This window comes from Centroberyx gerrardi, chromosome 11, assembly GCF_048128805.1.
Source record: "Centroberyx gerrardi isolate f3 chromosome 11, fCenGer3.hap1.cur.20231027, whole genome shotgun sequence".
Lineage (NCBI taxonomy): Eukaryota > Metazoa > Chordata > Actinopteri > Beryciformes > Berycidae > Centroberyx > Centroberyx gerrardi.
In genome coordinates, this window is record NC_136007.1 from 1,578,091 (window position 1) to 1,639,038 (window position 60,948).

At 40.8% G+C, this 60,948-nt stretch overlaps 6 protein-coding genes across 6 annotated transcripts; 1 reads left to right on the forward strand and 5 right to left on the reverse strand.

The window, feature by feature from the left end:
- Window positions 1-2,940: 2,940 nt before the first annotated feature.
- Window positions 2,941-3,891, forward strand: LOC139908115 (olfactory receptor 52D1-like). The gene has a single exon (XM_071894697.2). It carries the CDS (start codon window positions 2,941-2,943, stop codon window positions 3,889-3,891), a length of 951 nt encoding a protein of 316 aa, XP_071750798.1.
- A 5,397-nt stretch (window positions 3,892-9,288) lies between these two features.
- Window positions 9,289-13,424, reverse strand: or6at1 (odorant receptor, family 6, subfamily AT, member 1). The gene is made up of 5 exons (XM_078286673.1): window positions 13,415-13,424; window positions 12,962-13,045; window positions 12,364-12,551; window positions 10,575-11,237; window positions 9,289-9,453 (listed from the first exon to the last, which is right to left on the reverse strand). Exons 1-5 carry the CDS (start codon window positions 13,422-13,424, stop codon window positions 9,289-9,291), a joined length of 1,110 nt encoding a protein of 369 aa, XP_078142799.1.
- An 8,637-nt stretch (window positions 13,425-22,061) lies between these two features.
- LOC144541763 (putative olfactory receptor 52L2) lies at window positions 22,062-23,012 on the reverse strand. The gene is made up of 2 exons (XM_078286674.1): window positions 22,661-23,012; window positions 22,062-22,531 (listed from the first exon to the last, which is right to left on the reverse strand). The coding sequence occupies exons 1-2, from the start codon at window positions 23,010-23,012 to the stop codon at window positions 22,062-22,064; spliced, it is 822 nt and encodes a 273-aa protein (XP_078142800.1).
- LOC144541764 (putative olfactory receptor 52L2) lies at window positions 23,012-28,481 on the reverse strand. Its single transcript, XM_078286675.1, has 3 exons — window positions 28,130-28,481; window positions 27,590-28,000; window positions 23,012-23,016 (listed from the first exon to the last, which is right to left on the reverse strand). The coding sequence occupies exons 1-3, from the start codon at window positions 28,479-28,481 to the stop codon at window positions 23,012-23,014; spliced, it is 768 nt and encodes a 255-aa protein (XP_078142801.1).
- An 8,528-nt stretch (window positions 28,482-37,009) lies between these two features.
- Window positions 37,010-39,095, reverse strand: LOC139919475 (olfactory receptor 52K2-like). Its single transcript, XM_071909287.1, has 3 exons — window positions 38,659-39,095; window positions 37,777-38,003; window positions 37,010-37,389 (listed from the first exon to the last, which is right to left on the reverse strand). Exons 1-3 carry the CDS (start codon window positions 39,093-39,095, stop codon window positions 37,010-37,012), a joined length of 1,044 nt encoding a protein of 347 aa, XP_071765388.1.
- Window positions 39,096-54,152: 15,057 nt separating this feature from the next.
- On the reverse strand, window positions 54,153-58,968 carry LOC139919730 (neuronal acetylcholine receptor subunit alpha-10-like). Its single transcript, XM_078286711.1, has 4 exons — window positions 58,919-58,968; window positions 57,624-57,909; window positions 54,621-54,889; window positions 54,153-54,350 (listed from the first exon to the last, which is right to left on the reverse strand). Exons 1-4 carry the CDS (start codon window positions 58,949-58,951, stop codon window positions 54,153-54,155), a joined length of 786 nt encoding a protein of 261 aa, XP_078142837.1. The 5' UTR covers window positions 58,952-58,968.
- Between the last annotated feature and the right edge of the window lie 1,980 nt (window positions 58,969-60,948).

Sequence of the window (60,948 nt, forward strand, 5' to 3'; positions counted from 1 at the left end):
TACGGCGGCGACCGTTGTGCCTCCAGGCAGTGGTGAAAGAGCAGCAGCGCGGCCGCGCAGTGTTGTTGACCAGCCAGGAAAAATGTATCAGCCTCCTCGGCCAGAGCACGGCAGTCAGTGATGGCGGTGTTGGCCAGGGCAGCTCGTACCTGGGAAGGCAGCTGTCGCAGGAACAGGTGGACGAAGAGGAAATCGGGTTTGTGCCCACCCAGGAGATCCAGCATCCTGTCCATGAGCTCAGACGGCTTGCTGTCGCCGAGGCCTTGCAGAGAAAAGAGCCGGCTAGCCCTCTCGGCGTCGGAAAGTTCAAAAGCTCTCAACAGGTGGGCTTTGAGTGTCTCATATTTATCCTGCAGTGGGGGAGTTTTGAGGAGGTTCACCACTCGTGATGCAGCTGAACTCCCGAGGGCCGACACCACGTAAAAGTATCTTGTGGCGTCCGCGGTGATCTCCCGAAGCGCGAACTGCGCTTCCGTCTGGGCGAACCAGGCCGAGGCCGACGATTCCCAGAACTCCTGTAGTTTGAGGGAAACTGCATTAGTCGCCATGTTCAAGAAGAGCTGTCACTGGAAACGTCCAGCAGACAAACGTCAGGGTCACCAGTGTAGAAGTGGCAGGAATGTGGAGATGGACAACTTCTCTTGGTGACTACACCAACTCGTGTGTCATTTATTTGAAACCAACAGAGCAAGACAATTTACATCGCGCTGCCCAAATACACAACACTACGTCGAGCTGACGTCACTCAGAAAACCAGACTTTCTTAAAGGGACCGTGTCTCCTTAACCCTGAGAAGCACACAATATAACTGCGTGTTAAACATACCCAAACCACAGATTATGGTGAATAATGTCCATAGAGTCCGCCACAACACCAGCATGAGCTGACAGAAACACTAACAGTGGCTGCTGATGTTGAGGCTGAGTCAGAAACAGCTGTTGCCTAGTGACAGTTCAGTGACGTAACGAGCCGGCAGCAGCAGACGCCACGCAGCCGCCTTATAAAAAGTGACTCCTCCACCTCTGGTCCAGGGTGGAGGTGTGCGTCACCAAAGGTAAAGCTGACAGACACACACACACACCCACACACCCACACACACACACACAAACTCTCTCTCTCTCCTTTTAGAAGGGTATCAAAATTTATAATTTGAGAAATTATATTTTACATAGTTCATTAAATGTATGTGTTTTGTTGCAAAAACCAAATCTTTGAAAAAAAAAATGTTCGTATTGTTTCATGCCAAGTTGGAAAAAATCAAAAACGAAATGGGATGAAACTCGGAATATAGTCAGCTGTTGAGCGTCTTATTGCAAAAGTAAGTGTTGCAATTGTGAGATTTGAAAATGAGATTTAAATGTGTTTTGAACTGTTTCCCTATGTTTTTACTAAATGCAACAGACCTGCATTGTGAGTTTCACTGTTGCAAAAAGATTTTCGAACAGTGTATCAAATTGTTTCAGTATTTATTTGCATTTATTTGCATGATCTTGTTGTATTTTTCACTCTTTTCAGGAATATGTCTTGAGGATGTATGGGTGATGAGTGCAGTCATCAGAGTGAATATAGAGCAGAGATCTCCTTTAATCTGTGAATCCTCCTTTGAGCATTGGTGTGTTTAGGGAGTTTCAGCTGTGTTTCAGCTGAATCAGGCCCAGCAACGGCCCCATATTCACCACATAAACATTTGAAATATATACAGTATAATATTTATCAGGCAATATTTGAAAAACAAATGAATGAAAATAGAAATTCTGTCCTCAAAAACGAATATTTTCTAAGCAAAGTCTTAAGAACTTCAACACGAACCCATAATGTGCTTCAAGTTCATGCCAGCAGTCAAATATGGGAGAATGGGTGTCATTCTTTTTTTTAAATGGTGGATATACAGTATATCTCATTTGGGAATGAAACATTCACTTCAATTGTTCATTTTACTATTGCTCCATTGAGAAATGTGCTGTAGAAACATAATTTGTCAGCTTGGAATCATAAGGTTCTATTTGACCTTTTTTTTTTTCAAAATTGAGTATCCACATAACTCAAAGTCCCTCTGTAACTACACCAGGACTTCACCCACAGCAGAGCCGGCAGCTGTCAGAGTCACTTCAGGCTCTCCTCTGGGTGGAGCGCTGGTGAAGCTGCCAAGGGAATTATTTGATGTTCGTTCTCTGTGAGCGGCGGGCTCCCGGTGTAGATCGGCTTGACTTATCCACATATTCAGGATTTTTTTATTTTACTTTATACTTGCATGGTGGTTATTGTTTTTTAAGTTCAAGTTTGTTTATTTATATAGCCCTTTATCTGTCTCAGAGGACTTTACAGAGAATGAGCCTAACTAGATCTAAATAACCAAAAATAAATGGTGAACAAAATGATATAGGACAAGCATAGTGAATAACACAAGACAGACAAGAGCAGATTTTAAAACCTTTTGGGGTTAAGTATTTAAAAAGATAGAAAGTACGTGATAGTTTTGCCAGCTGGGATGTCAAATCTTTGATGCTCAATTTCTCAGAACTGCACTCCACCCAGATTTTTTAAATCTTTTTTATTTTATTTTACCATTTTAAAACAAGTTACATATATACAATATAATGTAATGCAAATGGTTAAAAAACAATCAAGGATAAAACACAAGAAAGTCCAAGACTTATTTCCATTGTGGGCAAAACCAGCAGGTGAAGCACAGTGTCAATGAGTCAATATAACAATAAAGATAACAACAGACCAGTAATATACGAATACTATGTTTCATACAATATAAATTCTACATAAAACCAAAATGTCTCCAACAATCAAATAAGCTACACAGTCAATAAAATAAAATTCACATAGAAACGTATACTGTAGCTCCAAGCTCACCAATTATCATCTTTTTTGGTATTAAATGCAAAGACATATTTTCTGTCTCTTCACCAGGTTTCATGAACTCTCAGTATGGAGAACCAGAGTTTCAATGCAGATATGCTGCTGCTGGAGGGGTTAAAGGTCACGCCCCAGTCCTCCTTCCCTGCCTTCATCCTCCTCCTCCTCATCTACATCTTCATCATGGTGTCCAACATCGGCCTGGTGGTCCTGATCTCCCTGGAGAGGAGCCTCCACCAGCCCATGTACCTGCTCTTCTGCAATATGAGTATTAACGATGTTTTTGGGGCCACAACCATTATTCCTCGTTTGCTGAGTGACATTTTCATAGCGAGCGCAGACCGGTACATTCATTACATCGAGTGTGTCATTCAGGCGTTCTGTTCTCATTTTCACGCAGGCACCTCTCACACAGTACTCATGATCATGGCCTTCGACCGGTATATGGCCATCTGCAACCCGCTGCAGTACGCCACCATCATGACCAACAGGATGGTGCTGAGGCTGACTGTGTCCGCCTGGGCCGCGGCCTTCGCTTCAGTAGCGATCCTCCTCGGCCTCACGATCCGCCTGTCGCGCTGCAGGAGGATTATACTCAACCCGTTCTGCGACAACGCCTCCTTGTTCAAGCTCTCGTGCCAGAACATCCTGTGGAACCACATCTACGGGCTGGGCAGCGCCGTGGTCATCCTGGGCTCCTCCATCGGCAGCGTAACGCTCACCTACCTGAGGATCGCCACGGTGTGTGTGAGCAGTAAGAGCAGGGCGCTGAACAGCCGGGCGCTGCAGACCTGCGCCACACACCTAGCTGTGTACATGATCATGTTGGTTTCGTGTTTCACCCCCCTGGTTCTGCATCGGTACCCTCAGTGGTCGGACCACGGGAAACTGGCGTCCATCATGTTCCATGTGGTGCCTCCGGCGCTGAACGCCGCTATCTACGGCCTGCAAATTAAAGAGGTCAGACAGAGGATTTTCAAGATGTTTTATAACAATAAAGTGGCTCTAATGGACGGGAAATGAAATATATTAAATATTTAAAGGAAATATTTCTTTAATATTACTTTGCTCCCTAAAATATTTGTGTGAGATGAATTGAGTTGAATTTAAGTTATTTAATGTATTTTGTGAGAAGTGGAAGATGTGCTTAATATAGTACTGTTTCAAAATGCAGTTTGAATGTTATGAGAATAATTGTTGCCCCTAACATTGTTAGAACTGCCTGTTGCTCAGATTCTGTGAAACAACCTAGCTGCACTTTACAGAATAGCTGTATTTTTCTTTGGGAGTTTATAAGCTTAAAACTGCTGTCTGGTATTTCAGCATCTGCATGTATTGACACCGTTCATGATAATACTTCAAAGATATTTCAGTTGCTTAAGCTGCAATGTTTCTTTGTGGGAAATCATAATTGATTTCATTGCAATCATCTCCTTTCCCAGAAGTATTAAATACCAAATGGATACTCTCATCAAGGTTCAATTTCACTTACATATCATTCAAAGTATGGGATAGGGGTGATATATTTTATATCATATATATTAATATATAATAGAAATGGTAATAGATTCATAAACATCATGCAAATTCAATAATCGAATTTACCCACTGTTATAGATCTCTGTATTAGCACCAGTGAAGAAGAAGTTATTACAAGTTGAAGGATAATCAGATATCAGCGCTCATTTTCCTCCTCCATTCATTCTTGTCCAGTAGAAAAAACAAACTTCCACAGAGCGACAGAATCCATCACAGGAAACATGAAGCCAGACTTCCTGTTTCTCCTCACTGAGCTGAGCTGAGTGTTTTCATCATCTCTGCCTGTCAGTCAGCTGATAGGAAATAATCCTCAGAAACACTTCACCGTCACATTATTTAGCTAGAACAGCAGTTCGTTTCAAGCTCGGTTTGACACCGTAAAGTTTGGGTTTTAAAAACAAGTAAATGTTAAAAAAACTAACTACATCCAGCATGCATTGCAAAATAATTGGGGGAAATGTAAATTAGATGTAGCGAGAAGTAAATGGGCTGTGACTTTAACTGACACAACTATTCTTAAAACAAAATCATGAAAACTGAATAATATGGGACGTTTAACATCTAGAGTAATGGCATGTGTTTGACTCCATCATCTAACAGACAGCTGAGTTTTAAATCCCTGCTCAAAACTTTCTTTTATAGAAAAGCCTTTTTATATTTTTTTTGTTTTGATTTTATTGCTGTCATTCTGTTCTGTTTTCTTGTCTTTTTTTTTTTTAGTTTCTGCCTTTGATTTTATTTTTTGTAACTTTGTTTGTTTTGAAAAGTGCTATATAAGTTATTTTTATTATTATTAACAAGTGAACAATGTATGACTTTCATATGTGACACAGGAGTTTTCAACAGATGTGGCAGGGTGACACAGTGGTTAGTACAGTGTCCCTGCAACCAAAACACCACAGGCTCAATTCCTGCAACCTTGATGAAGACTCTGAAGAAGAGCATCAGCTGACTGCAGCATATGTAATGTAGCTGTGTTTTATGATTCAAAAAGTGAGACTGAAGTCTGCAGTGTGATTTCTGCTGTCATGGTGAATAAAAAGGCCGTGATGTTGTTTTCATGCTGAGCAAAGTTTATTGTGAGACTAATAATAACTCGCACATCATTATCATCAATCACAACTGGGACACAGTTAGGAGTGACAGTGAGTAGTGGAAGGTATTTCAAATGTCACAACCAGAGTTTGAGTTCAAATGTTCAATGCCAACAGTTTCAGTCTCTCGTCTCTAAATACTGAGTTCAGACTTCACTCCCTCCATCTGCTGACCGTCTCACCCTGTCCAGATGATCTGTGGTTTCTGGGTCAGATTCTGCTTTCAGATTCTTCTTCTCAGAGTTTGTGGTTTTGTCAGAGCTGAACTATCTACTGGCGGATATAAAAAAGGCAGGACCCCCTCAAAAAAGACAAGGGACCCCCATAAGAAAGATAAATCTAAACTTGGTGGTCCCATGTCACGTTTTGAATGCAGCATAGGCTACTGTATAAATCTCCATAAGTGCTCCAAATTTCCGAGTTTCCGTGAATGCAGCATAAATCTCCCGCTCCGGTAACGTGATGAACAGTCTGATATTCAGACTGAAATTACCGGAAATTACCTGGTATTCTCCCCAGAACCAGTCACTAGTGGCTGAGGTATCCAGCCGCTCTGACGTTATTTTCACATTTCAAATTTCAAACTTTGATTGGCTCGATTGTTTCTCCGAGCGAGAACAAGCGGGACACGCCAGACTCTCTGAATCGCATCAGAAAAGCTGATGAGTTGGCGGGATGTGGTTCAGGAGTCTGGAACAAACTTATGTGGACAACAGGACGAGTGGACCTTTCTGTTTGGAGTGCGTGAATAATTTAGTAAGTACTTTTATTATTAAAAAAAATCCACTTTGTGCTGGTATGATTAACAGTTTTTACTCCCAACAGCAGCTAGCTAGCTACCTAACCCAACTGTCATACAACAGCTTTACACTAGCCAAAGCTTGGGTCTAGCTATAGCTGAGCCCTGCCTGAAATCAGACAGAATTGTCAACTCGTCACTCCATTTCTTCAGTCTGACACATGGCTGTATTAAACGGTCTGACATTGCCTCCACCATAGAGATGTAACACTAGAGAGGACATTACGTCATATACTGTGGGAAAACCGTCCGCCATCTTACCTGGGTCCAGTTTACCAGCAACTACAACAGCTGTCTATGGGAAGCAGCCACTGTTGTCCTGATCTGGACCAAACTGCTGCACTAAAAGGACCAGAGAGACCAGAGAAGCTGCATCACCTTCCACACGTCAGTAGAGTAGAAGACAGAGGCTGTTTTATATGCTAAATTTAACTGACACAACTTAAAACAACATTTCTGGCTAGTAGTATCCAACAGACTGGAGTTCTATTTGAAACAGTTTGTAACGGTATGTGTTAGCTAGTTATGTTAGTTATGTTAGCTGTTATATCTCTATGGCCTCCAGTCTAACCGATTTCCGTGGGGGAGGGGGATTCGATTTTCCCTAACCAATCACTAGAGACCAACGTATCCGCCTGAATCTAACGTCATTTTAAGTCGACACTGATGCGAAGAAAACATCTCGGATTTCAAAGTAATTGGTACTTTTAATGGATTTAGAACAGCCTCGATAGCAGCGTCTATCTTGTCTACAGCGGTCGCCATTGTTGTTATTACTCCTCCTTGGTTCTGGCGCACAGCTTGACAACAGCTTGACAACGGCGTTAGTCCCGCCCGTGGTGCTGATTGGCTAATTGTTAGTCCCCCCCCGGCGCTCATTGGACCGATCATTTTTCAAACGAGAGAAACCGCTGTTTTATGTCAGGATGCCAGACCAGAAGCAGTCAACTGGTGGAGAGGGCGGATTCAAAGGTCTGGACCCAGGCAGGCTGAGCCCCGTTGGGACTGGCACTAAACTGGCACTACACTGTCGTTTGAAAGTATTTGCAAATACTTTAAAACAATATGTTTTACTCGTGTAACAGAAAAGCGTTGGCAAATTTTGGTCTGGGTACCTTGCCTAAATGAAGTCAAAGTGCCGCAAAGAATGTTTTCAGAGCAGTTTTTAATGGGAGGACTCTGTAATATCAGAGCAGCACCGCCGCGCTGCACCGTGTGGAGCCAGTCCCAGCAGGGCTAGCTGTAGAGACACATAACTGTCTTAAGAAATGGATGGAAAGAGAGGGGAAGAAGAGAACAAGAGGCTTCTCATGAGAGACTTTTTAATTGTAATGTAATTGTAAGTTTTGTGGTTTCTGGGATTTGTGATTTTCAACTTTTACATGACCACAGGCAGCAGGAGCAGCCGCCACATCAGTCCTGTACAGTGCTGTGGCGGGTTAGGGGCAAGTTGGTTCCAAATTGGCTTAAACAAATAATATACCGATAAATAAGTACCATAAATGAATATCATTATTGTTGCGCCTGTAGCCTCAGATAATCTCCTTCATAAGTCATCAAATTCAGTGTTTCATGACAGACAAACCCTACTCCTACCACCCCACCCCTTTTCTGGGTGGGATTCCCCAAGACTTGGGACTCAATTCGAACCCTGCAAAGGAGGCAAGAAGGAGCTGCTGGTCCTCACTGGGCCGGACAGACGGGAGGAAGGGCTCAGGCTAACTAAGTAGCTAACTAACTAGCTAACTAACTACAGTGACTAGTGGTGGATGTGCCGATATTACACAGCCATGCCCACAGTATGCTGCAACGAATGGGACTGTAAGAGTTTTTGCTTGAATCCATGGCTGACATTGTAGAGCAGGGATCGTTGTGTGTTCGATGCTCACATGGACAGCAGCATTTTAATTACATTTTATTTAAACTTTCCTCTGCACAACCAACAGGATAAACTGGTGAAAGAGAGAGACACCAGCTGGAACACGAGGACAAATGACTAGCAAGTAAGTCCCTTCAACTCGCCAAACTGCTTGACAACCCTGCTGAAAATGCTGGTGGCCTCATGCTGGGCGTGCTCTGACAATGAATGCTGGTTTAGCATAACTTAGCATATATTTTGGGCACTTTAATGCCGGTCGTAGCTGTTCCAGCATCAGTCTTCTCATTTACCATCTTAACTAGCATCAAACCATCTCTGCCCAGCTGAGACCAGCAACAAACAGCTTAGACCACCAATCAGCTTTTGCTCGTCTAGGCGTTTTTTTTTTCCAACAGGGAAAATGACACAAAGCAAACACTGGCAATAATAAGCTGTTGTATTGCCTAATTTCTGGCTATATTTTGTGTAAGACAATCACTTTTTTGTTGCAATCGGTCACTGGGCAAGGGACAGACATGTTCGGTTCTTTTTTCTCTTTTTATTTACTGTTTTTTGGTCTCCTTGCAAAGTATCGCTTGGCTAGTCCTGCTAAGTTAGCTAGCTGTGCTAAGTAGTTTTTCTTTCCTCTTCTCCTTCAGTTGGCCACGCCCCTTTTTAAAACTAGCCATACCCGGACATAATGCCATTGGTTTAGACTAGAGGTTGTCTAGTGCTCAGTGTATGGGGGGGTATTTTTTCAAAGCAGGATTAATCAAATTCTCCAGAAACAAATGTTATGAACTAGGCTATCTTCTGAAATTTGGTTGTGAACTCCTCTGAAATTGATGCATAACAGAAACGTATTGCTAAACCTATTATTTATGTGTTTTTTTTTTTACAGACTTAAATCATTATCACCAGGATATATCAGAATATTTTTCACAGTTCTCTGGCTAACTTTCTAATCCTGCTTTGTGAAATACCCTCCTCTTGTATAATCCAGGCTGTCGTGGGCATGGTTGAGCGTGTTTATGTCTGTTAACCTTCCCTGTGTCGCTTTCCTTTAACAAAGAATCGGCTGTAATAAAGGGAAGCACAGATGAGCAGAGCGGCTGGTTATTTATTTGCGGTCAGGCCTCTGCGCTGACTTGTTTCCTGGGTGAGACAGCAGTGGATCTGTACCTGCAGAAAGTCCCTCTGATGGACTGTCTCAGCTCCTTGTTCTTCAGACTGTAGATCATGGGGTTCAGGAAAGGAGTCAGGGCAGAGTACAGCACAGACACGATGATGCGCACCTACAGAAAAACAACAAAAAAGGATTGACTGAGAATAATTGTGTTTTTTGCCCCAATTCCCTGCTTCACAATGGAGTTTCACAGATTCACACCAGGGAACTTCCTCATTAGCTAAAGGGTTAAACTGATGTGTATGACAGTAAAAATTGAGACCTCTGCCTGCATTAGATGAGAGGCATTTAAAGCCTGTATCAGGGGTCTGATATACACTGCACTATTGTTCTAAAGGTATGTTAGTACTAAGGCTGGGTATTGGCAAGGACCTCATGATACGATTGTATCATGATACATTGCAATACTCTACATAATTTACTGAAAATTTAAAATAGAGCTGAAAATACAACTTGCTGTGTACCACCTGGGTAGTCTAATATGTACATCACATTATATTGATAACTCAGCGGACAAATTGAGTCAAAACTATTTAATTCAAAGGGATTTGAGGGAAATTTAAGGACATTTTAAATCCGTTTAAAACATGAATAATTTTTTTTTAATGTATCGATACGAGGGGCTGGAAAATCGATACAGTATCGTGGAAAAAAATATTGCAATACTCAGCTGTATTGATTTTTTTGCACAGCCCTAGTTAGTACTCATATGTACCATTCAAGTGAATAGCAGTGGAGAGGGAGAGATGATCACACATGGGTACCAATGACCTGTAAATATAAAATTGCAAAAACTTTCCTTTCTTCTTACTTTCCAACTTTAAAAAAAAGATATTATTCTGAATTCTGAAAACGCAGGCCTTTGAAGCCCAAATATTTGGGAAAAGTCATGGAAGGATGAGAGTAGGATTTCCAATGTTTGAGAAACGTACAGTTACGTCACATCAGCTCACGGCCTTTCTAGTGTAAGATGTGGTAGATAAGTGATGCCTCACATTGCAGCATGTGATACAGAATAAAATCCTGGCCTGATCGACCTTTCCTAATTTGTAGATGTGCGAGAAGTAACATTTTGTAGAAATTTTACTATTTTTCAAAATGAAAGTGAAAGACTGGTGCTGAATACAGGTCAGAGTGTCCAGTTTTAGTGGTTGACCATTAATGACAATCAAGAGAGGTATTGTATGTGAAAGTAACATTGAAGGAGGACCGTGAGCGTCGGTCACATACCTCTGGACGAAGGTTGCCCACACGGTAGGAGATGTATACAAAGGAGGCCGAGCCGTAAGAGATCGACACCACAGTCAGGTGGGCGGCACATGTACCGAAGGCCTTAAGCCTCTGAGCCGCACCCATCCTCGATATCGAAACGCCGATCAGAACGTAGGAGCCGAGGATGAGAACTCCCGTGGTCAGCAGCGCCACCAGAGCGAAGGACAGAGACACAATGCTGTCCGCCCTGGTGTCGGCACACACCAGCCGCCTCACGGACGACGGGTCGCACCAGCCGTGGCGCACCACGTTAGGGCCGCAGTACGGCCGCCGCCACGCCATGCCGGTGGCCGGGAGCGTGCAGAAACCGCCGAAGACCCAGGCTCCCGTGACGAGAAGCAGGCGGACGGGCCGGGTCATGATGGCGGTGTAGCGCAGCGGGTTGCAGATGGCCACGTAGCGGTCATACGCCATGACGGTCAGGATGCCGCGGCCCGTAACAGCCAGCTGAATGAAGAAGTACATCTGGAGGAAGCATCCTGGTACGGAGATGGTCTTAGTGTCCGTCAGAAAGCCAGACAGCATGTTGGGGACGGTGACTGTAGTGTAGACCATGTCCACAAAGGACAGGTTGTGGAGGAAGAAGTACATGGGAGAGCTGAGCTTCGGATCAGTCCACACCTGTATGTGGAAACACAACTCTTGAGAAGAAGGATGAGACGATGAGTACGTTTACATGCACACTGATAATTCGATCTTAACCCGATTAAGGCAATAATACGCCTTTATCTGGTCACCTGAATCGGAGTAAGTCATGATAAGCATAACTCGGTTAACACGGATAGGTTTTTGCTAAGTCTTTCCATTTATTGGGGCTTGTAGACACCTTAGTCAGATTTCTATCGGCTTTTTCAAACTTCACGTCGGTCACCAGATGCAGTAACCTGGATAAAACATACAACATGGTGCAGTGCAGTATGAATGCAGAGAGCTAAAATTTTTTATATTGTTACCTTGAGATCAAACTTAACTATCTCATTATCTCAACAAATTAATTATTTTGCTGAGTTTGCCCAGTAAGCAGTATTGACAGTATCGCCAATTTATAGAAAGACTGTCAAGTGGAATTGACAGTGTTAGAAAGAGAGATCACGGTTGATCAATGTCTAACACTGTAATCACTTTAATCAATATGTATGACACACATGGCTGAATTGCAACCACAATCAATAACCTTACTTAAGTTGTGATCTTGAGAAAAACACTTTTATCTCATGATGAAATAATTCAATTGTGATCATGAGAAAACAAAGTTTGATAGCGTAGTGACAAGCAATAGACTGATTTTTTTTTTAATAAATGTATGTGAACCGTGTAGAGAAATCGCCTTACTAAATGTTCAGGCCTAAACATTGTAATGGAAATATTGCCCTAAGCTGATTACTCCCAGTGTCACTATTAATTGGAGTAATTGGGGCACTCAATAATGTTCATAGGGCCAGCTCTAGGATAAGAAGTCTAGGTTTAATTACAAATAACAGTGTTTTAGAGGATCTAATCATCTGTGTGTTTGAAATGTTGAACTAAGCAGATTGAATGGTTTGGTCATGCCATGGCATCCAGACTCACTGACACAGGTTCAGTTAAAGAAGTACTTCTCTACATCTGACCTGCACTGCTCAACATTCAGACACTGACATATAACACTTCCTAGAAATATAGGTACATTGGTGGAGAGACAGGACGACAGGCAGAGTCAAACATATAGATCAATAGACAGATAGATTGATAGACGGTTTGTATGTACCGTAAAGATGATCATGCTGTTTCCGCCTAGGATGACAACGTAAGCCAACAGGAGGATGACGAACAGAATCATCTTCTCCTCCCCCAGGTTGGCCAGGCCCTGAATGATGAAGAAGGCGACGCCATCGGGTTGCTGGGTGCTGTTAACGGCGCTGGCTCTGTGATTGGCCGACCAGGACAGGTGTGAATCTAGAGATACAGGTAAAGTGAGAGAGGCAACGGTGGAAATTCATTATGTCATTATGAATTGTGTCTGATCTGTGTTTTTGGTATCATGCGGAGCAAGCTATGGAGTAGGTTGTGTCTTGTAGAGTTCTCTCTCTCGAATCAGAAAGAAAACGCTCCAATCACAACAACACCTGCCTCCTCAATCCTCAAATCCCCAGACTCTTTCCACCTGCATTAACATGTGTCTTGTATCTGGACTGTCTAGATCTGATGTAGCTGGATTATATTTATATACACCTTCTCTTTCCCCGACCAGATTGTCACGCTCGTCACTTCTTCTCGTAATATTCCCATCCTTTAAAACGGACAGCTCGTCTCTGTTGTTCCCTATCCACCGGTGTCCTGACGGTCCACGTTTGGTTTTGTGTTACCGTCTGAGCTGCCTGCTTCCTGTTCGGTGTGCTTGTGCTTCCTGGTTGGGTCTGTGCGCAAAAGTTCATTTCCAGCGTCGCTCACTATATGTGGACCGGAGACACGCTGCACTCACACTTTGTTGTTAATGAGGCCACATGCTGGTTTGGGCGATCAGATTACAATTCATACACCTGGACTTTTATGTGGTTAAGGGATAATCTAATTACAATCCAGTTGGCCAAGTCGCAGGTTAACGCAGGTGGAAAGATGAGTCAAAGAGTCTGAGGGGCGGGTTAGGACCAGGCAGTGGATATATGGCATTTTGGAATGAAACCTTTCAAATGTCCTCACTAGAGTAGAAAATCTGTCACTTGAGAGATTTCCTGATTTCCTGAACCTCATTGGGTAGCGGAGACGTTTACAAGTTTACAGTTAGCGTTACACTTGTAGTTTGATAAAGTTAGAGTTACCGTTCGACATAGCCAGAGTTAAAATTAGGGTTAAGGGTCACAAGGAAGACATTGCAATGACCTCACAAGTAAAACAACAGTATTTGTATATGTGCGTGTGTGTGTGTGTGTGTGTGTGTGTGTGTGTGTGTGTACCATGGTACAAAGCCACAGAAGGAACATTTAGTGTCACGGAGATTTCACAAAATCAAACAATATTGGTAACTGTGACTTCCCAAGCAAACTTCTCCACAGTTGAAACAATGAAAATAAGTAGAAGTTGTGATGCAAATCAACTAGAATTAAGTACTTTGGCTTATTTTAAGATATTGCCACTTGAATGAAGAAAATACATTGAAAAACAATTAAATGATCTCACCCCATTTTCATTTCATTTTTTTTTTTTTTTCTTCAATACATTGACTGGATACTATGTCACTTTTATCTGTTTTCTTTTGCCATCCTGTAAAGCACTTTGAGCTACTGTCCTTGTATGAAAGGTGCTCTACAAATAAAATTCATTCATCTTTATCATTTATTTTATGAAAAATAAAATTGTAAGACCCAATGCTAGATTAATTTGTTAAGATAGATGTGGATTAGTTGAGCTGAGTATGTTTGAATTACAAGATACAAGTCCCCTGCACAGACACAGACAGTGAAACTTTAATTCCAGACTTCTTCTTTCTGAATAAATAAATAAATTCAGTCTGATCTCCTTCTCAGTAGTTGGAAAAAATATATCTGGTACATCTGTAATATATGGTACTGTCAAATTTACACAGTACATTATCAAAAAACTTTTCAAAGCAATACACACAAACACTAATGCAAAAGGAAAAGTACATAAACAGTCACACACCTCTGGGGTTTTCAGGTGAAATTTCAAATGGCATGAGGTCCATCTCCTCTCAGCAGACAGACAGATATATACAGACAGACAGATGTATACAGACAGACAGATGTATACAGACAGACGGATGTATACAGACAGACGGATGTATACAGACAGACAGATGTATACAGACAGACAGATGTATACAGACAGACAGATCTCCTGTCAACAGACAAGTTGTAGAATCATCACACTGCAGAAATGAAAAGCTTAAGTGACTTTATCTTGTATGCAGAATGATCAAGCTCACTTTGAGACATTGGAATCAGTTGTCTTATAGTTTTAAGAAATGGCTTCAGTGTCTCATTAAACAGGTCATTTTGTTGTGAAAAAGTTACATTTATAATACAATGAAAAATACAATTCAAAAAGATAATGATAAAAAAAAGATAAGATTTGACTTGAAGCTTTATCTCTGCATGCAACATAGCCCAATGCTGCTTCAAGTTTGCATTTTTTGCATTGCAAATATCTGGACATGTTAACAAAATTATGAATCATCTTACCCGAGTGTGTAAACCGGACCTTGCAGCGCTCAGTCAGTTTTTGCTGGTTACCTCAAGCCAAAAAATAGGTAGAGCATCATCTTAAATAGACATTTAGCCTTTTCAGGACAAACCAACCCTTTTTCTAATTACAATGTGTTGTGAAGCAACCATAAAGGACGAAGTTACATCAGATCCTTTGCACTAATAAATGTAAATTGTACACAGGATGGTAACAGAGGCCAAAGGGACTCATTTTTTTAAGTTAGTGACAATTAGTGTGCGTCTGGATTTAATAGATGAAAAAAAATAATTGCCTCTATCACCAAGGTACCAACCATTTGCCTCTCATTCCTGTTGGGCCACCTCATTAAAGGTGATTCATTATAGAAACTCATATTTGACTTTAATTGCTTGCTTGTGTGTGTGTGCATGGGCACTGTGCATGTTTGTGTGTGGTCGGAGGTGTATTACCTGTGTTACCTGACGTAAATTACCTGAACACATGAGCAAAGTTTGGAACTTGTTGGTTCGTCTGAGTCACTAGTTTAAGATTCTTCACAGTAAAATAAGAGTGACAAAATCTTTGGCGCTGACTCAGCAGAGTGAAATCAGCCCTTGAAGGCAGATCAGTGTTGTGCTGCAACACCCCAAAGAGGTTAGACTACAAAACACATGCAGGGGTGTGTGATGATTTTGATTATAGAGGATTCTAGCCCTTCCCATAATGCTTTGCTTTACCAGTTGTTCCGGTCAATACGCTGCCGTTCAGTCGTACTGAAGAGAGAGTAATACTGTTGCTGTAACTTAATAAAGTGACTATAAATAACTAAATCAGTGTTAATATGACTTGCATGGGACATTTCCAACTCGTCAGTGGAACACCAAGAACTGTTACTGAAGATCAGCTGAGACTTAGAGCTTATTTCGGATTACTTGAGATATTTGGTCTCAGGTAGCTAGGTTAGCTAGGGAGCTAGCCAACGTTAGTAAAGCTGCATTCACGCTACAGTGCATCTTATACTGATATATTTGGCCGGATTATCTTACATAACATTACTGATTCTGAGTTTATCCAAAGTTAACGGACTAATACATCGGAGCTGAGAAGAACTCTGTAGTTTGCCAGTTTTGTCAAGTTGACGGCTCTAAGTCTTTATACTGAGGGAAGATGGCAGTGACAGTCTTCTATGAGTGAATCATGGATTATAAAGTAATCTATTTACATTTTAAGTTACGTTTTGCAATTTCTAGTGGTCTGACATGATGTGTTTTATCTGTCGGACGTCTGTTGTGTTGATCAGCTGAAGAAGAAAAGCGTGAATGATGTCACAGCACATCAATGAGTGGACAAGAGGTAAACATATAAATACAGTCCCATCATTCATAATACAGTTCAGATTTGGAAGGCAAGGCAGTGTCCTTCTTGTTACCCATATCATCAAACCCCTCTTTTACTCCCTCCACTCTGGATGGGATTTTTGATAGTTGGAGAGACTTGGGGGTACAGAACATTTGGGGAAAAAAAAATTATTTAGAAACCTTCAGATTAGAAATAGAGTACATCTTCCCAACTTTGAGAACGTAAGGCCAGATAATCTGGATCGTTGCTTAAAACTGATTGTAGGATCAGACCATATAATATCTCATCTTTATGATATGCTACAAGACATCTGTCATCCAGCTATAAATAACATAAAAGCAAAATGGGAAAACGAATTAGGTGTCTAGATACCAGATGATATCTGGGATGAGAGTCTGGAATATATTCATAGGTGTTAAATTAATGCAAGACACTGCTTAACACAATTTAAAGTCCTGACCTGCATAGACTACATTACTCAAGGGTAAAATTCAATAAAATATTTCCGGAGGTCTCCAAAGTACAGGAGTATTGGATTGAAATATTTAGATTTTTTTCTAAAATATTTGATATACAGCTTGAACCAGACCCGATATTAATAATTCTAGGTATATCTGAAGATCTAAGGAAATTAAAAGCGGCACAACAGCGTCTCTTAGCCTTTGGTCTGGTTACTGCAAAAAAGCTTATTCTGCTATTTTGGAAAAGGAAAGAAGTGCCCTCAATAAAGCTTTGGTTGACAGAATTGACGGACGCTCTTCATTTGGAGAGAATTAGATTAGATATTTGGCAACGTCTGATCTCTCATCTTTAAAGGGAAAGCAATTAAACATACATTTAATTGTTTTGATTGTCACTCCTGGGGAAGGAGGGAGGGTTGGGTGGTATGGGGAGTTTAGGGTGGGAGACCGATATGGAGAGTGGGCAGATTTTTTTTTTGTCTATGGTTGTATGGATGAATATATCTTTATTTGAGGTTTCTTTTGTTGTAATTAATGTTGTACTCTGGGTATACCGTAAAACTTCAATTAAAAGCCGAGTCCCAATTAGACGCCGGTCCCTTTTACTGGCCGGCTGTGGCTACACGTTTTGACAAATAAAGGCCGGTCTCAGTTAGAAGCCGGTTGCCAGTTTATTTTTTTTACTTGCATTCAAACGTCAGTCACATTTGCTGATCGCCATGGCGACACAGAGAAAAAAGTACAACCTGAAATTCAAGCTGTCAGTTGTCAAATTTGCTGAACAAGCAGCAAGACATTTCTCCGTTGATCCCAAGAGAGAGAATGGCGAAAAAATAAAGTTAAACTTCAACGTCTGTCCGAGGAAGACGGTAAAAGGGCTTTCTAAGGTAGTCTCTCTCTCTCTCTCTCTCTCTCTCTCGCTCTCTCTTTCTCTCTCTCAGTGCATGAGGTTGCCTAGATGCGCTGTCTCTCGGAGCGAGATCAAATGAATGATTCGTAATTGATATGTTATTCGATAGCCTAAATTTTCTACAAGTAATATTCATACTGGTTTAACAGTAAATAAACAATTTGATAGTATTTCCCATCTTTGCTGAGCAAGAGTTTTAGGAATTAAAGGCCTGTCCCATATAGACGCCTGTCCCAAATATAGGCCGGTTGAGTTCAGTGTTTGAAGCAAATAAAAGCCCGAGCTATTAATTGAGGTTTTACGGTACGTCTGTTATGAATGTATGTTAGGTGCCTGAGGTTTGTATTGTTTGTTGCTTTGTTTATATCAAAGAAGCATGTGGAATGTCATTCCTTTTCTGTATGAAAGATGATGCTTCACAATATAAACATTTGAAACAAAAGCTGCAATATGCAACTTTTAGTCTTGAGACAGGAAGTGTATTGTCAGTCCCGCCCTCCTCCCCCACAGTTTGTCAAGTTTCTGCCCCAACACACACATCTTGATGAGCTGTCATCTAGTCTGAAGCTGAAGCAAAGCCTTAGCATCTGTGAAACCTCCACAGGTGTTGAAGAAGCAGACGGGGAACACAGCCAATCTGCAATTTAAAAAAAAGTTGTTGTTTTTGAACGGGCCTTGTCTGCTGCATCTTTAGCTCCGCTTTTTTTTGTGTGTTTTTTGTCATTTCTTACTGCTTGTTGTTGCTATGAGTTTCCTGTGCTAGCCACAACCCAGCTCACCGCTGGTCGCACCGATATGACAAACCCACATTGTATACGTCCAAAAACAATTTCAGGCAAACAGGGGATTTTGGCATGAATACACAGGGTTACAGACTGATAAGGTATAATATAACCTGTTTTTAGGGGATTCAGTCCGCAGAGCTGAAACCCTAATGTTTATGTTAAGATTCTTCTTCTTCTTCATCTTCTTTTTCTGCCCTAAAACGATCTATACCTCAGAGACCTTAAGGCCTAGAGCAACAAAATTTGGTGGATACATTTCAAATCTCCCCCACTACTCAGGCACCAAAAATTACACTGATCAGCCAAATGGTGATGCTGTAACAAGCAACTTTACATTTTGGTCAAGAACTCCTAAACTGTAAGGGCTAGAATCAATTTTTACCTTCGCCGAAGTTGGACGGGGGTTATGTTTTCACCCCGTTCCATCTGTCTGTTTGTCTGTTAGCAGGATGACTCCAAAAGTTATGAAGGGATTTGCATGAAACTTTGTGGAAAGTTTGGTCGGAAGAACTGATGAACTTTTCACACCGATTGGCCACAGGGAGGCATGGCTTCTCATAAATAGGCACGTAACTTACAAATGGATTCACGCAACACCATGAAACTTTGTGGAAATGTTGGTCATGGGACAAGGTAGAAGTGATTAACTTTTCACACTGATTGGCTAAAGGGGGGTGTGGCAGTGGGCTTTGTGTATCTATCAGCAGACATAAAAAGATGCAAACCCTCCATTATGGGCCCAATAAAACAACATGGGGGCACATTTCCTGTTTAGACATATCCACCCAGCTAATTTTTCCAAAATTTGGTCCAGTGGTAGAAGGGCAGCCGTAATAGCCACTGAACAGATATGGTGCTGATTGGCCACGTGGTGTTGAGCTAAACCTTTATTTAACCAGGTGAGTCCCATTGAGATTACAAGATCTCTTTTTCGAGGGAGCCCTGGCCAAGATAGCAGCAATACAGAATTTCAAACAACATACAAGCAAACATTAAAAGCACATAAAACAAAACATACTGTAGCAACTCACAAAATCATATGGCTAAAAGACAGACAGGAGGAAACGGGTCTAGCTAAGGAAGCAATTACAAATTCCAATTGAATTTGCCTCCAAACCCTTCACTACATTTTTGAATGCCCTAATCGGGATCAGCTCATCTAGCTGCAAATCTGTCTGCAAGTGGTTCCAGGCTGCAGGGGCGGAGAACATAAAGGCCCGTTTGCCAAATTCAGTGCGAACCTTAGGGACGGACAGTAAGAGGGTGTCATTTGAGCGCAAACAATAATTGCTAGTTTTGAGTGAGATATACCCACAAAGTTAAGAGGGGAGCAGACCAAGGATGGACTTATAAATAAATATGTACCAATGAGTAAGTCTGCGCAAGGCCAATGAAGGCCACTGAACTCTGGCATATAGGGTGCAATGGTGAGTGAGAGCTTTGCAGCCTGTGACGAACCTCAGAGCGCTGTGGTACACAGTATCCAGCCAATGAAAGCACTGGGCAGAGGCGTGCATGTACAACAGATCACCAGAGTCAAGCAAGGGAAGGAACGTAGCCTCAACCAGTTTTTTCCTGGCAGCATAGGAAAAGCAGGATTTGTTTCTAAAATAAAAACCAGCTTAAGCTTTAGTTTCTTTACTAAGTTTTCAATGTGAAGTTTAAAAGTTAAACGATCATCAATTAAAATACCTAGATACTTGTATTGTGACACTAATTCAATCTGACGGCCCTGTAAGGTTACAATGTTAGGAAGAGAAGCTAATGTCTTCCTGGCATTAGAAAACAACATCAATTTAGTTTTTGCAGCATTCAACACAAGTTTCAGATCAAACAACCGTGACTCTACAATACCAAAAGCAGACTGCAAACACTCAAGTGATTGAGCGGGCGGCACCACAGCAGTAAATGACAGTATCGTCGGCATAAAAATGAAACTGTGCATTAGGAACATTTTGACCCAGGTTGTTAATATAGATAGTAAACAAAAGTGGACCCAAGACAGAACCTTGGGGGACCCCTGACGCAACATCTAGTACACTGGAGGAAGTGTCATCAAATTTGACACAGTGTCCTTTCAGAGAGGTAATTTTCAAACCAGCCAACAGCCTGCTCAGACAACCCAGTATTGAGCAGCCATTGCTTCAGGATAAGGTGGTCAGCTGTATCGAAGGCCTTTGAAAGATCGATAAAAAGAGCGGCACAGGTTTTTTTGTGATCCAGTGACTCAATTATATCGTTAACAACCTTTAAGGATGCCGTGATGGTACTGTGTTGTTTCCTGAAGCCAGACTGGTACAATGAAAGGATATAATTAGCGCTCAGGAACTCCTACAGTTGATCACTTACTGATCCTTCAAGGACCTTCGACAAGACGGTTAAGTTGGAAATAGGCCTATAATTGTTTAGTGATGTAGGGAGAACATGGGCAGATTTCCACATTTTTGAGATTACATTTTGAGTGAGAGTGAGGTTAAAGATCAGATCAGATAAAATGCTTAAAAGTGGCTATAATTTGAACAGGCAGATCTCATGTTCCATTTCAGGTCCCATTCATAAAAATGTGTGCATCTCCTGATAGGAACCAAGTTAGTGATTCGGCATGGAAGAAATTAACGTTTGGTGAAAATCCAACATGTGCAACTGGCATATATATTGACAATTGCATAGCGTTGGTGGAGGTATGCGCTCTAGTGAGTGCTATCTAGTTTTTCTGAGATTCATCGGCTCAATCCAAATACATTGCACATATAGGTTGTCATTTGCGCCATGATAGTTTTTCCGTCAGAATTTTTTGCAAAACCTATTATTTGCTATTTCTCCTGTATAGTTGATCCAATCTCAACAAGGTTTTGTACACAACATACTGTGTATGGACTTAATTCCTAAACACTTGAGGCTAGAGCAACCAAACCACATTTGGTCACACTCCATAGTGTCACCTTCAGGCAAACCTTGCAATAGCAACTATTTTTTCAAATTTGTCCCATAAAGTTGACTCAATCTCAACCAAATGGTACACAGAACACAGTTCAGTTGCCTACATTATGCCTTACACCATGCAGTTACCCGACTGTCACCAAAATGTTTATCTTTAAGATGCAGAACTTTTCCATAATGATGAAGAAATCTTCTCATTGTCAAATTATTTGCCCCAAAGGCTTGGACCCCACTAATGGCCACTTGCTGCTGTATTTAATTGTTATTTAAATGTCACAAAAGTTTAAGATGTATTACTACTATCATCTTTTATATGCATTTAGCTCTATTAATGGGATTAAAATAGATTATGAAACACCTAATAAAGCTGTGTTGTAACCTCTCAATAAGGTTAAAGCTTTACAGCATGCCTCCATCAATGATTTGTAAACAAAATTATTTTAAGATACTTAAATACTGATCAAAAAAAGTTAAAAACACAGCAGTATCTCAAAATGAAAGAAACAAATCACTGAACTGAAGCTCAAGCGGAGGGTGGAATCTATCGTATGTTAGGCCTGTCAAGTACAGTAAAGACTTACAGTGAGATGAACTAGAAGGGTTTCCAAAATGCTTCCATTTTTAGAAAAAGGCAAGTTTATTTATGTCGCCCTTAATCACAGTTAGAGTCTCACTGGGTTTCACAATGCCCACATTATGAAACAATAAATGAAAACAACCCCCCAACCTCTACACATTAATTTATGTATTTACAGGCACTTACATACTGTATATACAAACACAAAACTTGTGGATTGTTAAAAGGTTGTCCCCGGTTTTATGTGACCCATCATGTTATAGTAATAGTAAATGTTTTTTTGGACTGGAATATATTTGATAAGAATTTGCGTATCTCTGTGGACTGTACACCATAAATCATAGGGTTGAGACTGCCAGGGATTATGTGAAACAGAATACTTGAGACTTTCCTTTCATATATATACTGTGGGAAACGATGGAGGGCAATGGGAATCATTCCACTGAAAAACATGATCAGATACAAGCAGAGATGAGTGCTGCAAGTCATCAAGGCTTTACTGTTCAAAGACTTGTTCTTACTAGTGAGGCAGACAGCTGTAATCTTAATATAGGTGAGAACCATGCTGCCTATAGAGGCGGTAAGCAGAACCACACTGAAGGTGAGGCCATAGACGTTATTGATAAAGACACTCTCACAGGAGAGCTTAAACAACGATGCATTGTCGCAGAAAGGGTTTGCGATCACAGTCCTGCATCGGCTCAGCCGTATGGTCAGACCGAGGAGAATAGCCACCAAAACAAAGGCCACCCCCCAGGCAGAAACAGTCAACTTGATCACCATTTTATTACTCATGATGGTAGAGTAGCGCAGAGGATTGCAGATGGCCACATACCTGTCAAAGGCCATGATCATGAGTATTGTGTGAGAGGCAGTGGCAAACATGTGTGTGGTGAAAGCCTGAACCACACACTCATAATAGCTGATGAGGCGTTCAGAGGGAGGCACCAACATGTCTGTAAGCAGCCGGGGCAGCATGTTGGAATTGCCAAGGATGTCATTGATTGAAAGATTACAAAATAGGAGATACATAGGCTGGTGAAGGCTCTTCTCAATGCACACCAGGACTACAATGCCCACGTTGGCAAATATAATAAATAAGTAGGAGAACAAGTAAAATAGAAAGACAGGGTACATGGAATCCTCCGTGACCTTTAAGCCCTCCAGCTGGAGTGTGAAGCTGTTGTAGGTGTAGTTTTCCATCAACCTGAAATAAGAAACACAAGAGGGGAAATTGTTATGTCACATATTAAGTCTAAGCAGTCTAGTAATATCAGTGATATGTTCTATGTAACTAAGTATTTCCTGTAAATATATATTTTTTTAAAGTTTTTGTCAGACAAGCTCAAAAATGACTAGACAAAGTCAGTAGATGATAAAAACATACTACTTAATAAGAAAAACTGAAGAGCTAAATGACTTTTTGGCATGATTTGACCTGTATTTCAAATTATTCAAAGGAACTTTTAGAAAGAAGAATTATGGTTAGTTCAGTAGTGCCCACCTTGCCTCTTTCAGCTCATTCAGTTCTCAGTCTTCTCCTCGTTGTCTCTTCGGTTGCCTAATATTCACCAGCCTACCTTCAGAGAGAATCCAGACCTCTTTCTCAGTCACTAGTTTTGTAGATGTGATTTTATCATCAGGGGAGGGGAAGCATTTAAATTTACATCAGATAATGGATGATGAACTTTGTCATCAATATGAGGTTGACAACAGGCCAAAGTTGGAGTCAAATTTATTTGTAGAGCACATTTCATACAGAAAGTAACACAATGTGCTTCACAAGGCCAAGAGCAATACATGTATAATAAAATAAAATACAAACATACACGTCATCATACATAAAAACATACATACATACACACACACACACATTCAGAGGACATAGACAATTTAAAGTGCATATAAATTCAGGTAAAACAGGAGCAGACATTTGCTCTAAAACGCAACATTAGTGTGTTAAGTCAAAAGACCAAGTTAAAAACAGCAGTAAAAATAAATGTTTTAAGTCTACTTTTAAAAGAACTAAGTGTTGGGGCATCTCTAATAAGCATAAAAACCAAATGCAGCTTCTCCTTTAGAGCGCACACAGGGAACAACAAGGAGACCACTGGCTGATGATCTGAGGCTTCTTCTTGGTTGATATGGCACAAGCAATTCCTTGATATAATGTGGAGCAGGGCCATTCAGAGCCTTATAGAAGTAGGAAGATTTTAAAATCAATTCTAACATTTACTGGAAGCCAATGCAAGGACTTAAGAACAGCTGTTTGTATTTCTTGGTCCTGAGCTCATAAGCTGTAGTCACCTTATATTTTTTGGGGGGAGTCCAGAAAAGAGACCCTTGCAATAGTCAAGTCTGCTTGTGTCAAAGGCATGTTCCAATTTCTCAGCCTCTGATTTAGACAGAAAGCCTCTAATTTTTGCAACATTTTTGAGGTGATAGAAAGGTGATCTTGTGACATTATTGATATGATTAGTGAAAGTTGAGATCAGCATCTATGATTCCTGGCATGTTCTTTGCTCTCCAGAGAAAAGGAACTGAGGCAGACTGTAATATCTTGTCTCTTTGCTTTTGCACCTAAAATAATAACTTCTGTTTTGTCACTATTTAGTTGCAAGAAATTTTGGGCCATCCATGTATTAATGTCCTTAATCAGTCCCACCAGGATTTTGCGGAGTTTTTTTGTGATTATTTTGCGGCCAAAAATGCTTGATTTTGCTGCGGCTTTTCTCAAAAATTGCGATACAATTTGCGAGGTTTTATGTGTCACTCTAGCCACCGTGCAAGAGCATACACTGGCTCTGTGCTGGGAGTGGACCATCCTAACTTGGCTGCTCAGATAAGCTGGGGCAGTCCCGTTTATATCACTGAACATAAGGTTAAACTTGAGCTGTTCAACACGCAGCTCTACTGGAAGCATGTTGACTGCTCTAAATTCCTGAACCCCAAAATGGGTTCTGGAGGGAACATTCAGCATGTAAAGGATGACGTTGTTTTGCATTACCTGTAACTTATGTTTTAGCTTGGCTGACAATCCACTAAACCAGGCTGAGCAGGCGTAATCGAAATGACACTAACGCGGACACAAGCAGCTTTTTGATTTTAGTGTCAAACTCCCTGGTTTTATGATACAGAAACTTTAGTTTGTTTGCGCTCTTTAAAAGAACCCTTTACGCAATTTTGTCCCCTGAGAGGGATTGGTCCAGTGTTATTCCAAGATAAGTCATACTTGATCTGGACTCAATAACATCTCCTGCACAGGTTACCTTGATTTTCCATCAATTATTCCATACCGTTTTGATATAATTTGCTTTCAAAATTTGTAGGCTTAATATACAAAAAATGCCATAACTCATGAACACGTTGTGCTACCCAAACCAAATTTGGTACACATGTGCACCGATTAATTCTTTTTTTTTGGTGGTACTTCGCCCATACGTGGTGCTATAGCAACATCATCAGTTTAAAAGGCCATGCACATCCATTGTATTTATATCTCAGTCATTGTATACTGTACAATCTCTGTTCAAATTTCAAAATACTCAGCATGCCAACATGGTTGTTCCTCTTTGGTTCCTAGGACTGGAGAGGGCGAGTCAAGGAGATGTCTCAATGAGGAACTCTCCAAATTCACGGCCTGCCTGTGCTGATGAGATGTGTCCAATAAAGTATACATTTTTATAACAGTCTGTCTACATAAAATTTAAAAGACATCTAAGTTTAAAAGTACAATTCTTATTAGGTATGAAGTCTGTTTGATCTGAATGCACCAGTAGAGTGTTCAACCAATTGATTTGATTTAAGAGGGAAATTGGGAAGTATGGACCCTCTTCCTGTGGGTCTTCCCATTCTTATATATCACGGCTTCAGTTAAGGTTGGTGGCAAAATCCCATCTGTCTGGTCTTGTTCATACAATTTTTGCAAATAAGGTGATAAAATGTTGCTTCATCTCTTATATTTTTTGTCTGGGAGCCCATCTGGGTGCTTTGCCACTTTTGATTGAAGTAATGACATTTTGCATCTTCTCCTTACTCAGTTGTGGGAGATCACGTCCATCAGACCTCTGGTCTGCTGTCTTTTTCATTGATGTCTGTTATGTGTTTCGTATCTCCTTTACTATGTAAAGCGTCTTCGACTATTTAGAAAAGCGCTATACAAATATAATGTATTATTATTATCTAGGAATTCATGCATTACTGAAGGTCACGTGGTGCTCTTTGATGTGTACAGTCTAGTATACAATTCTAGAAATCTGTCATTAATGTCCTTGGACTTTGTCAGTATGGTACCATAAGCAGTTCTTATCTTTGTTCTTTGATTGTCTCCAAATTCAAAGTGTTTCTGTGTAAAAAACACTTTGCTTATTTTTGCAGATATTATTTTATTGTATTCATACTTAAGGGTTGCCTTTTATTTCTGATTGCCCTATGTTCTCATATAGTTATGTGTACCTAAACAACAATACAAGAATATTATAAACTCCAAATGAACTAACATTTAAATTAATTTAATTCTTGAGAAATTGTGACTGTGTCTGTATCAATAGCTTAGTCAAATTCAGAGTGACAAATATCCATGAAATATTACAATAAAATACTTCACTATCTCAATTTATATCTCTATAAAAAGTTAACTTCCTTAAAATGCATAGAGCTCAAGGAATCTATCATGTGTCAGGCCTGTGAAGTACATTAAAGACTTTAATAGTGAGATGAACTTGAGGGGTTTCATTCCAAAATGCTGAAACAAAATGAAACAAATGAATGAAAACGACCCCCCCCAACCTCTAAACATTAATTTACATACCGTATTTCCTCTAATATTGGCCCGGGCCTTTATTTACCTCAACTGCAGAGGGTACCAGGCCTTTATTGGAAGCAGGCTTATATTAGAGACAGGCCTTTATTTCTAATTCCCTCTGTTTGATAAGTATATTTGCTCATATTTTAGTACGAAGCCTCCTTGTTTTCTGATCTGCTTCTGTTGGGGTACGTTAGGTAGCCGTTTTTTTGTTACTGCGATGCATTACGATAATTACGGTAATCGACGACGGCACGCTCCAGAGACTTCCGCCGGCCGAGCCATCTTGTGGCACTTGTACGTTACTACAAACTACAGTTACAAACAGGCACCAGGACTTTACCGGTATCCACCGTTGTTTGCATGTAAGCTGAAGCTAACTGAAGCTAAGAATAGAATCTATACAGTTATATCATATCGGCGTTTATTTCGATGCATATGCGCGAGCTCAGTCTACCTGACAGTCCTCTGTTCTGTCGGCGGAGAGAGAGACACAGACAAGCATGGAGGTTCCGGCCGGTGCCGATAGCCGGGCGCCGATGTGTTCCCGGTGATCCGGCCGAGATTTCGACGGGGGTCCGGGGCTCGGATCGGGAGGATCAATGCGGGCCGTGGGCGCGGTGGAGAGGACAGCGCCGGAGAGAGGAGACGGACACGGTCCAGCCATATACTAGGTTTTGACCTAGTCTTGTTTCCTTTGTTTTTTTCCCCGGCCTGTATTTGAGGCCGGCCTTTATTTGTTCGTGTCGACCACGGCCCCGGCCATTATCGGAGACCCGGCTTTTAATTGAGGATTAGAGGAAATACGGTATTTACAAGATACTTACATACTGTATATTCAAACACAAACATTGTGGATTGCTCTAATGCACTTTTATGTGGCCCAGGCTTTTACAAAAAAAAACAACATAAAATTCTCATTTTAAAATAATAGTAAAAGTATTTTTGGCATGGAATACATTTGACAAGAATTTGCGTATCTCTTTGGACTGTACACCATAAATCATAGGGTTGAGGCCACCAGGAATTACATGAAACAGAATACTTGAGACTTTCCTTTCATATATATACTGTGGGAAACGATGGAGGGCAATGGGAATCATTCCACTGAAAAACATGATCAGATACAGGCAGAGATGAGTGCTGCAAGTCATCAAGGCTTTACTATTCAAAGACTTGTTCTTACTAGTCAGGCAGACAGCTGTAATCTTAATATAGGTGAGAACCATGCTGCCTATAGAGGCGGTAAGCAGAACCACACTGAAGGTGAGGCCATAGACGTTATTGATAAAGACACTCTCACAGGAGAGCTTAAACAACGAGGCATTGTCGCAGAAAGGGTTTGCGATCAGAGTCCTGCATCGGCTCAGCCGTATGGTCAGGCCGAGGAGAATAGCCACCAAAACAAAGGCCACCCCCCAGGCAGAAACAGTCAACTTGATCACCATTTTGTTACTCATGATGGTAGAGTAGCGCAGAGGATTGCAGATGGCCACATACCTGTCAAAGGTCATGATCATGAGTACTGTGTGACAGGCAGTGGCAAACAATTGTGTGGTGAAGGCCTGGACCACACACTCATAATAGCTGATGAGGCGTTCAGAGGGAGGCACCAACATGTCTGTAAGCAGCCGGGGCAGCATGTTGGAATTGCCAAGGATGTCATTGATTGAAAGATTACAAAATAGGAGATACATAGGCTGGTGAAGGCTCTTCTCAATGCACACCAGGACTACAATGCCCACGTTGGCAAATATAATAAATAAGTAGGAGAACAAGTAAAATAGAAAGACAGGGTACATGGAATCTCCTTTGATCTTGAACCCCTCCAGCTGGAGTGTGAAGCTGTTGTAGGTGTAGTTTTCCATCAACCTGAAACGAGAAAAACAAGAGTGGATATTGTTATGTCACGAGCATGGGCGGAAATTACGGGGGGGACAGGGGGGTCCGGACCCCCCCCATCCTGGGAAAAACAGAGAGTTGTCCCCCTTAATATATCATTGTAAACATAACTATATAATTTTAAATAATATAATAATATGCATTGAAAGCACTTGTGCTAATTATAGACACAAAACAATGCGTTTTTAAGTTTCGAAAGATTGTGCCCCCCCCCCCTCTCATATGCCTCACAGTGGTTTGGTCCACTGCCTACCTGCCTCCCCGAACCCCCCCACACACACATGAACCCCCACACACACACATGAACCCCCACACACACACATGAACCCCCACACACACACATCAGCCCTCGGTACGAGTGTGTGTGGAGGATCCCTGGAAGTGTGTCAGTGGTGGCAGACCTCCAGTAAGAAGCTGCTTCGCAAAGGTTAACTTAAAACAAAGGATGTGTCAGACATTTTTCTTTACTTCTACCACTCAATAGAATAAAACACATTCACAGTTGTAACCAGACTACATTTTGTTCCGTTACCTCGCGGGTGAGTCTCGTGCGTCAGCGTGTTGGTACGGAGCCACGTCTCCTAATGCATGTGTGTGTATGGAGGCAGGAGGTCTGTCCACAATTAAAATCATCATAACTCACTGAATTTTCGACCGATTTTCAAGCGGTTTGGTTTGTTACAAATACCAGACATGTATTTATGATACAGGATAGTTGGTTAAATTAAAATGCGGGTTTTCATACCAAAATTATATTTTGTAGATGGTAACAGTAATATTTCTATAATATAATATTTAAGATTAACTTACCCTACGTAATTAGGTTCTAAGTATATTCTTTTTTTCTTACTGCATGTAAAATGGCTGCCACTACTTTTGTTTATAATTCTGGAAATAAATGAAGACTCGGGAAAACTAAATTTAATTAGGCATATATTAGCTTTAGTTCAGTTAATGGGTGTTGCATCTCACCTACTACTGCAAATAACCTGCATACTGTGTGTGTGTGTGTGTGTGTGTGTGTGTGTGTGTGTGTGTGTGTGTGTGTGTCTATTTGTCAGCCAGCCAGGTCAGTTAAAATGGCAGAGAAAAGAAAAACAGACATTCGATCATTTTTCAGTGCACCGAAACGCCAAATAGAAAGACCCCAGTAATATCAAAGGCAATTTGATAAAATCTTCATAAGAAAGGAATGAAGTGCTTATGGAAATGTTTCATAATGGACCTCTATATACATTTAATACAACAGTACTTTTGGCGGCACCTTTGGTGTCCCCTTCAGGAATTGCTCTTGAGAAATGTTTCTGTTTATTGTCCCCCCCAACAGTGAAATGAAATATCCGCCCTTGGTCACAAGGAAAGTCTAGGCAATCTCAATATACGATATCAATGATATACTCTATGACAAAGTAGCACCTGTAAATCTAAACAAAAGAGTCATTTAAGCTTTTGCCAGACAAGTTCAAAATAATAAAAAACTTACCACTAATAATAGGAATTCAACAGAGCCCACTTTGCTTCCTTCAGCTCAGTCAGTTCTTGGTCTTCTCTTTGTTGTCTCTGCGGTCACTTAATATTCACCAGCCTACCTTAAGTGTGAATCAAGACCTGTTTCTCATTCACTATTTTTATAGATTTGATTTTATCATCAGGGGAAGCATTTTACTTTGCCTCAGATAATGGGTGATGTAACTCTATGTCATTAATATGAGGTTCATGGTAACTGACAACAGGCTCTCCAGGTGTAAATAAATAATAAACGATTTTATTGTGTCAATAAAGCTAATGTACTATTAAATTCCTAGAGGTGAGGGGCTAATGTACTGTAAAATGCCTAGAGGCCAGGGTGTCATCTAGGCTAATTTACAGAGTAAGGTAAAGGGTGGGAGGGTTTCATTCAAAAACACGTTCTACATTTCTACATTTTTTTGAAAAATATTTGAATTTTATAGGCTATATTTATAATAGATTTACTAGATTTACTATATAGTTCAAAAATAATAATAATAATAAACTTTATTTGTAAAGCACTTTTCAAAAACAGGAGTTTACAAAGTGCTGAACAGATTAATTACAATAATACCTCTTTATGAGTTTTACTTCATGTCAGCAATCATTTTGTATTAATGGTTCTAAATGGTGGATATTTTATTTTGACACAACTCTTCACTTAGTAAGTTGAATTCAAAGGCTTTTAAAATGAGTATATGGGACATTGCTATATGAAAGGCTCTGTACTTAATAAGTAATCATATCACCGAAATGACTTTTAGGGATATTATGGATTCACCCCGACCGCCGCCGCGTCCGCCGCTGGTGCGTCCGCCGCAGATCCTCCATGTGAACGGGATAACTTGAACAGTTTTAAGAATCTTTTCAAATTTGGACACTGATGACCCCTAGAGGAAGAACTCTTGATTTTGATGTGTTTATGATTATTATAACTATTATTAATTAACTGATTAAATTCATGTCCATGCTATTTGGACCCATATCTCACCAACGTTGCATTATATTGTATTGGTGTGTGTGCATTGACTTCCGGCATGATGGCGCCTGTGTTTGGCTTTGCCGCTGCCCGCCCATCCGGTGTGGTCCTACCTATCCTATGTGTCGCTGTGTTTGTTCCTGATGTATCCGCTGCTTGGGTGTATGACCGCCAGACCCTTCTTGGTATTCGATCATCCATGTGGGATTTCTATGGCACGATTCCGTGGGATGGTGTCTTCCAACCCCCGTTCTCTCGGGCCTTCATGCCACTCCCTTGCCAGCCGTATGGAGGCCGGCCTCACCGAAGCTCCCGCAGACGCCGGAGGAAGCGGGGGAAAAGGGCCGGAGTACAGGTGAAGCTGCAGAGGCTCTGGAAGCAAGGAGTTGCTGTAAGTCCAGGCTGATCGCTGTATATGGGCCTTGTTCTGCTCCATCTGTGCATGGACCTCCCCTGCCCTGGTTGTCTGTGGATCTTGGCGTCAGATTCTCCTGCCTCCGACCTCCGACTGCTTTCCCCCCGGTGAGACGTTCCTTGGATCACAGTGCACGGACTCTCGGTGCTTGCGCCCCTTGGCTCGGGCCTCTGCTGTTGCTGGTGGTGGATCTGTGCCCTTCAGGATGGCGCTGATAAATGCCCACTCCATCACGAATAAATCTTTCATACTGAACGATTTATTAATCTCAAAAGACTTGGATTTCCTGTTTCTGACAGAGACTTGGCAGAGGAGCATGGATTACGGCCCCCTAATCGAACTGTGCCTGTCGGTTTGTACTTTTATCAGCACTCCCAGGACCTCGGGCCGGGGTGGAGGACTCGCTGTGGTGTTTAGGAGCTGCTTTGCAAGTCGGGACGGTGAGCACTGGGTCTTTCTCCTCGTTTGAACTGCAGATGACCAAAGTTGGTCATTCAAATCCGTTTTATTGTATTTTATTTACCGCCCCCCTGGTTCAAATTGTTCTTTTATGTCTGAATTCAGTGATTTTTTTTTATCCTCTATCATTAGGTTGGACAGAGTTATTATGGTTATCACTTCATTCTGATCGAAAGGCTTAGGCAGTGGGTAGGTGTCTCTGGGAGCGCCCTGGACTACTCCTATCTCTTGGATAGGAGTTTTTCTGTGTCGGTTGGTCCCTACATGTCTGCAACTGCTGCCCTATCCTGCGGTGTGCCCCAGGGTTCTGTTTTGGGTCCTATCTTATTTGCTTTATATATTCTTCCCCTAGGACTGATTATTAGCAAATTTAAAGGTGTTTCTTATCACTGCTACGCTGATGATATTCAGCTGTACATCTCTTTTAAGCCAGATAAGACTGACAAACTGTCTGTTTTGCACGATTGTCTGATTTCCATTAAGGACTGGATGGCTAACAACTTTCTACAGCTTAACGCAGAAAAGACTGAGGTCCTTATTATTGCTTCAGACAGTATCGTTTCCAAGGTTGCTCAGTGTATTGGGTCCCCTGTCTCAACTACGGTGTAACCTTAGAAATCTTGGTGTTATTTTTGATCAGGCTATGTACTTTGATCAACATATTAGGTCATTGACCCGTACATGTTTTTTCCATCTAAGAAACATTGCCAAACGCAGGTTTGTTTTGTCACAACCTGAGTTAGAGATGATTATTCATACCTTTATATCATCCCGCCTGGACTACTGTAATTCCCTTTTCACCTGCCTCAGCAAGTCATCCCTGGACCATCTACAAATGGTCCAGAACGCTGCTGCAAGGCTGTTGACCAGGTCCAGCAGGACGTCTCACATCATACCTATCTTAGCTCCTTTACATTGGCTTCCCATCAAGTTTAGGATTTAAGGTTCTTGTAATCACATATAGAGCCCTGCATGGTCAGGCACCTGTGTACACCTGTGACCTGCTCCATCCCTACATTACCAGCAGGTCACTTAGGTCTTCTGACCAGGGCTTACTGGTCGTCCCTCGCTCCAGACTCAAAACAAAAGGTGATCGAGCCTTTGAAATTGTGGCTCCTAAACTGTGGAACGCTCTTCCACTGGACTTAAGATCTGCAGTCTCTGTTGACACTTTTAAAAAGCAGCTAAAGACTCATCTCTTGTGAAGCACTCTGTGACTTTGCTCTGTGAAAGGTGCTATAAATAAACTTTACTTACTATTGAAATTTGAGAATTGTTCAGGCAATTATGGAGATTTGTATGAAGTTTATTATTAATAAAATAGTTAATTAGTTACATTGGTAACACTTTACAATAAGGGTACAATAATTAAGGGTTAGCTAATGCTTAATAAGCATTAACTAACCCTTAATTAACAGATAACTAATGTGTCTGGCAATCATTTACTAATGGTGTTCATGTTAACTAAGGTATTAATTTATACATTATTTAATAGTCATCTTTATAAAATATTAAATAATGTATAAATTAATACCTTAGTTAATATGAACACCATTAGTAAATTACACATTAGTTAACTGTTAATTAAGGGTTAGTTAATGCTTATTAAGCATTAACTAACCCTTATTAAGCATTAACTAACCCTTAACTTAGTGTACCCTTATTGTAAAGTGCTACCGTTACATTTATTATTGAGTGTTAAAATATATATATTTAATTGGCTAACTTTATTAATGTGTGATATAAAAATAGTTACGGCATGCAAGCTTTATTATTATGAAGATTAGCCCAGAAGGAAAAATGTTATTATTTGGTGAAATAAAAATAGTTGGGACATACAACCAATATAATTGGGAAGATTAACCCTGGAGTCTTATTGTGTGATTATTGAATGGCTTTTTATTACATATGACTGAACTTTGAGGATTGGGGAATTTCGGGGATATACCCTTGCTGTCGTCCCCAACAGCATCCTAGTTTATGTAAATAGTTAAGATAATTTGATTAGTTGTACAGGTGATTAGCACAATTTGATTGACCAACTCGTTTGATCATCGGATGTCATCCCAGCAATAACACAGAGGAGAGACACAAGCAAGATTTTTTTCTACCGCTAGTAGATGCCGCATTAACCAGTCTAACAGAGAGATTCACACAGCTGAATATTTACGCAGATTTGTTTGGATTCCTATTCAGCATTAATGAGATGCAGACAGCAATCAATGACAACATACTGAGTGACAAGTGTCAACAATTTGCTGAAAAACTGGGGGACATTGATGCTGATGACCTGAGCCTTGAGATAGGCATAGCTGTCAAAAGCTATCCCAGTGGCAGTCCCTGTTCACCCTTTGATACGCTCAACTACATTTACCGAGAAAACCTACTGGATGTCTACCCGAATCTCAGCGTTGCCCGGCGCTTGTTGCTGACTGTGCCAGTAACAGTGGCCTCTGCAGAGAAGCTTTTCTCTACTCAAACGGATGAAGAATTATTTGCGATCTACAATGTCACAGGACCGTCTGAATGGACCGGCTGAAATTTCAATTGAGCATGAACTGTCTCGCAAACTGGACTACTCCAAGATTATCGAGGACTTCGCCGCGGCCAAAGTGAGGAGAGTCCACTTATAATGTTGAGTCAGTCAGCATTTATTTATCTTGGTTATTTGGTTGACTGAGGCTACATGTTGGCATTGTGTGCCTCTTTTGGTGGGCAGCAGTTTCATAATTTTTGATGTTGGTGATGCTGGCATGATGAAATAGACTAGTTAGAAAACGGTTTGGATTATTATAGGATTATTATAGTGTGGATTATTAGACAGCATTTTCTTCATTTGATATTAGTATGGTGATGTTGACATGGTGATGTGTTGGTATGGTATCATTTGGAATAGTTGATAAAAAAAAAAGTTTTCTTTCCCTTGTCTTTGGGAACGTGTGAATGGGCGCCATTTATAGTTTTGCCCAGGACGCCTGGTTGGCACGCGCCGGCGCTGTGTACAAGTATCCTAGATGTGGGTCATGAAGCCTCTTATTTTTATTCAATGATTTTTCACCAGTCTACTAGGGTATCATATGCATTGAAGATAGCACGGGAAAAAGATTTAAATGTTGTATTTACAGAGAAAGAATGGGACAATATCTGCAAGAATAATAAAAAAATGTCGAGCGATATTAGAACTAGACTCATTCAGTGTAAGATTCTAACTCGCTACTATTGGACACCATCAAGATTACATAAACTGGGGTTTAAGGATACTGCTAACTGCTGGAGGTGTCAAAGCTCTGTAGGAACTCTAGTACTCTGGGAGTGCCCTTTAATCCAGAACTATTGGCGTCAGATACATGATAGGGTTCAGGAGATTACAGATGTTCATTTTGATTTTTGCCCAACAATGTATATACTTACTGCCGACGCTTCGAGTTTCCCGGGGGCACGGTTCCGGCCAGTGCCGATAGCTGGGCGCCGATTTGTTCCCGGTGATCCGGCCGAGATTTCGGCGGGGTCCCGACGCCGATGCGTCACCAGGTGTCCCCGATAGGTACGGGCCGTGGGCGCGGTGGAGAGGACAGCGGCGGAGAGAGGAGACGGACACGGTCCAGCCATATACTGGTTTTGACCTAGTCTTGTTTCCTTTGTTTTTTTCCCCGGCCTGTATTTGGGGCCGGCCTTTATTTGTTCGTGCCGACCACGCCCCCGGCCATTATCGGAGATCCGGCTTTTAACTGACTACCGGCCACTATTAGAGGAAATACGGTATTTGGGTCAGGGTCATAGGCACATTTTGACATATCAGCTTGGGGGGGCAAACTGCATGAGGAACATGTCGAGGTTAACTCTCCTTTATTGATAGGCACTGGTTCAATACGCTTTGGCTGTTGAATAGAAATTTATAACAGAGACAAAGAGAGTAATTCTCTCTCTCTTTTATTTCTTATTATTCTCTTTCTTATTCTCTCTCTCTATAGGAGAAATCACCGTGCTCACCTTTGCTTTGTTTGGTGCGTAAGAACCATTCAAATGTCTTCAGTGGAGAAAGTGGTTCGCACTCAAAGAAGAAATACATTTTCCAAGACAAAAAAACCCCCCGAATATAATGAGAACATAAAAGTTCTTGGAAAACTTATTCTCTCTCTCTGCCTGTTGTGTCTTTGAACCAATAACCAGCAGCCATGGCTTCCTCAGGATGACAAGTTAGGACAAAGCACAAAGTGCTTGTCAGTTAGTAGATCAGAATCAGCACTTTTTCTGCACACAACTGCATTAACGCCACCGCAAACGCTTAGTCAATATGTGTTTCTGATGATAAAGTGGTATAAATGTGCACTATTTTCTTTGCCATTCATTGTTTGCTGATCCAATTCGATTTCTGAACTGCTGAGCGGTCTGTTTCAAGCCAGCAGTGTCATGTTGCTTGAGATGTTGCTTGGTGAGATTGGAAATGTATTGAGATAATTGAGATATTGCAGAGTAACCCTAACCCTAACCACCTACTCTGCAATATCTCAGTCAATAAATTTGAAGTGTAGGTGCAATGTTGCGGAAATGCAGGTAAAAAGGTAGATGAGTATAGGTCTTCAGTGATCAGTGTTGGTTCTAGGATATTTTTCAACAAAATATCTATGATGGCAGGTGTCAACTTGACTCCAATTACATACCGTCCTCACCCTCTCCCCTTTCCTCTAATACCCAAGCTATATTCCTGAATAACCTCAACAACCCTAAATAACACCAAGTTTGTTACATTAAGTCATGTGAAAAATTGGCTGATTAATTGAAATCATTTTTCTCTCCTGAAAATTGGCGTTTACAATATTTAAGCTTCTACCACCCTCACTTTGATCGGTTTCACTGCATGAATCAGAACAAAGCATCTTTTTATTCATATTGTGATGCAAACAGTGCAGCATATTTGTCCGACAAGAAATTACATGAATCGACTGATGAGAAGTATAACGGTTAACAAAAAGCACAATAGTTGCACAATAGATCTATTACACTAACATTTACAGCAGAGCAGTATATAGCTTACACATGCGGTGTATATAACTTTAAAACAATTACACTTATTTTAATGTATACAAGTAAGTATACTTATTTCAAAATTGTTCAGGTCATTAGCGATATTATCATCTGAAGGGATTGACCCGCTGCAGCTGTTTGGGTGAGACTCGTGTGGTGAACTGCTTGATGATGCTTGTGCGTAACTCTCTAGTGACCAGACCGTAGATGATGGGGTTGATGGCCGGTGGAACAAGGATAACCAAAACGCTAAAGAACTTCTTGATGTTCTGGGAGACTGAGGGGAACCTGTGGCCCACAATTATGATTGCCGAGGCGATTTCATATAGTACGTACACAACAAGGTGTGGTGCACACGTCTGAAAGGCCTTGCTGCGGACGCCATTGTCACTCCTGCCTTGTTTTATGCAAGCATGCAGGATTCTGATGTAGGAAAATGCGATGATGAGGAAGGTGCCTGTGCTTATACACCAGGTCATGCACAAGCCTAGAAAAAGATAGAAATCCACAATTAGCTTTTTGGTTGCAGTTCATGTAAGTTTCCCATCACTCATTTGTCTAATTCACCCTCCATTAACACTGCTGACAACTCTTTCTTGAATGATGTACAGTTCAATAAAATGAGTGTATTTTAACTCAAAACTCATGTAACTCAAACAGCATTCTGGCAGACCATTTCTTATGCAAGGAAACAGCTGAAAAGAGGACATTTTTCATATAAATTCTTTCAGGTGTGAAGCAATAATGCAGTGGTGATAGCAAGGAGGCATCATTCAAATAATTTTAGTTTAGCTGGGTCATGGATCATATCTTCAGTGAATATCATCATTATCTGTCTCTAGCCTCTGATCGTTATTTCACATTAGGAACTGACCATAAATGTTGTTTATGGGAGTGGGCCCACAGGCCAGGCTCAGAATGGAGCGGTTGCTGCAGTAGACGTGCTTGATGGTGGTGCCACACAGGGGCGTGCCCACGTTGAGGGCAAAGAGCACGCCGATACAGAGCAAAGCAACCAGCCAGGCCAGGCCGCAGCAGAGGAGCAGCCGCGCTGACGTCATGATGGCGTGATACCTCAGCGGTTCACACACAGCCATGTACCTGCAGAGGGAGAGGAGCATCAAACACAGTATCGTCGCAATAACCTCGTATCTCCAAACTGTCGAAAGGCATGAAAGACAGCCTTGTTTTCAGCTTGACCGCCATGTGAGTTTATCCAACAGGTTATGATAGGGTTTCAACAGCCCAAGGGTCATAGAATTTTCAATTTTCAATTTTCAATTTAAAGGATACGGTTGGTGTTTTTAAATACATTTCTTATCGTCAATAAATCCTAGGAAAATAACTAAATCAACAATGCGTTTGCTCTACTCCCATTACTTTCTGACTCCCCACGTTTCCTTTTTAGCCTAACAAGTTCATTGCTGATTTTGTTATTTTCATAGGATTTGTTGACGGTAAGAAATGGATTAAAAAACACCCTTATCATTTAAGTTGTAACATGAAAATCAACAAAATTAGGAGGTTGATATGTCAGTTAACAGGTAGATACTGAAGTTTCCTGTAAACTGAAACACTGGACATTTGGAAACAGTAAAAAACAGGATAAGGGAAGAGGATTACCTGGGTTGGGTTTGTGTCATCTGAGTCAACATTTATTTATCAAATGAATAAATAATGAACAAACAAAAAATAACCAATACTAAACATAAATCTGTGACTAATTTTCTCACAACGTGCCCGTGCATTCTGATACCTGTCATAGGCCATCGCAGCAAGAATAGTCTGCACCGCAACACCGTAAATGTGCACAGACAAGGCCTGGGCGATGGCGGTGATGTAGGGGATCCTCTTCTGCCCCGTTAAGAAATGGATCATGAGGCGGATTAGCACGGCCGTGCCTCCCAGCAGGTCGCAGGCTGCTAAGTTACAGATCATCACGTACATGGGTTTGTGCAGGACCCTGTCGGATATGATGATGCTCGCCACCGCCCCGTTCCCCAGCAGCACCACCATGTAGTTGAGCAGAGCCAGGAAGAAAAGTAAAGACCCCTGGCCTTGTGGTACATGGAACCCCTCCAGCTCAAACACAATAGGCTGTTTCAGAGGTGTTACCATGGTTACGTTCTCCATCCAAACCAGCAGAGCTCTGTAAAAAACAAAATATAGGAGATGATTGGAAAAGCCTTGCATTATAAGATGGTTTGTTCATCTCATTAATTAATATATCACTGCTGTTCAAATATCACCTAAGGTGATATTTGCTCAACCTGTAATGGACCATGTAAACCTGAAACAAAATTGGAGTTTCATACAACAAGTATATGATATGTGATATGATATATGACATGATTGGCCTATGGCCTTACATTGCTTTCCTTTAATACCCTTTATCTTTCTTTGTAAATGTAAAAATAGTTAACTACCTCATAGTAGCTACAATAAAACAGACAACTACAGCTTAATCTCAAAATGTCTCATTGCAATTAAAATTCAACATTTCATATAGCAAATAACACGGAAACCTAAACCCAGAATCCATTGTTATAATTGCAGCAATACCCTCAGTAAATGAAAGGAGAAAAGTTGAAGGTGAGCTGTGCTGCTGTCTGCCTGTCTGAGCAAGTTGTGGCGACCTTGAGGAGGCGTCTCCTTTTATGTGTTGTGATCCAAATAATAGCATCACTTTTCACTTTTGACTGTCCATCAGTAACGGGATAATGAGCATGCCCTCCAACAGCTGTACAGTCAGGATCAGTGTTACTGTAACATCAGCAGCTGTCCCCACTGTCACACTGTGATAGGACTAGTAGTACTTTCAAGTTCAAGTTCAGTTTGCTCATTGAAAACTTGTTGGTACGTTTTCATGCACACAGTAGGCCTACTGATGCTACTGTGAATTAGATTATTTATAAAACATTGTAAAGATTGATCAGAAATCCAGGCGTGTTTATCGGGTTACGCTTTCACCAATTGTGACCTTACTCAGATTAAAATAATCAGAATAAAGTGTTTACCTGGCAGTTACTATGGCCAGAGTATTGGCTTAAGATCAGATTGTTATTAACTGAAAATTACTTTTATATTTTTCTGAAAAAATGAACAGATAGAGAAAGGCACACAACATTTTACTTTCATTATTGAATAACTGAAAGCATTCAGCAAGAGGCAGCATCATATCATACCCCGGATTTCCCAAAGGGGATCTGATCTGATCTGATCTGATCTGATCTGATCTGATCTGATCTGATCTTATCTTATCTTATCTTATCTTAGTAGAAATAGTTGACACAAATCTACCATCTCATGCCGATAATGGGTATCGCTGCAAAAAATGACAGGCTGTGCAGTGATTTTCTCTTGTTTCCAGACCTATCAAGCTTATTTCATGATATTTTTAGTCAAATTATCTCACTGCACTGGCAGTAAATTTCACTTGATTCATGCCAATATGACTTCTTTCAAGAAATCATCATAAAACAATGAAGAAAATCTGGAAACAAGAAAACTTTTACCAAGTAAATGTCCTGAAACAAGTTATATTCTCCTGAAGACAAGAGAAAATAATCAAGCTTGTCAGTTTTTGCAGTGCACTATACCCAACAGTGAATATGACTTTCCGTTTAATGGTGACTGAAAGCCGGACACCGGGTTCAGCTTTAGGCCGAACCCTTCCAATACACATTCACCTTGTCCTGCAAAGTGTGATGGGTAAAGTTGTGAAGATGAAAAGCTTGAAATCTCACTGCGTTGGTATGACCTCACTATTTCACCATCAATGTTTGTTTGCCTGTTGTTGCAGCAACTTTCACAGTGTGTTAATTAACTGCATGTACCAAGAGGCAGCAGGAGCTCTGCAGGGACCCATGTCCTGCAGACACACACACACACACACACACACACACACACACACACACAGCCAAACTGACTCAACAATGTCCAGTCAATTAATAACGCAAAACAAGTCAACTTTGTGGAAGAAAGTTTCACTCTTTAAAGTTCAAAGTTCAAGTTTATTGTCACATACATTTAAAAGTACAATGTACATTCAAATGCAATGAAATGCATCTGCCCTGGCTCTATCTCAGCCCTTAAAAACTATATATAAATAAGAATAAATAAAATAAATAAATAAAATAAAAACAATAAATAAGAGATCCCACAAATAATAATCACTATGAATTATGTAAAGTGCTACTGTTCAGTAATCTAACCGCCTGGGGGTAAAAACTGATCACTCAACAGATCATGAGTGTATCGTGACCTCATCGTCATCATACAGATTTTTAACAGACAGAAGGGAGTTCCAAGGCATTCTCAAACACTTAAAAAGCCGCCACAATGCATGGTAGCAGTTTTTAACATGCTCTAATCCAGTTAATTTTATTTATTGGCTTTATTTAATGAGAACCAATTCTCATTTACATTGACGACCTGGCCAAGAGGCAATAACAGTATACAAGTCTGTACAAATAGTGAAAACACAACAAACAAACTAGATACTGGACTTTGCGGATGGTCGTAGTTTGGCGGAGCGTAGATTAGATGCTGGTGGAGATGCTGAGTGATGAACAGAGGCATGTGGGATTTTTACCAGTGATGGATTTATAAATGAACTGGTACCAGTGGATTTGTCACCTGGTGTGAAGTGATGACCAGCTGACTAGAGAATACAGGTCGGTAGGTGCTGAGGGGGGCAGCGGGGACACGGCAGGGGGGTAAATGACGTTCAGTTTATTGAGAAGGATTCTGGGAGTGATCCTGTAGACTAGGTCACCGTAATCCAGGATCGGTGAAATGGTCTTCCTGATGAGAGTGTGTTTTGAGTGGGTGATCGATGCTTTATTGCAGTAAAGGAAACCAATTTGTGTTCTGACTTCGGATAGCTATTATAGTTTCCACACACCACTGCAGTGCACTTTGTACTTATTTGCTATAATAATAACTTTTATTCGTATAGCACCTTTGATACAAAGAATCGAAGCTCAAAGTGTTTTACAGTCAGCAAGTTAAAAGAAATGACACTGAATAAAAGACACATGTAAGATAAATATAAAGTAGAAACACATTAGTAGAGTCAAGGAATAAATAGGACAGTAAACAATTACACAAAGTTAAAATATTAAGATTAAAAGGCAATACTGAATGTCATTTAAGAAAAAGCTAATGTAAAAAGGAAAGGAAAGAGTCTTTTTTTTTAAATGACCACAGAGTCGGCCTCTTTAATGTGTTCAGGTGAAACATGAGTCAGCCAATTAAATAAACACATTCATGCAGTCAGGTCATGCTGGATGTCCCATGTGGTTTTTATTACCTAACAGTGTCATGAATGCACAGATTTTTGTTCTCTCTAGTGTATCAGATATCAACCTGTCGCTGTTGGTGTCATCTTGATGTCAGCTTCTATATGTCCTGTATGTGTGTGTGTGTGTGTGTGTGGTACCTGGATGTGTTTGTTATAGCTTGGCATGTAATGAGCAGTCCACATGGCCTCAAAGCTCCAGGCTCCCAGTGACCAACAGGTAATAGAATTGGAGGTGCAGTGATGCATTGTGGGTCCAGGGGGAGAGACTCCGGCCTGCAGACTGGCCTCCTGTCTTTCCTTCCCAGTTCACCCAGCTCATCTTTCTGTTCCCTTGGTCCATCTCATTACCTGCCTTTCTCTGGACCTGTGTGTGTGTGTGTGTGTGTGTGTGTGCATGTGTGTGTGTGTGTGTGTGTTGCATTCTTATGGCAAGAGACCGTCCCATAACCAAAAGGTCACAGGTTCAAAACATTATTGATAGAGCAGTGAAGATACCATCATACTGTCATTACATCTTTACACTCTAAAAACATTTTTTATATAAGACTGTTTTTTTAGTTGAGTTTTACAGATTTTCGGTGCAGTTTAGGAGTGTTTCTAGCTCATTTTACTAATTCTGTTGCTATGTAGGTAAAGTATATTGTAAAATCCCCAGTCAAAGCCTTGCAGTGGCTGTGAGGCTGAAGTGAGCCGAGTCCCTCCGGATCCCAGGAGCTTCATTAGCGTCTTCTGTAATCAGTGTTATCCTCCAGCTCTGATAAACATCCATTACTGGGCCGTTCTCCGGCTCCCACAGGACTAATTACATCAGAAACTGTTAATAAGTGTTTTGGTAAAGACCGGCTCACAGCGGACCTCGTTTGACGGTTTGTTTCCCCAGCTGAGCGTCAGAAACAGCCTCCACATTAGCATCATTACTGGCTGTTAGCTGCCTTCAGGGCCATGATGTTGTAATGGCTGCTGATCACACAGCTGCCACTAGGGGGCGGTGTATTCCCTTGAGCTCTCAACATGGAACAGTCCACAGGTTTTTACTGTTGCTTTAACTCACTTTTCACAACAGTTTCAAAATACAAAACTCTTAATGCGAAATCCAATACTCCTCATTTGGGCTTAAAATCACAAATAGTTTGCACAATAAAACAACAATAAATACAACCAACCAACTCAGGACAATTTTATTACGATTTTATTTCCTTGTAGAATTTTAGTCGTTACTGCATATAAAATAAAATGCTGCCAAACCAAAAAATAATTCTCATCAAAACAGAATATGCAGTGGTCATGGTTTTCTACCTCATTTGCTGTGAAGTATTTGAAATGATGATGAAGATTTCCCTGTGATATGACAGTAAAATCCTGCATACTGGAACATATTGTACAAGGCAGAATGCAGCGGTGCCATCATGACACAGAAAGTTAAGCTGTGTGTGTCCAAAACACAAAATGAGATTAAACACATTCAGTGATTGTTACTGGCATCAGTCTGCTCACTCTGTTCTGCATCGATCTGCTTCAGACAACAAACCAGCAGCAGATATTTTATACTGAAACTCACTGTAATCACTGAAGATGAACAAATACAGCAATGCAGTATCTGCAGTTCTCTGTGTATGATTATTAATAAACTGTTTGTTGCATTTTCTGCTCTTTTCCGTTGCATTGTATCACATTATATCCACTGAACTTTATTGTCACTCTATCCACTGAAAACCACGGTCAGTGTGTGTAACTTAGGAGAATAATCACCAGATAGAGGAAGGTGTCACATGGAAGCAGGCCGGAAAAAAGTGGGAAAACTTCAAGGGAAAATACAAGGCGCTGAGCATTTTAATAAGTTTAAGTTTATTTATTAATATAGCATCATTCATACATAGAATGTAACTCAAAGTGCTTTACATAAAATGCATTGATTAAAACAATAAAGAAATTGAAAACAGTGAATGGGTTAAAACCATTACATTGCATTAAAAATTTTTAAAAATGTATAAAGCATCCAACATAGTAATGACCCTCTATGTCGATGACAGCAGTTTTAAAATGACCAACTTATAAAATGACAAGCAAACAGTAATAAAGAGCACTGTGAAGGGTGAAAGACGATGTTGATTAAAAGTTAAAAAGGTAATATGGATATTAAAGCATATTGACCAACATGAAAGTATCTACAGCTTCCATGAAAGATAAAACAAATTAACAATATAATACACAAGAAAGAAAAAAGGATTTTTTTTCTTTCCTTTTTTCTTTCTTGTGTATTACATTGTTAAATATTGTAATTCTGCAAAAAAAAATATCGATAGTAATTAATGGTGTGCTCATGTGATGTGGATGTAAGTCGTGTAATTTGGACCCGAGTCTTTTTAAACACTAGTGATGTTTTGGTGCATTCAGTAAGCGAACCAAGTGAAACGTGTTGTTCGCTCATTTTATAGCCTATATGCAAATGCTGTAAGAAAAATAAAGATGTGATTATATTGTCAGCTCAGTGTGCGGTTTGATAATTTCTCTACTTTGTATTCCTGCGAGCAGCCAGCACCTGATTACAAGCGGCTGCACGGCATCTTGACTTCTCTTCACGTATGTTTGTATTTTACCTGGAAATGTGAAATTACATCAGATATCAAATCAAAGTTTACTTGTCATACCGTATGTAGGGGAGACCGGGATAGTTGTAACACTTTAAATTTCTCCAATCATGAGCAAGATAGAAATCAGGCGATCACATGTCGATGCTCCATTTAGTCCTATAGGCCCACATGTGGAAACAAAACAAGTTCTCATGAAAACTGGCAATTTTATAGACAAATTTCTGACTTTGAGGTGCGAAAGTATTTTTTTTAATCAAAATAGTTTTTTGGATAGCACAGTGTGTTTTACTGACAGAATGATCTAACTTAGAGGAGGAGGTTAAAACTATATGGTTAGCATATGCTAATATTATACATGAGGCTGCACTAGCTAGCTGTTTAATGGCTGCCAGGGTTGGGGATAGTTGTAACAAATAGGGTTAGAAACACACACACACACACACACACACACACACACACACACACACAGTTCTGTTCAAAGGGTCTCACTCTGTGCTCATTACATTTTTGTTAAACTCATGCACACATACAGTGTTGTGTCAAAAATGGCAGCCAATTTGAAAGGTTCATATGCACAGCAAATGTATAACAATTGTTTGTTACTAATGATAAAAAATGTTTTTAATGTACTAAATAAATTTGCCGTTAATGTTAAACATGCACATGAACACACACACACTCACACTCTCTTTCTCTCACACACATACACTGACACACACACACACACACACACACCTAGAGGTGAAACTGCTACCAACATCATTACACAATTATAAGTTGATAGAAAGTTGTGCCAAAAGCTCAGTGTATTCCTTTATCTGTTCACCATGAATAAACAAAGAAGTTTAGTTGGAAGGGTTTGGATCCAGTTTAGGATTTTACAAAAAGTGTTACATTTTACCCCAAGTATTGGTACAACTAACCCAGGATGTGGGGTAGAATGTAACATTTCTCTCCTTGTCTTTGAGACAGAATAAGTATTTTTCTGTGTACCATGGAGATGTTGAAGCTGCTCAGTTCTGTAATAGAAAGATGTAAAAAGTTTTTGAAAAATCGATCTCAAATGAGCAAGGAGACAACGACAGAAATGCGAAAAGTGTTTCAATCATCCCCGGTCTCCCCTACACAATACAAGGGAAGCATGTTATTTTTATTAGAGTAGACTCTTCACATATGATCAAACAACACATGATAAGTGGCTGTTTATTAGTCGTATGGATCGGGGGTAGAAGCTGCCCCTTGGACACTTATTTGTGTCCGATGTGTGGAAATAATTATTAAATCCAAACCCAGGATGTGTCTGCAGCTCAACTCAATCTTTATTGTCCCACGGGGGAAATTTGGTATACAGCAAGGTTTAAAAGCATTTAGGACAATTTAAAACATAGAACAACACAAAAAAAAAAAAAAAAAATTAATGCAAAATCCCCTTAAAATGAATTAAGGGAGTTATTAATGGAGGAGATCCCATCAAAACCTCCTTAAACTCCCCTTAATGTTTGACTCCTTACTCTCTAATTGAATGTAAAATTCAGGCAGACAGGAACTTTCCATTAATAACTCATCAATAACCTGTAAACCTGCACAAAAGACAAGAAAAATCTGTTAATTTCGAGTGTCTCTGTGAATCAACCCGTGAATAAATCCCTTATAAACCCATGATACTAACCTCACTTTATTAAAGCTGTTATGTTTAATGGATAATTCATGTTTATGTGATGGAGAAATGAAGGACATTTCAGGGATCAAATGGAGGGGTTTGGTTTGGTGGTGTGTGTGTGTGTGTGTGGAGAAGTTAGAGTTGGTGTCAGCAGAGATTTGGCTCCACCTGCTGCTGCAGCTCTGCTCCTGTCGTCTCTAAGATGCTGCGCTCCCTGTTGAAGCGACATGAGCTCATACCATGTGAGGGAGTCTTTCATGTAAAATGCCTTACAACACGCTGCCTGCAGACATGTTCAGTACGGACAAACCCTGTCCATATCAGTGCACTGACCTCCACAGGGAATCGAACCTCTGACCCTGGCAGTGTGTCACGTCTCTGCGCCTCTGTCCGCCGAACTGTACGGTCCGACCGGGAAAGAGTGAGGTGTGAAAAACTGTGAAGGATGAAGAGGGAGTGAAGGGAGGGGAGAGCAGCGCTGAATCAGCACTTCAGGACAGGAATCAGTTATCCGTGCGCTGCAAAAAATGTAATGTTTTTTTACCTTCATTTATCCAGTGGAGATTGACTTAGATCACATGCACTTTTGTGTTTTTTTACAAATCCATTTATAAATTCAGTAATTTATTCGTCATTTAAAGAAAGAAAAATGAAAATGAAATACTTTTTTAGTAAGTTTTTTGCAGCATCTTAGTGTATCTGTTAGGGCTGGGTATCGGTACTCGATACCTTAGTAGTAGTAGTATCGAACGATACCTGCAGTCGATACTTTTTGTACACAGATCTAGAAAAAAATGACTATTTGTATGGTTTTGCTCGCAGCCAATCACCGCAAGCGTTCTTCGATTTAATGCGACGTGTGATTGGCCCGCTACCGCAGCAGCTGCAACCCATACAGTCTGTGGTGAAGTCGAGCGCGGTGTGTGTGTGTGTGTGTGACGGAGTCGGCAGGTCAGCGTGCCGAGATGCCACCAAAACGTAAAAAAAAAAAAGGTATCGAATGAAGTACTCTATTGGTATCGGTGTCACTTTAAGGGTACTGGTATTGGTACTGGTATCGTAATTTTTTAAACGATACCCAGCCCTAGTATCTGTTAATTAACCACTAATAATGAATCATTGAACTAGTCTATAATAATTAGCGACAGTCTTCACTGCCGGCCTCCAGGAAGTGTTTTGTTCACATTCATTTGGCAGAACTCAACAGTTTTATTGATCTACACTGAGTGTGGCAGTGAGGCGAGACGACTTCATCTGATTCCAATGTGATTCAATTTGTTTTAAGAATTTACTTGAATCAAAACACCAGCAGCAACTTTAATAAGTCTTTAATAACTAGACTCTGACGACCTGGGTTCAATTCCCAACTCGTACCAAGAAGATTTCAAGAGTAAAGCTTTCATTTGTAGCTAGTTTTTCTTATTTAACCATCAAAGCCTTTCACTAACCGTAACCAAGTTGTTTTAGTTGCCTAAACTAAATGAAACTACAGATTTTGTCACTGAAATTAAAAATAATGCAATAACCCTAAATACATATTTGATAACACCCATTACTAGTCAGCGTAATAAATCCCGGAAAGGAATTTGAACATAACAAAACAGGATGTGGATCTGACAGAGTTCCCTGCAGGATCTTTACTAGTGAATTCATGATTACATTTCTTGTCAGGATGATATTTTTATTTATTTGCGTGGTGCTGAGCGTGTTCCCCGCTCTGCCGCTCTGCTCTGTTCGGCCCTGCATCTCACTTACAAGGTCAGCAGGAAGGTCAAAATCACAGTAAGAGCATGGATGGCTGAGTTAGAAACATCAGGAGCTTAAAGCAGCGCTGGGGCCGGCTGCATAAAGATAGACCTGGTCTTAGACTTAAATGCGACCTTAAGTCAAACTTGCTATAGACTTTTATATTCACCCGTTCCTACAGCTTCTTGATTGTTGTAGATCTCTGATGTGTTGTTTCTGTCTCGTTCTCTTCTTCAGGTCTTTCTTTTATGAAACAGCTTCAGTATTTAAACTTCCCACTCACAGTTCGGCCGACTCGTTGCCATAGCAACAAAGTTCTTAACTCAAGATTAGCCAGGGGGGAGGGGCTATCTTTCCTACCTCAAAATAAGACAGTCGTAATATTTAAGTAACAGACAGTCTTAATTAGCCTAGTCCAACCTGAGAATCTTAAACCAGGTTTCTGCAGCTGGTCCCGGGTCTTTCTGTCCGGCGGGGACAGAATGAGGTAAAGCTGCACACTGACGCCCCCGTGTGGCAGCAACAGGTAACTGACTTCATTACCCAGAAACCCCCGTGTTGAAGCCATTTCAATTCATGAACATATTGTAAATATTGTCTAAATACCTCTACTGGCTGAGACTGACACCAGCTGGAGCATGATGGGATATACAGGCGACAGCTTTACTGAACCAGCTGCGACGCCACAAAAAGAAAAGAAAACTCCACATGCTGCTGCTACATTGATTTTGATGGATTTGATAGTTCGTACTCATTTTAATTATTTTCTTTAACCCACCTTCTCCTTTGATTTGACTTGATGAAAGTCCATGATACACACACACACACACACACACACACACACACACACACACACACACACACTTTTCATATCACGGACCCCTAATTTAGTCCACATTAGAGCTATTTGATGAGATTTTGTCTCATTGATTTTATCCAGAATTCCTTGACTATCTGTATTGCAGGTAGAGAGATAACAATGAAACTATGATCAAAACAGTCATTCTTCTACATTCTCTAATTGTGTTAAGTTCTTGTAAATGAAATAATATTGAAGTTTAACAATTTAGCAATTTGCTGGGGACCCCTGGTGGTCCCCGGACCCCACGTTGAGAACCACTGCTCTAAAGTCTCTTGTTTACACTGAGAAGACGCCGCAGCTTTACAGCAAAATCTGGACTAGAGCAGCTTTAACATTTTACAGTCAAATCAGTGTGTGTGTGTGTGTGTGTGTGTGTGTGTGTGTGTGTCGGAGTTGATGAAAGCCAGGGTCATTAACCTGAGATTAAACACACACACTCATTACAGACGCTTTTCAAATAAAAAGGAGGCAGTGAACATAACAGTTTTTTAATAAGAAATATTGAATGTACTTAATGGCATTCACAGTGTGTTGTGTGTAAATATCTTTTGGACACTTTTCGGTGACACAAGATAAATGATTGACACCACACAAACAATATTATAACTAGTTACAGTAATAAACATGGCGGGATTCTTCTGCATCGTCAACACTACACACTGCAAAAAATGACAAGCTGAGTAAGCATTTTTATTTTGGATTCAGGCCAAAAGTTCATCTGTCAGATTATCTCACTCCTCTCACTCCTTCATGCTAATTATCTTGTTTCAAAGGATTTTATTTTTTTTCTCCCTTGTTTCCTAATTATGTTTTTTAAACATGGAATATATAACAGCTGAAGTCTGACAGCAGGAAAACTGCCTGACAGGACAGAAAGATTTTGTAATTTTACCCAATTTTCCCACAGAGATTATTAAAGTTTCATCTTATTTGACTTAAAGCAATATTCCACTTAGTTTTAACATGGAGGTTATTCAGAATATAATCTGATGCAGCTGGACCAGTTTGTAGCGTTCAGATTTTTTCTTCCCATTCATTTGAATGGAAACTGACATTGAACACGTTGTCCAGCTGCATCTGATCCTGGTGAAGTTTATATTCTGCTTTTCATGATAAAACTAAGTGGAATATTAATTTAAAAAGAGACTTGAAACAGGCTTGATAACTCTGAAGGTAGAAAGACTGAGCTCATCATGTTTTGCAGTGAACCCAACTACATCTACAAGTCTTTGCCATCAATTTATGATCTTTACCATTCAATCACCGTTAATATTTTTCCCTGTGCACGTACTATTATCCACTTCAAACGCTGTGTGGCTCGCTCATGCAGTGACCGGCAGGCTGGAGAAGTACACTTGATCGCACAAGTTCATGGAAAACATCGTACAGAGCGTTGCTTATACAAAATTATAATATGAAAGATAAACCGTGCAGGATTTTCTCTAAATAAATCACTTCCAGATAAACTGCAGCGTCGACCCGGCCGCTGCGCTCTGGAGCTTTTTAACTCCGAGGTTTTCATCATTTTGGTCGAGGGGAAACGATTTCTCCGTTTATACTGGAAGCAATTTTTTAAATTTTGTGAGGAACTGAGAAAAAAACCAACCTGGACTACCTGAGGCAGAAAGCAGATCATTTGGCTGAAGTCTGATTTTTTAGATGTTCAGCACAAGAAATACAAAACTGGACTAAAGTATTGCAATGGGTCAGTACAACTAATTTAACAGTGATAAGATACATGAAAAAAATCCTGCACATATTTTTAAGTTGACAATCAAAAAAAAATCATGTACACATAAAAAAGGTGTGACAAAAATAAACTAAATCTTTAAAACTGCTTCTACAAGTTTGGTGTGTGTGTGTGTGTGTGTGTGTGTGTGTGTGTGTGTGTGTGCATGCGTGTGTGTGTTTCTGTGCAATAGTCTCCAGGTGGAAGACATATTGCTTTGGCTACACATCACAGATCAATAGTCTCTTTAAAAACAAATCAGTTTTTCCATCTTTTTGATCATCACAAACAGATGGAAAGAGATCTGCATTGAAAAAATAATTCAATGGTTTTTATAAATCTTGTAATGTAGTATTCATCCCTAAAAATCTGATTTTCCTTCAAACAAGTGAAACATTCTGCCAATAGAGTAAATTCACTTCTTGTCCAAAGCAGGTTCTCCTAATACATTTTCTTAAAACAAGTGCCAATATCTAGCATCGATCACTCAAACTGTTTCATGATCATGTTTTTTTTTTATTTAAAATAAATCTTGATAGATGCACTGTAAGAAATTGAAATGATCTAACCCCTTTTCTTTGTTATTTTGAGAAAAAGAAGATTTTAAGACCCTCTACAAGATTAAATAACTTAAGAAAGACATGTTTGCCGTGCGAGTCAAAAAGTATTCGCAAATACATTCTGTTTGTGGTTTGGTCTGCTGCCGGATAAAGTTTAGACAATCACAGCAATGTAATTTAAAGACAATATAGTAGCTACACTTTGCTTTTATTCACAACATACCTCATACTGTCTGCATTATTCTGTTGCATTAAACCCCAGCTGGAACTCCTAGCAGATTAAAACAACAGTTAAGAAATATTTACAACTACTATTTGAGCTGAGCCATGAAAACCAACTAGAACACCAGCAGCGGCCACCTGGGGGCGCCAGAGTGTTTTCCTAGTTTAACTTTAAAGGATCTTGTGAATTTTCAGTTGAAGTAAAACCAGAGGTGGGGACTCCACTTGATGCATGAAGAGAAGACTTGAGACTTGACTTGACTTGGGTTCTGGTGACTTGGGACTTGACTCTGACTTGTACTTTGATGACTTGAAAAGGTTTCTAAAGTCTTGACTTGAGATCTTGTGTTTGTGTAAATGACTTAGATTGAAAGTGATGAGATTTGTTCCAGCGGACGACTGAATTTAAATTCTGTTTTCTGAATTTGTATGGAATGATTGAATTTATTGAAGTTGAAACTGATTATAGAAATCAAACTCATGATGCTCTTACCAAGTTTTTATCCTATTAAAACCATATTGCATTGAAAAGTCCTAGATATTTAGTTTTCTTTAAGATATTAAATTGATACTGGACTCTTGATTTGTTCTGACTTGACTTGCTGTTCTACATTTAGACTTGGGACTTGACATTAATGACTTGGACTTGACTTGGACTTGACAATCTACATTTATCATTTAAATTTGGACTATGTGACCTGTCATTTGTCCCTTTGTTTTGTTTCCCCACTGTTGCACACACCAGAGTGGAAGTTGGCAGAGTGGTAAAGCTCAGGTCTTTGGACCACAAGGTTGTGAGTTCAAGTCCCTGATGAACTTTGACCATTTTTGAAGTTTCATAAAAAGTAAATCAACACTAAATCACACACTGCAGAAAACTCAAAGCAGGTGTTTGACATCATCTGTCAGTGGCAAAATACCTGATTGGCATCACTGATTGGGGTGTGGCCAGACCTTTCAACCCACAGAGAGCAGTGCAGCAGCAGTTTTCTGGCCCATGTGACTTACTATTGTTTTATTCATTAATGGAGAGCACTACAATGTTTTATAAAGTGATTAGCACTGTCAGTCAGTCAATCATAGGCTGCAGTATCACACTACTTCTCCCTTTAGTGAGTTTCTCCTCACTAAACCTGTAACAGGTGTTTGGCTCAGTAGGTAAAGCATCAGCCTTTCATGTGGAAGGTTGTGGGTTCAAATCCAGACTTGTCCTGTCTAAAGTCATTAGTCATCAAGGACAAATAATAGAAAGTTTGGCCGTTGTGAACAACTCCAGCAATGTGGTTACAATGAAAAGATGAACTTGACAGAAGTCACGGGTCAACACAAAAGCCGGTGTTAGACTGCATGTTTGATCTTCACAACATGTCAGTTTTGTGTCTTTCTACCTTCTGTAATGTTTTGTCTGTCTGTCTTATCAAATTGTGCTTGGACCCCTCAGTCGCCACTTGCAGCTATATTCCTTATTATTTCTGATTTAAACCTTTATCTTTCGGAGGGATCACTGTTGAAAATTTAAGTTTAAGTAAATTTAAGTTTAATTTTTAGGGTCAGAAGGAAACATTTGTGTCTCAGCCTGTTGCTGGGAGCACTGTCCACATTTCCTTCTGCATCTCTACTGTCTGCATCTCTACTGTCTGCATCTCTACTGTCTGCATCTCTACTGTCTGCATCTTTACTGTCTGCATCTCTACTGTCTGCATCTTTACTGTCTGCATCTCTACTGTCTGCATCTTTACTGTCTGCATCTCTACTGTCTGCATCTTTACTGTCTGCATCTCTACTGTCTGCATCTCTACTGTCTGCATCTCTACTGTCTGCATCTTTACTGTCTGCATCTCTACTGTCTGCATCTCTACTGTCTGCATCTTTACTGTCTGCATCTCTACTGTCTGCATCTTACAGAAGAACAGCGGTGACATGTGGAGTTACAGCCTGTTTATTTCTGTGTACACCGAGTTTACTTTTACTCCAATCAATTCACAATGCATGTTGTATGAAATTAGATTTTTTTTTAACATTTACTGGTTAATTGACATTTTTAAAATTCAAACTTTACTGTTTCAAACCTAGCTTGAAATGAACTGTCCCGGCAGAGATGCCCTAAATAAGAACACATGGATATGACATTAAACTTTTTAGACACCCTGATGAAAGCTTTTTAAAGTTAAAACCCTCACGAGCGGCTGGTCTGGGATCAATTTCCTTTTTTCTTCAAATGCTTCCCACATTATTGACATTGTTTTATATTTCATACAGTGCAATAATTATAGCTTGAATAAATTAGTGAAAAAAGTCGATGGCACTTTTTTCCAAAAAACTAAACTTGAAACAGTTGAAGTGGCTTTGGAAATCCGTGAAATCTTTTAACCCTATTGGCAGTTAGTCTCCTCACTTGTTTCAAGAAAACGTGAACTGATTTCAGACTTAATACCAGATTAAACTAATTGTTACGATAGACATTTATCAGTTTACCAAGACAGGCTTCCCTTAATTTCTCCCAATTACCAATTCCAATTACTCTTGTGAGCCTGCATCGTGGGTTGAGACTAAACCCAGGATAGTCTGATCTCTCTCAGACGGCCTTCCCCATGATGAGGAGGCTCATGAAGAAGACCATGATGAAGAAGAGCCACATGAAGAAGCGGTCCATGACTTTGGCGACCTTCCTCCACTCCCCGATGAGTCTCTGCGCGTGCCGCTGGTCCTGGTAGCAGTTGGCGATGTACTCGATGTTCCTGCGCAGACCCTGGTGCTGGCAAACACACTGCGTCTTCACCAAGATCTCCTTCCTGTTCTCCCCTGCTCCGCCTCCTCCTCCACCTGGCCCCGCCCCTCCACCTCGCTCTGCTCCGTCCATACCTTTCTTTTCCTCAGTGTACCCTCCTCTTCCTCCTCCGGCAGCTCCTTCCTCCTCCGAGTGATCGATGCTGACGAACAGATCCTCTTTCCAGTCCGTCTGCTTGTTGTAATCCGTCCCGGGCTTCGGAGGCTCCCCCGGCCCGTCCTCGCCGCCCCTCCCTCCCCACGCCTGCCCGTTCACGTCCCAGTTCGTCCCTCTGGGGTTGCTGAGGGCCGGCGGGGCGTCGGGCTCCTCCTGCGACGGAGCCCGTTTCCCGGGCGACCCTCCGCCCAGGCAGTTCTCGCCGACCTCGTAGACGAAGCAGATGCGGGCCAGGTAGTGCAGGATGAAGCGCCGGGCCCATTCCGGGACGGGACGGGCCTCCGGACCGCAGTGGTGGATGTTCATGATGAAGATGGTCAGCGCTGTTGACGCGGTGATCATCGTCATGGTAGCGATGTAGTACTTCCCTGTTGAAAGAGGAAATGCAAAGTAAAGATCAGCGAGAGCACAAAAAACATCCAACAGTCATGCTTTAAGTAATAATCCATGACATTTTCTTGTTTTTTAATAGATTATCTTTTGCCATTTTATATTAGACAGATGAAAGTGGAAAGAGACAGGAAAGACTGGGAGAGAGAGGGATGACATGCAACAAAGGTCCCGGGCCGGATTCAACCCCGGGACGTCGGGGCGGTATGCACCTATGTCCAGTTCATGAAAGTTAATTTGCACGCTCAGCTCGTAATTCTGATATTTCCGACAGCACCTTGAAGGCAGCATAATGTTCAGTTGTTAGGTCGACTCGGTCGCAAATGTATACACAACAAGTTTATTCTAAGTTTGCACTCATTGCAACTCTCTCTACAGAGGAACGTCAGTGAAATACCTAAAATGTAAAAGGAGCAGAAAGATCTCACACAGACTTAAGAGTCCTGCCAAAGATGGACGAGCTCTTGGCAGAAGTGAAGAGACTCACCAGTATAACTGCTCCTCTAATAGACCACAGGCCGGCGATTATTGAGCTGTGATTGCGGGACATTAAATAACTCCAGACAGGCCTCATCGACCCCGGGCCTCCTGCTCATTACAGCAGCGTTATCCAACTAAACATATTCAGGATATTTACGAGCGGTCCAACAGTCACATGAAGCCAGACGAACTCACACAAACTGACCAAAAGCCTCAACTTTCCATGAAATGTATCTATTGGTTGCCTTTATCCACTGAAGACAAATAGAAATACACAAAGGCACACAACACACACACACACACACACACATAGACACAACACATACACAACTGCTTGCTTGGCTACTTTTTATCCCTTTACAACAGTAAACTGTAATTCGGTGTTTATTCAATATTCATACTGCCGCGTTGTTCTTCCACTGGGATGATCGCATCTCATCTGAGGCAGGCAGTTAAACTGGGGAAGGGAAGTGTGTGTGTGTGTGTGTGTGTGTGTGTGTATCTACAAATTTGTAGATATCAATATGGAAAGAAGTTCTATTCCAAAATGTGACGTATCCATTTTGGAGAATATATTAAAAAAATACATTAAGTTTATCATTAAATACCTGAGGGTAAGAAAAATGTATCATTTTTTTCTATTTAAATATACTTCAATATTTTAGAGAAATTCAGCACTATTTCTTTTTTTTTGATAAAGATTATTCAGTGTGTAAAAGTGTTACATATTTTGTCATTATTTTACTATCCTTTTTGGTATTTTTTTTCGTATCAATCACTTTGAATCACAGTAGCTGTCATTTTCAAAAATATCTTCACATTATTAAGCCTACTTGTGAATTGAATTAATATTATATTTCATTGTAAATATTTAAAATTATGTTTAGTGCATTTATGTACTTCTTTTTTGTGGCAACGGCTTTCATAGCTGTTATTTATACTGTACATTAGAGCTGTGCCATGATCAGTCTAAAATAAGGTATTGGTATTATACTATAACTCCACAGTGATCCAGCCTCTATCGTTCATAAATCTTCTCCTCTGTCTGTTGGAGTCTGCTCGCTCTTTCCTGCTGCACAGGAAGTGATGCGTTTTACGTTTCCGCTTTGTTTGGAATCAACAGAAGAAGAAGAACTGGGTAGTTAGCATGAGCAGCGATAGCCGCCATGGCTGAACAGACAGAGAGAAGAGAAACTGCAGCAACAGGAAATCCAAGCTCCGCCCACACTGTTTGATTGACAGGTGATCTGTGGGAAGAAGCAGTGCAGAAACACCACAGTGAGGCTGAGGGACAAAGATGGAGACTGAATAAAAGATCGCTACTTTCCGAGCAAACCTAAAACACACCTTCGATCTAAATAAGTCAAAATAAAAGAAACGAGGAATTCACAGATTACCCCTTTAAGGTTTAGTGTGTCTGGTGTCTGCGGCCGTGCACAGACTGCTGGAGCCTGAGGCTGTGTGGGGATGTTGTGCTGAGTAAGGCGAATCAAATATTCATGAACACAACACTGTATAGGTGCAGGAGAATCGCTTGGCTCGTCAGTCTCCATTATTGTTATTACACCAGGAGACAAAAAAAAATGGAAAATTTGCACTCTGTCATCAGGTTCCACTGGCCGGACTCCTGCTGGGTCACCTGTTGTGTACATACATACACACCCTACTCTTACACACACACACACACACACACACACACACATAACAACATATACCTCTGTTCCTTCCCTTTTAAATCCCTTCTCCAATCCCACTTGTTTAAGGAAGCCTTTTTATTGTTTGTTCTGCTTTGTCACAGTTTTATTCTCCTGTTTTTAAAGCAATATTCCACTTAGTTTTAACACGGGGGTTATTCGGCTCTTGACCGCCATGAAAACCAGAATATAATCTCCTCACCAAGACCAGATGCAGCTGGACCAGTTTGTAGCGTTCAGATTTTTACTTCCCATTCATTTGAATGGAAACTGACATTGAACACGTTGGTGAACAGATTCAACATCAGATCCTGCTGGAAGACAATAAAGCAGCAACTGCTCCGTCTGCATTTTGCGTTTCTATTCTTGGTTTACACTAAACTTGGTCTCCAGCTGCATCTGGTTTCGGTGAGAAGTTTATATTCTGGTTTTCACGGCGGTCAAGAGCCGAATAACCCCCGTGTTAAAACTAAGTGGAATATTGCTTTAAAAACAGAGTTCATTTCACATGTTTGTGTCCGTCGGGTCGTCCTCTCACCTATCAGCGGGACGCTCTCGGAGGGCGGCATGCTCTCGGCCACCAGGAGCTGGAAGACGGTGAGGGCCAGCAGCACCGTGACGCCCAGCGACACCTTCTCCCCCGAGTCGGCCGGCAGGTAGAAGCCCAGCGGCGCCAGGAAGGAGATCATCATGCAGGGGATGAGCAGGTTGAAGATGTAGAAGGAGGAGCGTCTCTTCAGGTGGAGGGTGTAGGTGATGTCCGGGTACGGCTCCGAGCAGCAGCCGTACAGGATCACGTTCTTCTTGGCCGGCATGCCCAGAACCTGCTCAGAGAGAGTCCGAGTTAGTCATTATTATTATTATTATTATTATTATTATTATTATTATTATTATTATTATTATCATTATTTATTTTTTTTATTACTCACTTATATTGTATTATTATTGTTTTATTGCATTTTATCCTTTTGTGAAGCACTTTGTAACATTGTTAAGAAAAGTGCTATATAAATAAAGTTTATTATTATTATTATTATTATTTATTTTTATTTTTTGTATTATTTCACTTTACTCACTTATATTGTATTATTATTGTTTTATTGTATTTTATCCTTTTGTGAAGCACTTTGTAAGAAAAGTGCTATATAAATAAAGTTTATTATTATTATTAGTATTATTATTATTATTATGCAGGTATTTAGAGAGTCTCCTGGCCTGGTTAAATAAAGGTTATGTTTAATTAAAAATGTATTATCGTCTCTCAATAGAATCATATTGTGATGAAATAATGATATCAAGTTATCGTGATGCGCAATTCTGTTGCGTAAATGATAAAAAGCAAATACTAATTAAATCTCTCACAAAATGAGATCTGAAACAAATTAGGGAATATTATTTGAAAATCTTATACTTCATAGTAACATGCAGATCAACGTGATGAACATCAATTTGATTATTTAACATGTGATTTTGCATATGGTCACAGACAGATAATAATTATTGTGATATTAATTTTGTCCACATCGCCAGGCCCAACTTTAGACTGTAGCGGACCGGAGTCAACAAGCGGTCGTTAGCAGGACCGGTGTCAGGTAAGCTGTAAATCACAGGTAAGAAGACTAAATTGTTGACTTTTGAATATTTTTACATTGTTCCATTTTTGGCGAGGAGCAGTGAGCCACGGCGGCAGCGTAAAGTCCGGTGGAGCTCCAGCAACAAACTGGCCTTAACAGAGCTGCTCCTCCTGCACCTAAAACACTCGGACAGTTGCCTACAGGAAACAATTAATAGTCTCCGTCATGCTGCCGCCGGCGGTGAAAGCTCAAGAGTCACCTCCCACTCCACGTTGGGGACGAAGTCGGCCATTTCGGCGCTGTCCAGGCCGTTCACCAGGTCCATCTGGTTGCCGTTGTGAGTCCAGGAGCCGAAGGTGAGGCGACACTCCTGAACGTCGAAGGGGAAGAACGCCACGTCGACGGAGCAGGAGCTCTTGGTGATCGCCGGCTGGTCCCACATCACCTGGCCGTCGTTACTGATCACCACGTTGGTCTCCATGGAGCTGGAGAACTGGTCGTCTGCACTGTGGAGGAGGGAGGAGGAGGGAGGAGGAGGAAGAGGAGGGAAGGCAGAGAGATAATGGGAGGGAGGGAGGAAGAGGAGGGAAGGCAGAGAGATAATGAGAGGGAGGGAGGAAGAGGAGGGAAGGCAGAGAGATAATGGGAGGGAGGGAGGAAGATAATGGGAGGGAGAGGAGAGAAAGGGATGGAGTGAGAAATAATGAGGCTGCTACCTTTCATCTGCTGCTCCTTCAAAGCATGAACACAAACTGACCCGCCCCGGGTCCCGGGGTGCTCCTGACCCCGGGTCGCAGGGTGCTCCCGCCCCGGGGGGGATCCCGCCCCGGGTCCCGGGGGGGATCCTGCCCCGGGTCCCGGGGTGAGGAAACACGTTAGGACTCTGTCCTGGTTTCTGGACCCAACAGAAACAGGGATGTGACTCATTCTGACATGTTGCAGAAAACATCTTTGAGTTTCCCTCGCTGTCAAAACTGAAGGTTTCATTCCAAAATGAGAAAAAAATATGCCAAAATGATTGCTGGCATTGAAGTAAAGCACATTGTAGGCTACTATTAAAGTTATGAGTCATCTTAAGCAGTTGTTTTACATAATAGTGTTTTGGAGAGTAATTATCTGTGTTTCTGACTACTGACTGATGCATACTGTATACAGAGCGAACCCACTACACTGGATCCAGGTTCCCAGAAGGCTCTCAGTGCTAAAACAGTGCAGAGCTTATCTAATATGGTTCAGTTGATTTAGTAGATTTAGTAGTTTGAACTTGTAATCCCTAGTTTCAGAAGGGACAAGTCATTCCCTCTCTCTCTCCCGTCTTTCCTGTTGCTCTGTCCTGGAAACTATCAAAGGCACAGACAGTTTAATCTGAGCAGGTTGTGTTGTGAGCATGTTGGGAAAGAAGAAACTAGAAATTCTGTCTTATTTTCAACCCAGTGTGAGTGATAAAACAATGTTTTCAAGTGAATTTAACTGACTTTTTCACATGATCCATCTTTGTAACTGAAATGACTCTAGTGTAAAGTTTGCTACCGGAGAGTGAAGGAATATGTAGCTATCTATTGATTGACTGTAACGTTAGCTAAACATGTTGCAGTGATTATCATATTATGTTTGAGTTAATCTGAATATAGTCATTTAAAAATACAGTCATCAGTCTTAATAAAGCTAAAATAAGTGTTTATTCCTGGTTTTGCTAAAGCTGTTGGTGCCATAAAGGTGATGCCCATCTCCTAACCCTTGTACATAAAAATATTTTTTTTAGTTTGTAACCAAGTCTCCATGAGGTGCGTTAATGTAGACCAGTGGTAAGGATTACTGTCAGAGTCATGTGGTTATCTGAAATTAATCAATACCCTCCCCAGCCAATCAGAATCAAGTATTCACCCAGGTCATTATATAATAAATATTAATGATTGATATTTTGAGAGCTGACTTTTTTGTCATGTCATGTTTCCTCTAGCAGGAGAGAGTTGAGCCACTTTTGAGGAAATATTGAGATTATTTTGATGAGTCTCCAGTATGTGGAAGTTGAAGGTCGACTGCTCTGAACCTGCTGAGTGTAATATCACCTTGCTACTTTAGCAGCAATATGTGCACTTGACAGTCAAAGTAATGCTGTAGGCTATTTCATGACTATTCATGTTAAATATCATTGCATTTGTAATACCGCCCCCCCCCCCCCCCCCCGGCTACCCAGTTCTTCTTCTGTTGATTCCAAACAAACTGGAAATGTAAAAACTTCCTGTGCAGCAGAGGATTTTTCCCAGGAAAGAGCGACCAGACTCCAGC

Excerpts from the sequence above, each read along its gene's own strand:
- LOC139908115 (XM_071894697.2), top strand. The coding sequence starts at position 2,941 with ATGGAGAACCAGAGTTTCAATGCAGATATGCTGCTGCTGGAGGGGTTA.
- or6at1 (XM_078286673.1), bottom strand. Across the intron at positions 11,238-12,363 it reads ACAGCATGATCATCTTTACG|GTGTGGACTGATCCGAAGCT; the intron begins GTACATACAAAC and ends TTCCACATACAG. Across the intron at positions 9,454-10,574 it reads TGGGCAACCTTCGTCCAGAG|GTGCGCATCATCGTGTCTGT; the intron begins GTATGTGACCGA and ends GTTTTTCTGTAG.
- LOC144541763 (XM_078286674.1), bottom strand. The coding sequence starts at position 23,012 with ATGGAAAACTACACCTACAACAGCTTCACACTCCAGCTGGAGGGCTTA. Across the intron at positions 22,532-22,660 it reads CTCTCACACAATACTCATGA|TCGGTCTGACCATACGGCTG; the intron begins TCATGGCCTTTG and ends TGGCTATTCTCC.
- LOC144541764 (XM_078286675.1), bottom strand. The coding sequence starts at position 28,481 with ATGGAAAACTACACCTACAACAGCTTCACACTCCAGCTGGAGGGGTTC. Across the intron at positions 28,001-28,129 it reads CTGTCACACAGTACTCATGA|TCGGCCTGACCATACGGCTG; the intron begins TCATGACCTTTG and ends TGGCTATTCTCC.
- LOC139919475 (XM_071909287.1), bottom strand. The coding sequence starts at position 39,095 with ATGCAAGGCTTTTCCAATCATCTCCTATATTTTGTTTTTTACAGAGCT. Across the intron at positions 38,004-38,658 it reads GCTGCGATGGCCTATGACAG|GTACATGGCTGTGTGTGAAC; the intron begins GTATCAGAATGC and ends CTCCCTCTGCAG. Across the intron at positions 37,390-37,776 it reads TCCCATAAACAACATTTATG|GCTTGTGCATGACCTGGTGT; the intron begins GTCAGTTCCTAA and ends ATCTTTTTCTAG.
- LOC139919730 (XM_078286711.1), bottom strand. The coding sequence starts at position 58,951 with ATGGCCGACTTCGTCCCCAACGTGGAGTGGGAG. Across the intron at positions 54,890-57,623 it reads CGAGAGCGTCCCGCTGATAG|GGAAGTACTACATCGCTACC; the intron begins GTGAGAGGACGA and ends CTCTTTCAACAG. Across the intron at positions 54,351-54,620 it reads CCAGAGGGACGAACTGGGAC|ACGCAGTGTGTTTGCCAGCA; the intron begins GTGAACGGGCAG and ends ATCTTGGTGAAG.